The 71,358-nt window shown below is 38.4% G+C and overlaps 5 protein-coding genes and 2 long non-coding RNA genes across 7 annotated transcripts; 6 read left to right on the top strand and 1 right to left on the bottom strand.

Annotated features, from left to right (window-relative positions):
- Positions 1-7,160: 7,160 nt before the first annotated feature.
- On the top strand, positions 7,161-8,083 carry LOC133708081 (uncharacterized). The gene is made up of 3 exons (XR_009845559.1): positions 7,161-7,228; positions 7,313-7,465; positions 8,064-8,083. It is a non-coding gene; the product is annotated as an uncharacterized LOC133708081 (long non-coding RNA).
- Positions 8,084-8,337: 254 nt separating this feature from the next.
- On the top strand, positions 8,338-9,768 carry LOC133708080 (uncharacterized). Its single transcript, XR_009845558.1, has 3 exons — positions 8,338-8,441; positions 9,032-9,089; positions 9,575-9,768. It is a non-coding gene; the product is annotated as an uncharacterized LOC133708080 (long non-coding RNA).
- A 16,917-nt stretch (positions 9,769-26,685) lies between these two features.
- On the top strand, positions 26,686-30,570 carry LOC133711551 (uncharacterized). The gene is made up of 4 exons (XM_062137655.1): positions 26,686-27,750; positions 28,198-28,457; positions 29,028-29,078; positions 29,469-30,570. The coding sequence occupies exons 1-4, from the start codon at positions 26,686-26,688 to the stop codon at positions 30,568-30,570; spliced, it is 2,478 nt and encodes an 825-aa protein (XP_061993639.1).
- A 542-nt stretch (positions 30,571-31,112) lies between these two features.
- On the top strand, positions 31,113-33,224 carry LOC133712306 (uncharacterized). Its single transcript, XM_062138414.1, has 2 exons — positions 31,113-31,324; positions 31,874-33,224. The coding sequence occupies exon 2, from the start codon at positions 31,906-31,908 to the stop codon at positions 32,989-32,991; it is 1,086 nt and encodes a 361-aa protein (XP_061994398.1). The 5' UTR covers positions 31,113-31,324; positions 31,874-31,905; the 3' UTR covers positions 32,992-33,224.
- A 10,526-nt stretch (positions 33,225-43,750) lies between these two features.
- LOC133708570 (probable E3 ubiquitin-protein ligase ARI7) lies at positions 43,751-55,408 on the top strand. The gene is made up of 15 exons (XM_062134046.1): positions 43,751-44,059; positions 44,487-44,611; positions 44,939-45,044; positions 45,146-45,236; positions 45,628-45,800; positions 47,166-47,270; positions 47,347-47,435; positions 49,553-49,660; positions 49,849-49,939; positions 50,013-50,102; positions 50,540-50,587; positions 53,459-53,530; positions 54,027-54,126; positions 54,223-54,349; positions 54,898-55,408. The coding sequence occupies exons 1-15, from the start codon at positions 43,805-43,807 to the stop codon at positions 55,067-55,069; spliced, it is 1,752 nt and encodes a 583-aa protein (XP_061990030.1). The 5' UTR covers positions 43,751-43,804; the 3' UTR covers positions 55,070-55,408.
- A 1,466-nt stretch (positions 55,409-56,874) lies between these two features.
- On the bottom strand, positions 56,875-60,116 carry LOC133708571 (calcium-dependent protein kinase 24). Its single transcript, XM_062134048.1, has 8 exons — positions 59,449-60,116; positions 59,175-59,298; positions 58,937-59,080; positions 58,555-58,707; positions 58,325-58,440; positions 58,036-58,203; positions 57,411-57,644; positions 56,875-57,246 (listed from the first exon to the last, which is right to left on the bottom strand). The coding sequence occupies exons 1-8, from the start codon at positions 59,974-59,976 to the stop codon at positions 57,103-57,105; spliced, it is 1,611 nt and encodes a 536-aa protein (XP_061990032.1). The 5' UTR covers positions 59,977-60,116; the 3' UTR covers positions 56,875-57,102.
- A 1,884-nt stretch (positions 60,117-62,000) lies between these two features.
- On the top strand, positions 62,001-64,247 carry LOC133712842 (uncharacterized). Its single transcript, XM_062138963.1, has one exon. The coding sequence runs from the start codon at positions 62,002-62,004 to the stop codon at positions 63,271-63,273; it is 1,272 nt and encodes a 423-aa protein (XP_061994947.1). The 5' UTR covers position 62,001; the 3' UTR covers positions 63,274-64,247.
- Positions 64,248-71,358: the final 7,111 nt, after the last annotated feature.

The raw sequence follows: 71,358 nt of genomic DNA, 5'->3' as shown, positions 1-71,358 counted from the left end.
GACTAGATCAGTGAATATGAAGTAAGAATTTTGTTTGCAATTCTTTTTAGTAAAACTATACACCAGATTAAAAAAATTTATCACATACCATTTTTCCAAGGAAACCATAGGATGGTTAGAGTCTTCAACATGATTTATCATTGGTAGAAGTCTAAGAGAGTGGTATCATACTAGGATACTCTTTTCAAAGCTTTATTTTACTAGGATATTAGTATCTATCTTACTCCAAATTCTGCTCTTTCAAAGTATATTGATTGAGTCAAGGATATCTTGTATAATTGTTAATATTTCTAATTTTTGTACAGGAGCCACAATTTTGTACATGATTCTAATTGTAGTAGTTGTTGACTCTAGTTAGGGTGATTAGCTTTTCTGCTCAAAGAGAATTGCACATAGGACCTTGGCCTTTGACTCATGTTTGGTGATTATTGTGTGCCATTTCAATTAGCTTGTTTAGTGACTTAGGAGTTAACGCCTCATCCTATTCTATTAGACAATGTTGTAAGATCAATAAAGATAATTTTTAATGAAGTTTAGTGTGGTATAACTAAGGCATGTGTGCCAGGGTTCTCTTCCATCATATTCCTATTTTGTTGCTCACACACCCCTTGAATGTTTTCTCAGTTAGACCTTTTTTCTTCTTCTTTCTATAATGCTATGGTACATTAATTGCAAATATAATGAGAACATCCTATTGTCTCCCTTGTTTCCAGACTGTATATATGCATGATAAAAATGTTTATAGATTTTAATTTATGCATGTACCTCAGATACTATATGTAATTCCACAATGAATAGTTTGCTTAACTTTCATAAATTACTTGTTTGAATTTTATGCACTTCCATAACTCATAAGTGGTTGTTTGTTTGAATTTTAGAATTTGCTTGCCTAAGAATTATGATATGAGCATTTTAATGCGATGTTTTAATAGTTATTTCCTCATATTTTACTTAGTTATTTCCTTACATAAATCAATTTTAATTTAGTTTCTATTTTCTAGGTACATCGGAGAAAATGACAAGGAAATGAGCTTAAAGACACATGAGAAGGATGTGAGACGTTAGAAGTGACAAAGGCAAGGCACAAGGATCGATGCAGAAATGAGCTAAAATGAAGAAATGAAGTTTTCTTGGTCTGACTAGGAATCCCAGTCAAAGTAGGAGTCCTGATGGGGCTAGGAAACCTCAGGGCACTAGGAGACCATGTGGCTTCAAGATGACTCAAAACTCAAGATTCTTCTAGAATACTTGGGAATTTTCGGCAAAATGAAGAACCCTAGATATTATAGGGGTCTTGGAGGTAAAAGGAGTAATTTTGGGGGATAAATATATGATTTGTCATGAAAATAAAAGAAGATTCAAGAAGGTGACGTTTTGAACTTATTTTGGAGAAATTAGGGTTTAGGGATTACAACAAGCAAAAAGGTTGAAAACAGGTCTAAATACATTCCTTGAAGTCCACATTCCATCCTCGGCCGAAATTGAGGAGATAAATCAGAAAATAATCATGTAATTAATGAAAAAATAATCTCCCTAGAATCAAGGTGCTAATTTGAAGGCTTCTTATTGGTTGGATGACACAGGAAGGATGATGTGGAATTATCTGATTGGCTAATGCTGTGTGGATTAATCAGATAAATCCTAGAAAATAAAAAGAAGAATTTTGAAGACTTGGAGACTAAGTTGTCATCCTCCTATAAATAGGAGCATCACCACACCACTTCTCCCACAATTCTACACACCAAAAATTCTCTCTATTCCCTAGTCTTCAGAAGCTCTGCGTCTCAACCAAGGAGGAGGAGAAGTCATGGAATACATCAAGATCCTAGCCACCATCCACCCTTGTGTCGTCCCTAGAAGATTGCTTGCTTTCAAGGATCTTCAAGTTCTTCGTCTCAAGGCTTGTTATCCATCTTTCACGGTGTATTTCATACTTTCTTTTGTTTTCCTTTGTTTGATTCGTAGAGTTATGGATTCTAGTTAACATAACGTTAAGGGCAAAGTTTAAAGCCCGTTTATGTGTTTTGAAATAAAGTTGTGAATTCTATGTGTTGATTTCTATGTTGCTTATGTGAGATTGCTTGATTGATTTTGGATTACAGAAAACTTTTGCATGTTTATGTTCTTTGGTGGCCAACTTAGGATATATGCATGTAATGGGTGCTAGATTTAGGTTAACAATTCACCTAATAGTTTTGTGAACCTATTTCATAAGTAGTAAAGGGTTTGGACAAAAGTTGAAATCAATTGAGGATTGCAAATAGATGAACTTTTTCATACTAGGTTGTGCACTTTTGTTGACATCCTTTCTTTGTTCTTAATGCGTTGAATGTGTTCTTGAGTAGCTAGCTTTCTAGACTATGATTGCATGTTCAATAGGATTGATTTAGGTGCTTTCACTTAGATCAATTATTCAACGAAAGTAAAATATGGGAAATCGTTTGCTTATTAACGTTTCACATGGTCAACTTCTCATGACATAGAAAATCAACTATAGGAATTGTGATTGGATTTCTTGCATATGGATGTGGTCTTGATCTTTGTTCCTTGCGTTCCACCCTTGTATATATGTTTTTACATTTTATTTATTTTAATTTTTAATTTAAAAATCTAAAACCCCCCCTATTTGTATTTACTTGTATATATTTTTATTCTTTGTTTTATTTTTGTAAATAATATTTTAATACTTATATTAATTCTTTATTTGTTTTTGCAATTACAAGTGTACACTCAATCCCCGGCTTGAACGATCCCTACTTATTCTATACTGACAACTACATTTTGCAGGGTTAAATTGCGCGCTTGTTTTTAGCGTATCAAATTACATGAATATATGGTGCTGGATAAAGGTTGGGTGCGTCTTAACAAGTAAAAACTATTGTACTTGGATAATATAGAATCTGAAAACTTGGATTATAGAACAATCATTTTTCTTCTTTTCTTTTTCTGTTCTGTTTTATCATAGGGCTGATCCCGAGTATGAGAAAGGAGCATGTAATTTTGTAAAAACGGTCACAAGAAACCTGAGAAACCTTGAAATGATCTTATTTGAACCACATTCTCTCACCCCACTTCATTAATGACATCTTTAAATAGCTTGACAAGGTATTCGTGCTCTCTTATATCACTTGACACATTGACAGACTTCAAAAACATAGTCTTACCCTTACAGTAAACCATGAAGTTGATAACTTGCATTCTTGTTGGACCGGACCACCCATCAGCCATTATGGTGCAGCCATATGTTGTCCACATTTTTCTTTGGCTATTTATATATTCAGTGATTTCCTTATGTTCCATGGCCAAATATTTGTTCATTATCTGAAACGAACTTGGCAGAGGAACATTTGGACACTCTTGTGCTCCAGTTATCATGTTTTTGTACTCATGAGATTCTGCTTTGTACGCAGGGACATTGACTTATATGAAAAACTTCCCACATAATCGACCAAGCTTCTCCTTGAGGCTTCTCATTGACATGGAGTTGATTGCAGCATTGGATTTATAGAGTGATTGTGGGAATGAAGCTTGAGGTTGGTCTCCATGCTCTTGTAGTACACTTTTTGATCTATCAAATTTTGGTTGTCTTCGACTTGTCCCGCCAAGCCCTGAAACACCTCTGTACTTATACCTTGCTCCCTTTCCCATTCTGATTGTCTTGATGCTCTCATAGTAGCTTTATAATCACGGGGATCTACATCCTACTGACCTATAAAACCTTCATCTTCATCTTCAGAGTTCAATTGTTGTGATAACCCCGATGTAGAAAAGTAATTCTTCTTGAGTATCACGGATTATTGAGTCCTTTTGATATTTTGCAGTAGATTTTCTCCTCATCCATTATTTTGAACTTCTGGTGGCACCTTATCACAAACTCGTGTGTTCTTGGCGGGATCTAATCCAGTCAAGTAGTGGAACTTAAATCGAGTGATACCACCACTCTTTATGACCGTATTACAAAACTTAGATACTGTACCTTTAGTTTGACCTTGATACGGAAAAGCATAATTCCAAGTTGGGTCTTTTTTGCTCCCCAAATTAGGGTCAGAACTTGCCATTATGTAGAAAAAGTAGACAACTACAAAAAACAAACTAAAATTTATAAAAAAATTATTTATATTAAGTGTTCTCATTATGTTTAAAATTATTATCTTACACTTGTATTCGTATTGCAGTTACCTATTGAAACTAATTAAAGAACACATCTTGACAATTTATATATGGAATGTAGGTAGGCACTAAATAAGATTAAGATCTTTGATTGTTTCTAACTGTCATGCCCCTGATTTTTAACACAATTAAAAATCGATATATAACCCCATAATTATACATGCGTGAACGTTCAGCCATCAATACCAAATACCTGGAAAACTTTTTTCCTTTATACAATATACATGTTGATGCCCTGAACCCACTATGTCAATATTGACCCGCCCACAGAGTCATATATTACATAAGCTTACGAATTAAATTGTCAACAACAAGATAAAACGTAAAAGCTCCTCAGAGTTTACTACAAAGCGGAAGTCATAACAATGGCAAAGCAAATCAAATTGCTTCCTACCAGTTCTGCTACCAACAAGATACCTCAGCTTCAGCCACGATTTTCCTGACCTGCAAGATTAACCCCTACACCGTTTGAATACACTACACCAATTTCGGAATCAGACAACACATATCAGACGACAGCAAACATTTTAACTGTCGTCTGATTTAATCAGACGACAGCAAGAAATATTGTGTCGTCTGAGTTTTCGAATTAGACAACAGTTTTTTCTTGGCTCTTGTGCAATAGCATTTCAGACAATGGTTTATTTTTTTGATGTTGTCTGAATGAATTAATTCAGACAACAGTTATTATGTGATGTTGTCCAAGGTTCATTTATACAATGGTTGATTTTTGCTGTTGTCTGATTATTTTCAGTCACACAACTGTTATTAGGTGTCTGTTGTCTGATATCTTGTAAGTCAATGGCTACTGAAAGATGTTGTTTGATTTTAAGTGGTTCAGACAATGGTTTTTAATTTGTCTGTTGTTACATGAGTTTCAGACAATGCACTTTATTTGATGTCGTCTGAGTTTTAGATTTTTTTTTTTTGGATACAATGAATAGCTGACTTTAGTTAGGGTTTGACTTATACTTTTAACACTTATACTCTTTCAACTCGTTCCCTCTCCATTCCATCGAGCAAAACACCCAGTCCGCCTCCAGCTGAAAATCACTCTCTCTCACTCTCATCCCTCAGTCCCGCTCTCAGCCCAGCCCTCAACCCCGCCCTCAGCCCGCTCTCAGACCACGAACCCGTCTCTCTCAGCCCCGTCCTCAGCCCGTTCTCAGACCACGAACCCGTCTCTCTCGATCAGCCCCGCCCTCAGCCCTCCCTCAGTCCCGCTCTCAGTCCCACCCTCAGCCCGCCCTCAGACCACGAACCGTCTCTACTAAGCAGTTTGAAGGCAGATCCTCTCAAACTTAACCTCCATCAACAACAGCTTCATGGTCTGGAACCCGCCGGAGTTCGTCAGGGATTGTATGGATGATGGGGAAACCATGAGAAAAGAGAAGAAAAATTAGTGTGAATCCTGAAATCCTGTTCGATATCATGTCCCAGTAGGTTGTTAAGAGATTTCAGGCAAATAGGCTTGAAGTGCGAAGTGTTGGATGTGTTTTTTTTTTGGGTTGCCCAAGCTCGATCTGCTCCGACTCATTCACCCTGCTCCCTCTGAACTTTAGGTACTCAACTTTGTTTGATTTTACTCTCTGGGTATTGCTGAATAGCCATTTGTGTGATTAAAGTCTGAAGCTTTTGATAAACTTTAGAAGAAAGATTGAAACTTTGGTTGCTGTCATTCAAATTTTGCATATTTTTTAGTTATATGCTTAACTTTTGATAAACCCATTTGATATATTAAAGAAAGAATGAAATTTTGGCTGCTGTATCATTCACATTTACAGTTCTGTTTTATAACAGTAGGTGTAATTAGCCTTTTTAGCCTATTGATGAAGTTGATTCCATCTGAAGCAGAAGAGCTATCTTACCCCCACCCCACCCCACCCCACCCTTTTTTTTTTTTTTCCAGATTTTGCATATTTATTACGGACCATTTAGTTCTAGCATTTGGTTGGGCTTAATTGTTTACAGTTGAGATTGGTTGGGAGTTTATGGATCCCTAAGTAGTAGTAACAGTTTTTAAAAAGGGTTTATTTGGCTTTATCAAATTGAAGGAACTTTTGTGGTTTCTCTTTATGTGCATAGTGGGGTAAGAAAAAGAAGAGGAGAGATTGAAGATTTTGGTCGACTTTTGGAGGAAGGTTTGGGTTTGTCTTCGAAGAGGTTGCTGGGTTTTCGAAGAGTTGTGTGTTTAATTTGGGTATATCTTTGGTAACATGAAAGAAGATGTCAAAATTGTTTGAACTTTAAACATTTAGTATTGAAAAAGATAAAATTTGAAAGGAAGCTATTTCTGCAATTTTGGTTTTAGTTTTGAGTTTAGGATCATTTTCTGGACTTTGCCCTCAAACTAAATCTGTGAATTTCAACTGGTGAGTTTTCTCTCCAAACTATTTTGCCCCTTTGATTAGTAAAAATATATTCTCTATTACTTCTCCACTTTCTTCACATTAAAAATATGTGATCATGTATCTAACTTTGTTAGTTTTCATTGAAAGTAAATTGTATTCCTCCAGTTAGGTGGATATTGATAAAAATATGACATATAAGCATTTCAATGATTTCATGTTGTGTTAAATTTTGGGATAAAGAATTCTGGATCACTGGAACTTCATGTGCCACTATAGCTTGCAGACATGCTTAGCAACTGAGTCTATTTTATCACTGGTCAAAATGGGGTTTCAGATGCCAAAATCAAAGTATAAAACTTTAGAGCAGAATTACATAGCAGAGTTGCCAGAGCTGCGCATCGACAAGCGAAACTCATAAAGAGCTTCAGGGTCATTTCCTCATATCTTTAAGATCGTAGTTATATTAGGATTGAAGAACAGCAGACTTGATGAAAACCTATCTATGCTGACATTCCAATTTAATAGAGTTTGTCTGTCTTTAATTAAGAGTTTATTGGTCTACATTTGTCACTGTATTATAGATGATGAATAAAAATTCGAATAATGATACTATATTTGTTTTTGTGTCACCAGTTCTTGTCTGAAGATCAGCTCTTGTCTGTCACCAGTTTGGATGCCGTGGTGTTTATGCGCATTTTCATCTTCAGGTTAGTGATGGATGGACTAGTAGTGTTAAAGGGTATATTGGATTTGAGTTTGATTTTTGAAGTTGGGTTTTTTTGTTTGTGCAGTTTGAAGGTGTTTGGGTTTGGTGGGATTATTGGGGTTTTTGTTCTTCTGCCAATAAATTTTCTGGGGACCCAGCTGGAGGTGGATTTTTCGGATTTGCCCAACAAGTCTTTGGACTCGTTTAGTATTTCGAATGTGGATGATGGCTCAAACTGGTATGTATGTGGTTCTTATGGGAGGGTGGTTGAAAATTGTGGGAAATACTGAGATGAAATTGTAATGTTAAACACTAGGTGTTGTAGTTTTTGATAGTTGCATTAGCTACACTGGGTTGAGGGTCATTTATAACATCTATCATATTTCCACACGTTGTTTCCCAGTTTCCATTCTATTGCTTTCAATTCTATCATATTTATGGCATTTATAAGCCGTATAAGTCGGTGTGTCCTTCGGTTAAGTTAGAGTTGGTTGATTAATGAGAGGTGATGAGGGCAGCTTGATCTTAGGTTGAGATTTGGGTTTAGGTCTGTGGTGAATATTCTAATTCCCCTTGGCAGATTATGATAGCTAATATAAATAGGATCTGTTCCTCCGTGTTTGGCACCTGACTTACCTATTGTGTCTGAACATTCATAGACTCGGAGGATATTGAATTACCTGCTTGCAGATTAGTTTAATCTTTACTTCAGCGTGTTCCTCTTAATGGAGTTGTGGCCAGATATTTCCAAGTTCATTTATGTTTATCATATTTATGGTAGGCATATGGTAAAACCTATTATGAGGAGACCCTGACTGTTAATTTTGGTTTCAAAGGTTATGGGTTCATTTTTGTGCAGAGGTTATGGGTTCATTTTGTGCAGCATATATTTTCAGTGCAGTCGTCTGCTATCTTCTTTACAATGTAAGTTAGATTTTGTTTCTTTTCTATGCCTTTGTTTCGTCAGATTTTGGTGGTTCATTTAGAACAATAGAATCAACAGTATTCAACTTAATTACTATGCAGGAGTACAGTTATATCTCATCAAGAAGAATTGCTCACTTCTATTCATCCAAACCTCAGCCTAATCAGTTCACAGTATTGGTTCGTGCAGCTGCAGTGAAACCGTTGAAAAATTCTATACAGAATATTACTCTTATACTTATCTTTCACACTCGTTGGTTCGTCGAACTAGCAAACTCCAACGTCTCACTGTAAGCCTCAGCGTGATAATTTCATAGTTATTTTTGAAGGCTTGGTTATTTTTGTAATTTCTGTGTTTGTTGTTAGTTTCTCTCTTATATTATCACCTCAATTTGGTGCTTGCCTACCTAAATTTACTTTTAATGTGCCGACAGAGGAGAAAAAGCTAGTTCTTGTTTCAGATGCTTTGGTCTCCTATTCTTCTCAATACCTATTATTGATTCTTGAATTCTCGACCTGTTGCTGTTCTGGGTTCTTGATCGGATTCGGTTCCAAACAGAAATCGCTTTCTGGGTATTAAAGATTTATGCTTTATAGTTTGTTAACCTCTAAATTTGGGCTAATCTTATGATTGCTTGTGTGCTCTTTGTTGGGTGTCATTTCTATATGATTGTTCTTGTTCTGGGTTTATGTCTGTCGTTATCTTGTGTTGTTTTTGGGTTCAGATTTCATTTTTTGATTTGTTTTCTATTGCTTAGTATAGTTGGATTACCAAGTTTTGATTGTTTCTGATATGGGTTGATCGCTAAGGATTTTATCATGATTTGCTTAGATTTCTTGCGTTTACACTAACATATACGATTGATTTTGACGTCTACAGAGGCCATGAGTTCAAAAACGAGGGTTTTGGTCCTGGCACAGTTATTTTATGTGATCAGGTACTATGATTGCCTACTGATCTTGACCTTCCTAAATATTGACTTTGAAATTTTTGCTTCTTAAAATGCTCTCTTTTTGGCTGGTCAGTTTATCTATTTGTAAATGTACGTGTTTAATAGCTGTAGGTTTACATTTGTTGGTATGTTCTGTTCTACCATTGTTGGTCTGTGGCATTTCACATTTGTATGATTAGTCCGGTTAAATACTGTGCTCTATATAGAAACAATGAACTATAAAGTAGTAAGAAGATTTAAAAGTGTACATAAGAAGATTTAAATTCCATAAACTTATGCTTTGCTAGTTGATGTTGTAAATAGGACTATCTTAGCAGGTAGAACGGAGTAAATTCTTGTAAGAACTCTAATTTGCATTTGATTAATTGAACGCCTTTATCTCTAATATTTCTACAATCTCTTTACAGCTTTTTAAGATATATAATACTAATATATAATGTATTCACTCATCTCTACATTATTATATGCAGGTTCTTACTGAGGGTAAACAAAAAGATGTACTTAAAGCTGCCGGTGCATTGTTTTCACATATTTGTGAGGTTTAGGCAAGGTTAATGTGCATCACATTTATGGACAAGCTAGTATCGTGGGGGTTAATGTTGGGATAGAATGACTTTGTTGGATATATGGATGAATGTATCGAATCTTTACATAAATAAATGTGTTTTGGGTTGTCATTTGGATCCCATATATGCAGAATGTAGGTCTTTTGAATGTCTCTCGGACCATTCTATTCCAGCTAAAAACTATTGTCCAATAATTGATCATCATAAAATGCCTAACAAAAACTGTTGTATGAGTCATCTAACTATAATACTTTAAGGACTAAAAGAACGAGAAAGCCATTGTCCAGCAAAACAACAGACAATGGTTTTTTTTAGAAATCTATAGTATCAATAATAGATAGACAATGGGATTTGCAAGTACATATTGTCTGATCAAGCCTTCAGACAACAGCAAGCATATAAGCCCCTGTTGTCTGCCACAGCCTTCAGACAACAGTAAGTATATAAGCTGCTGTTGTTCTTCGTGGTATTCAGACAACAGACATGATAGTAGCTACTGTTGTACTAAACTTTATTAGACAACAGTAAGTATATACGCTGCTGTTGTTCTTCGTGGTATTCAGACAACAGACATGATAGTAGTTGCTGTTGTACTAAACTTTATCAGACGACAGTTTTCTGGTATTGTCTGATTATGTATCAGACGGCATTGAGATAGACAACAGCAATGCCTATAATCAGACGACAGTGAAAAACTGTCGTCTGATTGAAAAATTGGTGTAGTGATAGTGCACCGGGTTGTCACACAACAAACCCGGTAAGCTTTTGCAAGCCTGTATGAGTAACTCAAAACAACTCACACCAAATTACGGGATAAAAGCCCGCACAACTCACGCCAACACGAGGAAAACCTTTCGACTCGAGAATAAGGACATCATACCATGCTTCCCTAAATAAGGACATCATACCATGCTTCCCAAAACAATACTCTTTTCCAAAAATGAATTCACAAAAGTCACACCGTGACAAAATCATATAAATCGTTAACCTAACAATTCAAATATGATTAATCGATCCAACCTGGATAAAACACATAAGCACATCAATCATACCTATCGTTAACCTAACAATAGCATATGATTCACAAGTCCTCCCAGGACATTTAAAAGAAAGAATCCCCGAAACTCTCTTTTAAAAACACGTACTCATGAGCATCAGATAGCTCCCCGCTACCCCCCATGATATACCAACAACAATTCAGTTCAAGCTAGACACACAATACATATACACACCCTCAATCATACCTATCGTTAACCTAACAAATAGAATATGATTCACAAGTCCTCCCAGGACATTTAAAAGAAAGAATCTCCGAAACTCTCTTTTAAAAACACGTACTCATGAGCATCAGATAGCTCATTGGTCACCATCTGCAACCTATCACCATCTGTGACTCTTGGTTTTCAAACCCCGTCTGGTCATAGAACCAACCGTTGGTCACCATCTGCGACCCATGCTTTTCAGACCCCATCTGGTCTCAAGTCAACGTTAAGTAAGTCACACCTGACCTAAAACGTTACAACCATCTAGTTCCGGCTTTCTCCATCCCTGCTCACCATCTGTGACCCTTGGTACAAGGACCAATACATTTAAAATGAGTCACGCTTGACTCCAAAATGTAACATCTAACTCAATACTTCTCAAACAATAGAAAACATCTTTTTCCACAATATTGTTTCTATGAAAAGTCTCATTCAACAATAATATGAACCCATCATGCATATTATTCATCACACATCATCCACAAGAATATATATATTTCACATAAATATATACGTAGTCATTCGCTCAGGAATGCCTACTAATACCAACTATAGTTTGCAGTTAAATAATTAACGCCAAAACAATAATGGTAATTCCGTTCATAATGAACCTTGTGAGATTACTCACCTCGAAACTCCCGCTGCGTCTTCAATACAGAACAAAGCAGCCAATCACAATAGCCATCCAAAGAATACTTCGTCAAGTACCTAAGGAAACACAACTCTGATTCAGTTAACGAATCACAAGGAATAACATTCGAAACCCTAAATCGAACCAAAATTCCCAAGGTGACGCCAATCAAGGCGAAACCACATCCGAGACCTCCCAAAGTCTACGGAACACTTCCACGATCGATGTGTCCAAGCCACAAGTCGATCCGATGCTTAAATCCTCACGGATCGAAACATCGAACGGTCCGAAACCGTAAAAATCACAACATGCTCATACGATCTCCAAAAATTACAAACAATATATTGAAATGCTCGTATCGACGAGTAGATCGAACTCAGGAACAGAAACTATCCCTGAGGTGGCCGGAAACCGCCGGAAAACACCACCACAGTGGCGGCACCGCCGCCAAACCAAACTCGGAATTTGACAAAACTTCCAACACCAAAGTTCTTCATCTCAACCCCAATTTCAACTTTCATAACTACAACAAAGTCCAATTATAAACCAATCGATTTAATTTTACCTTAGAACAAACCGGACCGATTGAAACCCTAGAATTACAATTCCAAAATTCGGCCTCCACGAGTTGAATCGATGCAAGCCACCTTGTGGGAAGCATCAACGTCCTCCAAGCTCCAAAAGCCCTCAAGAACCACCAGCAAAGGTGGCCGGAATCTCCGACTCCGATCAAGGCGATTTCATCCCCGAAGCGGCCACTTCCAGTCGATGTAGCTCCCTCCACAGCTCGAATCTCTCTTCAATCCTTCCACAGACCTCTAGAGGGGATTAAGGCGAGCAAAACCCACTTTTGAATCGAAGCAAACGGTGGCCGGACGAGCGAGAACGACGCCGGCGAAGTGGCTGCCTGCGCGCGGGCTCTGGAGAGAAAACTGGGCTCGGGTTTCCATTTTGGGAAATCTGGGCTCTTTTGCAATTTCTGGAAATTTTTGTCCTTTTATACTAAAATGGAAAGTTTTTCCGAAGCCCACACCTTCTTCATACGAACTCCGATTCTCGCGTTCCGCATGTCCACGAACTCGTATCGACATGCTCTACAACTTTCGTGAAGGAAGTTTTCGGAGAATCTCAACGTATCAAAAGTCAACCTTAGCAACCCCCCTAAAGTCATACTTTTCGAATAAAAATTCATCCGAAATACTTCCGCTCCGTCCACGAGCCACGAAACCATCCAATACCACAATTTAAATTCCGGAAAATCCTCGGAAATAAATACGAATTTCCGGGGCATCACACTAACTTTCTACATCCGTTAAATTATCTATTGAGTGATATTAAATAGTTTCATAAATAACAAAAACATGATTACTAGACATTTTTCATAAATAATAAATCTCATAACAAAGGAACAATTTAAAATATAATTACCTTTTCGTATATATAAATTATGCAACCAACAATATATAAACATACCTTGTAGAGCTAAAAATCAACCAAGCTTGTTATTGTATTGAGTCTTCAACTCTTTTTCTTTGTTCCAGCTCGCATCTCTTTCAATTCTTCACAGTCTTTACTTTATCTATATTTTTTTGGCTTGATTTGTGAATTTAGTGATCAGAAGTTATAGGAGAGAGTGAGAGATATAGGTAGATTTTGAATTATTGTGAAGTGTGAACAAACATGATTTGATGGGTTTTTGGATGTATCCAGCCATGATTGCAAATAGAATCATGATGTGGTTGGAGACTTGGAGCATGAATACTTTGGTAGCAGATAAAAGTAAAGAGGGTTTTGTTGTATTCAATTTCAACTTGATTGAAAAAAACAAATAATAATTTCATATTTTGTCCGTGACATTTGAATTTCACATAAATTTCAGAGAAATTTAGGACAAAATTTCGGTGTGAATTTTTAAATATATTTTGTGTGTGTAGATATTTCAAAAATTAAGAATTTCATGGAAATGTACAAAAAATTTAGGTAAATTTCGGGAAACTCCTGACGGAAATGATATAACATATGAATTTTGTTTCAGTACTTCAAATTTACTGAAATTTAGGCAGTTTCGGAGAAATTTAAAACCTTGTTTTAACCCTATATTTACTGGCAAGGTTCATCACCAAATGCTTGTAACAAAATAGGTGAGGATAACCAACAAATACCTTATCAAAAGCACTCAACAGTCCACTACCCCGATCACTAATAAATGTAATGACTCTTCCTTGAGGTTCAACCAAACTCTTCAAATGCTTAAAAAAGAATGTCCAATTTGCATCTGTCTCAGAATCATAGACACACATGGCTAGAGGGTAGAAACCTCCACAAACCAGAACACAAAAAGGTTAGTCTACTGTGGGGCAATAAAGTTTTTATTGGGGGGTACTAAACTATTGCAGCGTGCCACTCCAAAATGATAACAATAACAATGAAAGAAACTAAAACAAGAAAGATAAAACACAAAGGAAAAGAAACCAAAACAATTTTTTTTTGGGGGGGGGGGGGGGGGGGGGGGCAAAAAAGTACGCAATTACCTTGATTTTCATTTAGTTGCAAAAAGAATCTGATCCTTGTAAATGCTTTTACCAAATGTGTCACCAACATACAACACCGGCAAACATAATTGGAAGCCTTCAACACAACCTCCATAAGCTACGAAAAGCTTCTCAAAATGATTAGTAGATGGGTCAACTTCCAACACAAAAGAAGAGCTCGGATTACTCTCCAAAACAGCTTCCTTATACCAAGATAACATGTTGAATGAATCTGCATCGAAACCATAAATCCTTTCCTTAGCCCTTTACTTTGCTTTCAAGGAAACCTTGTAGGAAATATCAAACTCATATGTTGACTTGAACTTACTCATAATTTCCCTTAGGTTCAATGAATGATTATCCATAACATCGACAGCAATGCCTGTCTTAACAACCTTGGATCCCAAAAGTTTGTGTTTTTGAGTCCTAACTGCACCTTTACAATTGCGTATATTATACAACTCTCTTAGATAAAGGAAACCATTGGCAGATGATGCAAGAGTGCAAAGATGCCAATCACAACCTTTGGTTCCAACATTTGAACAAACTGCATAAATACGGTCCAAATCATTTCTCAAAAACACAAACTCGAAACCAAATGCAATTGCATACTTCCTGAGCTTCTCACGAAACTCAGCTGCACCATGAAACTTCTGCCCAACATGATAAATAAATGAACTCCACTTATCAGACAAATACGACTTGTGAACTTCGGCCCAAAATGCCTCACCCAAATAATCGTCTTCATCAAGAACCCCCGAACAACTATCCACTGAACACATTTTGCTGCAACTTCCACCAATCTTTGAAACAGAATTCTCAACACAATCTAACTTATATACCCTAGCACCGCAGAATAACATCTGGAAATCACAATCGGAATGAAGAAAACAAACTTCACAACTAGGAACTGAATACTGAAGCTCAATAACATCATGACTGAAACGTACGAAAAATGTCTTCCTACAAGTTAGAATAGCTCATACATTGATTCAGAGGAATCATATAACCTTTGCTAGAATAAATGCACCTAGCACCCAGAGAATTAATCACCCATATTCCTGCAAAAAATAACAAAACAAAGCTATTATTGCCCCCAATAAATATATTATTGCCCCCCAATAATATAATCAGAACTACCAAAACACATTAGAAGCAGTACAAAATTACTCTGAACACAAAGGAAAAGATCACTGAATACACTACTACAATTTCCCCCATTAGCACCCCATTTTTAGCCACTAAAAATCATCAGTGCCAAAAATGAATAGCTTCACACTGATAAAAAACATTAGCGAGTACTTTTTCCCTCTCACTGATCATCAGTGTGTAATATATACAATACATACAAGCAAATACTAGTTTAAGCACTATGTCACTATTATTGGTGTGAAAACGGAATAGTATTCTTATTACAAGCATTGTTTATCCTTCTTCAAAATTGACAGCAAGAAAAACTAGCACTTTATCTGCTTTTTACACTATTGCACAACCACCAATTCTAATTATTCATATTATATAATCTAGTATTGTATATGAACGTTTCTAGAAGGGCCTCCCAGAAATCTTTGGCATGAGTTATGATGAATTTGGCAATATACATGTACCTGGGAAGCTCACTTACAATTTTTCTTAAAAAAAATACAATTACATTTCTGCTTATAATATACTTTCACGAAATTAACTAGAATAGCAGAGATTCAGCATGGCATTACTGTCGATTATGAAACAAAGGATTTCCTATACTTGGAGATCATGGGCCGGAAGTTGCAATTTGCATCCACTGAGAAAAAGTATAAGAAAAAATCAACTTCAATGACAATCATGATAAATGGCAAGATGATGAAAGTGAAAATGTTTCAGATAGCATCGCCAGGAACCCAAATTAATTTAACTAAAGTAATGGAAGTGTAAATGAATGGTAAGAGAGGCTTGTATCTCATTCTTCTTGAGAACCATGGTTCTTCCAAGTTTCAACTTCATTTAAAAAAAAAAAAAACCAAGTACAATGGGGTTCAATTAGCATAATAAGGTGACATGTAAAACTTGAAACAATATTCTTAGGCTAACTGTTTCTCAACTAAAGGCACAGGGAACATCATGACTTTCATGAACAATAGTTCATCAAGAAGAGTACTGATGAACTATGTACTTATAATGAGATATACAAGAAGACAAAACACTGCAAATATAAATAACAAGTCTGGAAGAAGAAAAGTAAAACTAGACATCAGTAAATACCCTTATCCACCTCATTCATTGGCATCAACTAAAGCCCAACCATATCCCTAATCAAAATTTACTCCTTATCCACCATGATATGATGTTTAACCAGCAAACAAATAGCTTAATAACTGCCCTGCATTTCAAACAATTATATTAGTGTACTATTGACAGATTTAGTTGGTGCAAAAATGAAGTTTACTTGTTCTTTACATGACCAGGCCGTCCAATATATAGATGAAGGCATTGCCCTTGCCCTTACATCCATCAACCTATCCTCCCTCTTTTCCCCACCCTTGACATGACTATTTCATCTTTCAGCTCCACTCCCCTTGTACCTAAGCTTATGGATCCCAAACCAATGCTTGCTTTATTGCTACCTAAAGCAAGTCAGCTAAGTCCTAAATCCCCCATCACCCCTCTATATGACCATATAAGTTATGAAGTCTCTCCATTTCCACAACTCCATCGTCGAAGTACTGCCACATTCAATGGAGGTCAAGAAAGTGTTGTTAAGCAGAGACTCTATAGCAGCCCTAACAAGAATGGTGCCTTAGTTGGTAATGAGTGTTTTTCCAGCTTGCCAAAAAGAGATGGTGTGAGCAAAAAACCCATGACCCCAACATCTCTATTTGGCGATTCAGTAATTTCCACTGACAGAAAAGCACCCAAATTACTTATCCTAAATCCAACTACAGGTGAGGGTTATCCTGATGTGCCTGACACACAAAGTCCAGATTCTGTAGGTAACTGGAGGTATTGAAGGTTTGGTGATTTAGAATCTCCTTTCAAGTTTAATGTCGTACTTTGTATTCCTGTTATATATGGTTGTATTCCTGTCATCTATGTTTGTTTGCAAGTTGGCATATGTTATTAGTTAGAGACTTCTAACTTATGTACCGCTACAAGAAATTATGAAGTTTAACCTGGAAATATCGTCCTAAGTGTACCTTTTGTAATCCTATTAACTCGGAATGACCCATAAATATTTAGATTTTGATGAAATAATCCATCCTAAGATGTTTTTTTACTGTGTCTAGCATATATTGTCAATACCTGAGGGTATAGGTTGAATGCCATTGAAGAAAACAGAATGCCTAGCAATGGGTCATCTCCACTGCATATATAACCTCGTGTTCACTTGTAAATAGCTTGCTCAATTCCACTTTGATTATCAGCATAATCAGGATGCTGGTCCCGTTCACTACAAACACCGAAATTTGTCCAGCTGTGGAAGACCAGCACCTACATTACTCGAACACTGCAAAATCCAAATCGCATTATCAGTAACTTCTATTACATTTTAGCCTAGGAAGAATTGAAAACTCCCAAATCATATAATCTGGATAATTGGATAAACATCAGGAAGACACCTCAATGCGATAGGCAACCACCTCAATGTTGTACGCGTTTGCTCCAAAAAACTTCAATGGCGGCGAATGACAAGTCAGGATTCCGGGAATGTGAGTCTCGTCTTCTCGGAATGTTCTAGTATGGCTAGTTGTCTTTCATCTGAAATAGGTACCACAGAATAAGAATTCTTGGGAAAAAATATTAGCCAAAACCTTATAGAGTAGCACGATTTCTGAATTGGATCTTGCTTGCATACCTGACTGAGAAGTGTATACTTCAATGGATTGTTCATATGTTGCAAACCAAAATTCGATCAGCGCGATGGGTTTCGATTTGCGATGCTTCTAGTGGTTATTTTATCTACGGTTCAATGATGCCGCTCGCCTTTGCATCTCCCGATCATAGTTTATCCTATGCTCACTTCCTTTTTCGAAAGAAGTAGATAGACTTCCTTGATCTTCTATCTCAGTGCATTCTCTCCATTAAAAACACCACTACAGTATGAAATTATATCATAGCCGTTGATTTTATTTTATTTTATGTTGGCTTTCATATCATAACTTGTTATTGCATATTTTTAATATAATATATCAATTATGTCTGTAAATTAAAAATTAAAAACAAACAAGAGAGAGTAATCAAATGCCTTTACTCTTTCCATCCATCATCTAAAACCTTTCTGCAATAGAAGAAACACGCTTAGCCGCACCGGCGCTTTAGAAAACAAAAAAACAAAAAAACCCAAAACAAACAAACAAAATTTACGATCACAAATGTTTAGTTACATATCGAAAGAAGAAGAAACCCTTTTCCCTTAATTCCATGGATAAGCCTCAGTTGTTTGCTATCGAGATGGAGACTGATTCTATCAGTTTACTACAAGTTCTATCCCATAATCAACGAAAGGTACGCTTATATGACTTATCCATTTAGCACTCATCTGGTAGGGCAATCAATCTTAATAGAAAATATATAACATGAATTGGAGTTGATTTTGTGAAGTTCTTTCATGCTTATATATATATATATATATATATATATATATATATATATATATATATAGATTAGTTTAATTTATTGGAGAAGATAATTTACAATATTGATAACTTTTATCATAATGTCAAACATTTTTGCAACTAACTCTGCACATTTATAGGGATTAGAGAGTCGTTTGGATTCTTAATAATTTGTGCCACTACATGACAAGATGATTTGTTTGGCAATGTGATTGCAGTCTACGCAAAATGGATAAAAGCTGGGTGAGGTTGCACCCTCTCAGTCCCGATTTTAAAACTGGGCATCATATCCGTGGATGGGATGTTAGAGTCATACATGACAGATACAAGTGGCATCATTTGATGGTATGATAAAATGTCCGTGTATCGAGTATATTAACCAACTCTGGCAAAAGATGGAGGTGGTCGAATAACACATATCCGTGGATGGGATGTTAGAGTCATACATGACAGAGCCTTGGGTATGACATGGTGAAACATTTGAGGCCTGGGTTATAGGAGGCCAGGGTCTGCATGAAGCTCCAGATGTCCCCTTAAACACAGATTGTGAAATTGAATCATTTTTAGATGATCTTTATCCCGGAGTACGTGACATCAATGAGGACCCTCCTAATGTCAATGCCCCACCTCCACTCCTCCAGATGATGTATCCCGCTTTTATGAGCTATTGGAAGAGGAAAATAAAGATATATATCCTGGATGCCAGAAGATGAAGAAAATTGAGTTTCTTGTTAAGATATTTCAGCACAAGTGCTTATATGGATTCAGTGACGTGGGTCTCAATTCGTTGCTGAAGTTAATTAAATCTATTTTACCAGAGGGTGAGACATTGCCGAAAGATATTTATCATGCCAAGAAGTTGGTTAATAAATTTGGATTGACATATGAAAAAATTGACGCATGTCCTAACGACTACATTCTATACAGGAAGCAGTACCGTGGATTTCACACTTGCCCTGTTTGCGGTGACTCTCGATATCAAAGTGATGATGGAATAAAAAAAAGACAAATAGCTCAGAAGGTGTTAAGATATTTCCCATTGGCTTCTAGATTGAAATGATTGTATTTGTCTCGTCATATGGCAGAAGATATGCGTTGACATGCTACATCCCACTCAAATGATGGCCACTTGCGCCATCCTGCAGATTCAAGAGCGTGGAAACACTTGGATAATAAATTTCCAGCTTTTGGGGGAGAAATCCATAATGTAAGATGATTTGAGTGTTTTTCATTTGCCTATCGCGTAACAATCAACACGGTCATCAAAGATGGGAAGTATTTACGTCCCGGTTTATCGTACCTCGGAGATTACGATCGAGCTAGCTAAGAATCCTATGGTTCTAGGTCACCGAAAATCACTTGCACAAACAAATAAAACTAGAAAAAATGCTAAACAAGGCACCGAGCCTCATTCAAGCATGACTTTGCATAACACAAAGTCACATAGACGGCCTTACACCAAGCAAGGCCTAGATAGGGCCGTGAAACACACAAAAGTGCTTGTAATGCTCACGCATACATGGATTTACAAATGAATGGTAGTGGGAAAGGCACAATGTTTTTGGATTTTCATAAATGACAAATAAACTAACTAACTACGACATAAAAATAAGGTAGATAGAAGGATGGGATGCATCGCATCAAGGGTCACCAGGGAACTCAAGGTTCTTCACACAAATCTAAAATCACATGGAATAATGATGATTAATTCAAATTATGCTTCAAATGTTTTGTCGGATTTCCATTTAGCATTAAGAGGTCGAAAAGAAAGCTAAATTGATTGTCATAAAATAGTAGTCAAATCCTAAGCGAAAACAAGAAGAAGAAAGAATACATAGTTTTTGGCTACCCTATACTAGTCTCAAACCGTATGCCTTGTTAGGGCCATAAGTGATAAAAACTAAATGCTTTATGTCTCGACAATCGATTGTAACACACTCTAGCAACCATCACCACAAATAATTACGTCGAAAAGAGTACTTGTGGAAAAGAGTACTTGTGATAACAATTACCCTACCCAACAATTCTGAATACTATTCCGACAATCAAGGGTAATAATACTCAAAATTGGGTGATTGGAGAACCACAATCTAAGAAATCCAAATGGAAATAGAGATATGCAATGGGCAAATTCCACCATACTCATGCCATAATCTAAATTGAAATATAAATTCCCCAATTTAATATTCCAATTCCAACACACCAAACATAGATTAAGGAGGGGAAAACCTAAACCATACATCTAGAGTGAAGAAATTAAAGCAAGAGTACACAAATCATATAAATAAACATCAATTTTATTAGGATTAAATACTGTTTACTCCATATACTTGTAGGGTTTTATCGTCTCAGTCCCTGACCTTCGAATTTCACCTAAAAAGTCCCTGAACTCTCAATTTCCTCCTAATTGGTCCCTGCCGTCAAAATTTTCTGTTAAAGTTGCAAAAATGTCTATTATGCCCTCACTTACTTTTTTTTTTTTTTTTAATTTATTTTTTCTCTCTATTTTATTTCTTTTTTTCATTTCACCTCTTGAAGGTCTGTGGATTGGAACCATCTTGATGAGGAGATGAACAGAAGGAGGCGAGAGAGCTGGAAGAAGAAGAGGTAAAAAGAAAAAAAAAAATAAGAAAAAAAAGAGGAAGAGAAATATATATACTTTTTTTTAAGTAAATGAGGGTATAATAGACTTTTTAGGGGAAGATAACAGGGTTTTTTTACGGATGCTTGACGGCAGAGACCAATTGGGAATTCAGGGACTTTTTAGATGAAATTCGAAGGTCAGAGACTAAAACGATGAAACCCTATAAGTATAGGGAGTAAGCAGTATTTAACCCATTTTATTAATTCCTCAACAAAACCATACAAAACTAAACTTGGGTTTCAAAACCCTAAAACCATGAGAGGTCACACACAAGTATATATCACTACACATCAAACAACACCATACGCAAGAAATAAGAGAGAAAGAAAGAAGAGGGAAAGAGAGGAGAAATTCATGAAAGTTAAGGCAAAGCTTGTCACTAGCTATTGCCATAACTTCATGGCTTCTCTTGCTACCCTTATGAAGCCACGGTGTAGAGATGGTGGCCTAGATACCGGAAATGTGTGTGCATCCCCCTTGTGCAAGCTTACATGTGAAGAATGGGGGATGAAGAAGAGAAGAAGAGGTGAGAAGGGAGAGAAGTCCCCAAATTCGGCCAAAAGGCCTAGGGTGTAGAAAAATGGGTCTTTAGCTTGTGAAATGTGTGTGCAAAGGTGCTTAAATACCCCATTGGGTTCAAGGGTCAAGATTGGACTTGTACAGTAGATCCAAGGGCTAAAAAACAAGTAGAAAATGGGTAAAATAAAAAGACTAAAACAACCTAATAAAAATGTAGAGAATTAGAATATTAGAAAACATTTTGGAAAATATAAAGAAAACCGGAGGGTAAAAGTATAAGTGAGTGTGTGTCTAGTTTGAAGTTTGAACACAAATAAATATCTCTATCCACATGTGTGATGTGTGTGAGGTGTAATACAAATGGGCCTGGGTCTTCACTTGTGTGCTTCTTTGGTCTTGGGCCTCGGACTTCTTGCTATTGGGCCAAGTTGACTTGGTTGACCTGATGGACAACCAATTGACTTTTTGTCCTTTAGTCGAAAGTTGACTTTTTGCTCAAATTCGCTACTTTCTTCTTTTTCCTCTCTTGACCATAATTTCCTACAAATGAAGAAAACAAAGTAATACTACGAAATAATGATCGAGTATTCGCTAATTTCAAGGTAATTAGAGCTAGAAACACATGTAAATTGCGTGTGAATCATAAGACTTGGGTTAGATACTGATGGATTTAATCCATTTGGCCATATGAGTACATCACATTCCACATGGCCAGTATTGCTTACGGTATATAATTTGCCTCTGTGGTTATGCATGGAACAACAATTCTTTTTTATGTCATTACTAATCCCATGACCTCAGGGTCTCGGTAATTGTTGAGTCATAAATTACTTATGCAATTGTGCCCCATAACTTAGAAATTGATTTGTCTTGCAGGCTATTTTACTCTTTTTAATCCATTTCCTTTTATTTGTAGGAATCCATGCTTAATTAATAAAATGACTATTTGAGGCTTGAAATGCGGAGATTTGAAGCAAGGAAAAGAAGACACGGAGATTGGAAGAAAATTACAAATCGGCATTTCCGGCGACTTTTCCGGTGAACTTTTCCTCGAGCCGCCACTCATGGAGGATCATTTCTCCAGCAATGGAGGAGCATAGTTGTGTGAATTTCTCACTTGAAATTCAGATATTTTCCCTACACATTGTGCTTTTGTCTCTTGCACACTTTGGAGCTTTGTGGGGAGACAAGGTGGTAGACAACTTTTGCACACTTTGACACCAAGGGGAACATGGATGGCTGAATTGGGGGGAGTCCACTCACTCAACTCCATCCAGCTGCAATCTCTCTCTGACACTCACGGAAGAAGGCTAGAAGGAATCTCTCATGCTCTCTCTCATCTCTCAAGCAATGCCACCATTTTTTTCCAGCAGAAAACCTCCATTTTTCCACCACTACACTCATCTTCTCACCACTTTCATAACCCTCCATCACCACAAATCATCACTAGCTGCTCTTACTTTCACCATTCCCACATCATCAAGAGCTTGGAGCAAGGAGAAGGAGACATCCACCACCTCATGAGCTTGGAGACTCATCTCCACCACCACTTTTGGCATCATCAATAATCACTCTTTACTCCTTAACTCTTTATTCTTGATGTATCTTAGAATGTTGAAGTTTGTTTATCTAGTTATGAGTGAGTAGTGAATTTGTTGGGGCTAGGGTTGAAAGCCCTAGCCAATCTTGTATGATATTGATGTGAATCTTATGTTTTATGCAATTTTCCATTACCACCTTCATATGCTAATTCAAGAAGTGAATGCTTATATTGGAATTTGACTAGTTCAAGTATAATGCATTTGTCATCTCATGATTAGTGTTTTGAGATTAGTCACCTCTAGACATTAAGAGCATGAAAGCACACCATGTGTGCATATGAAGGTTGTGAGTTAAAATCACCTAGATCTAGGATTGGTTTGCTTGCATGATTATCTAAACTCAAAGCTTTATGCATCTAGGAACAATGAATTGAGACTTATCCGGTAATAGGAATTGTTCTTAGATAGTTAATTCTAGACTTATCCGGTTAGAATTGATAACATTAAAGGAGTTTAAGCCTTTGTAATCTTATCCGGATGCAAAGAGGGTAATTGGGTATTTGGGATTGCATCACTTGTAGTTTAAGCATCAATGCATACAAGGGAGGCTTTGGTGGACAATCTAAGCTCTAACTCTCATCCATTTGACAACAACTTGTTTAATTAGCTTAGTTTACTTTTCTTGCTCTTGTTGTTTGAATTTGAATCGAAACCATTCCCAACATCAAATCAAATCTCTACACACCATCTTGCACATACTCACCATGAACTTGTACTCACTTGTGAGCCTTTGTTTGTGATTGTACATTTGTTTATTCTTCTAGTTTTCCTTTAGGTTTTTCCCTAGCTAGGAAAGGATTTACCAATCCTCGTGGGTTCGACATCCTTACTTAATCCTCTATTCTATAACTTGTACCTCTTGCACTTGAGGGTAGCTATTTGGCTTAACAAGTTTTTGGCGCCGTTGCCGGGGATTGGAGTGAAATCCGATTCCTAGCTCGGTTTGCCTTCGGGGAAGCTAGAAACTTTACTTTTTCTTTGAATTTTTGTTGTTGTTGAAATTTCCCAGAAAACGATCGATCTCAGCTTTGAAACGATCGATCTTTTCAAGTGTCAGAGAGGAAAAATACCAAAAACGATCGATCGTTTGGAAAAAAACGATCGATCTCGACTGGACGTTCCAATTTTTTTAAGAAAACGATCGATCTCAGGGTATAAACGATCGATCGTTTCCCCTGTTTCAGCAATTTTTTTTTGTTTTCTTTTGTGTTGCAACTTGTGTACTTACCTTTGCTTTGAATTCTTATAGGTGTGCATGAATCTTATTGCTCAATCAAGTGAAGAGCATCCATCTCCTCCAAGCACACCAAGTGACGATCAAGACTATATCATTCAAGAGAATAGTGGTGAAGAAGAACCTTGTCCCATCGGTCCACCCACTCTATTTCAATACATTGATCAAAGAGCACAAGAGTTGTTAAGGCAACTAAGGGAGGAGTGTCTTGAACCAAATATGGTGGATGCACCAAGGCCATTGAAGGACTACATCGTCCCTACTTTCACAAATCATCCAAGTTGCATTGTCTTGCCACCATGTGCTCATGCCTTTTCTATTATGCCAAGTACCTTGCAACTTCTACCGGCTTTTGATGGTGGCTTCACCGGTGATCCATTTAGGCACATCAAGCTATTCAATGAAGTTTGCTCAACGGTCCAACTCAATGGTATTGATGAAGACAACCTTAGGCTAAGGCTTTTTCCTTTCTCATTGAAGGATAAGGCCAAAGATTGGTTGTACAAGATTCCGGCGACAAGTATCAATTCATGGGATAACATGAAAGCCGCATTCCTCAAGAAGTACTTTCCACCATCAAAGAGAAATGCATTAAGGAACTTACTCATGACTTTCCAAGAGTTTCCATCTGAATTGTTTCACGAGTCTTGGGAGAGATTCAAAGACATGGAGCAAAATTGCCCTAATCATGGTGTCAAGAAATGGTTGTTATTGAGCACTTTCTACAATGGGTCAAGCCAAGATACCAAGAGAAGAATTGACAATGCTTGTCAAGGGAGCTTCATGGAGAAGAATGAGATCGAAGCGGAAAGTGTTCTTGACTCATTAGCCGAGTCATCCCAACTCTATGATAATCAAAGTGATAGAAGACCGGTGAAAGAAGCCAATGTCATTTTGAAGGATCAACACAGAAGAGGAGGTATGTATGAGATGGATTCACCAAATACTCAAATGCAAATTGAGTTGAAGAGGATTGAGGCCAACATGAATAAGAAGCTAGACTTGATTCTTAATACTCAAGGAAACCGGGAGCAACTCCAACCTATGTCGAGCAAGATGGTTGAGCAAGTGTGCTTAATTTGTGAGAGTGATCAACATGAGACAATGCTTTGTCCAAGAGGAGGTGCACTTCAAGTTGATATGGAGCAATGCAACCAAGTTGGTTTCCAACCAAGGCCAAGAAATGATCCATATAGTAACACCTACAATCCCGGATGGAGAAACCACCCCAACTTTGGGTGGGGAGGCAACCAAAACCGAGATCAAGGGTTTGGCAATCGTGAGCAAGGCCAAGGTTTTCAAAGGTCTAGTGGTGGCTATCAAGGTGCAAGCTCCTCCAACTACAACAATCAAGGAGCCAACAATCAATTCCAAAGGGCACCTTATCAACCTCCACCTCAACCACAACCTATAGTACCACCTCAAGAGTCATTGAAGAAGCCTAGTGTTGAAGACATGTTGATGAATTTCTTTGTGGAGAACAAGGGTACTCAAGCAAAACAAGATGAGAAGATTAATGTCCTTCACCAAAGCATGAGCAAGCTTGAGATACAAATGGGACAACTAGCCCAAGAGTTAAGCCAAAGGAAGCAAGGTGTGTTTCCAAGCCAAGTGGAGAACAACCCAAGGCATGAAGCCAAAGCCATTACTACTTTGAGAAGTGGGAGGCAAGTTGAGAACAATGTGTACATGCCTAAAAATGAGGAAGTTGTAACTCCAAGGGAGCCACCTGGTTTTGAAAAGAGAGAAAAGGGCAAGGCAAGAGAATTGTCACATGGAGAAGTCATCTTGGGGTTTAATGATGGTGAAGAAGAAGCTTTGAATGACAAGATGAATGCCTTTAACAAGCCTTTGGGTTTGAGAGTAGCCTTAGAAGAAGAAGTGCAAGAGGAAGCCTTGAAGAACGAATTTAATGTCAAGGTCGGAACTCATGACAAATAAGGCTCTACATCTACTCCAACAGAAAGGCCATTCAAAAGAGGTATCACCTTCAATCCTCCTATGAAGATAGTTCAAGAGAAAGAAATTTCCCTTCCTTATCCTCAATTTCAAAGGAAAGAGGTATTGAAGCAAAAGAATGAGAAGGTGAAGAAAGAGTTCCTTGATTTATTTAGGAAGGTGGAGATTAACATCCCTCTTTTGGATGCAATCAAAACCATTCCTACATATGCCAAGTTTCTCAAGGAGCTATGTACCCACAAGAGGAAGTTTGAGAAGGATGAGAAAGTGTGTCTAAGTGAAGAAGTTAGTGCGGTTTTGCAAAGGAAGCTTCCACCAAAGTTGAAAGATCCGGGTTCATTCACCGTTCCATGCAAGATAGGTAAAACTTTCTTTGATAAAGCTTTGATGGATTTGGGTGCTAGTATCAACTTAATGCCTTATAGTATCTATGAGTCTCTTGGAATTGGTGAAATCCGGCCCATTGCTATCTCTTTGCAAATGGCGGATAGGGGTGTTGTTTACCCAAGAGGGGTTGTGGAAAATGTTCTTGTGAAGGTACAAGACTTGATCCTACCGGCCGATTTCATCATTCTAGACATGGAAGAGGCTCCTCTCCATGAGAAGGAGTTGCCTATCATCCTTGGGAGAGCATTTATGGCAACCGCCGGTACTAAGATTGATGTCAAGGAGGGGTTGATGACCATGACCGTTCATGATACTACCATTGCTTTTAGAATCTTTGATGCAATGAGTAAGCCATCAAATGCCTATGATTGTTTCCGGATTGACGTTTTGGATGGTATTGACAAGATGGTGGAGAAAACTTTCATTGAAAATGCATCTCAAGATCCATTGGAGACATGTTTGCATCATAATGGCATAGAGTTCATTGAGGAGGCAACCAGAGAAGCCGAGCTTACACTTGAAGCCTTAAGGCCTTGCACTCCACATTTGCAACCAAAGGTTGAGGTACCTCTTGCTAACTCTACTCCTTTACTTCCATCAATTAAATATCCTCCTACTCTTGACATGAAACCACTTCCTTCTCATTTAAAGTATGCTTTTATTGGTGAAAACCACAAGTTGCCCGTAATTATCTCTTCATGTTTGAGTGCTTTGCGAGAACAAAAGCTACTTAGAATGTTGGATGAACACAAGGAGGCCATTGGTTGGACTATTGCTGATATCAAAGGCATAAGTCCAAGTATGTGCATGCATAAGATCCTCCTTGAAGATGATATGAAGCCTAGGAGGGATCCACAAAGGAGGCTCAATCCTCCAATGCAAGAAGTAGTGAGGAAGGAAGTAATGAAGCTACTTGATGTTGGTGTCATCTACCCCATTTCCGATTCAAAGTGGGTGTCACCGGTTCAAGTGGTTCCTAAGAAGAGTGGCATAACGGTTGTGGCCAATGATAAAGGAGAGCTTGTCCCTCAAAGAGTGGCAAATGGGTGGAGAGTGTGCATAGACTACCGAAAGCTCAATAATGCCACAAGAAAGGATCACTTTCCATTGTCATTCATTGATCAAATGCTAGAAAGACTTGCCGGCCATGAGTATTATTGCTTTCTTGATGGGTATAGTGGCTACAATCAAATCCCCATTGCTCTAGAAGACCAAGACAAGACTACCTTCACTTGTCCATATGGTACCTTTGCCTATAGAAGAATGCCATTCGGTTTGTGCAATGCACCGGCAACTTTTCAAAGGTGCATGATTTCCATTTTTAGTGATATGGTGGAGAGATTCATTGAAGTGTTCATGGATGACTTTAGTGTCTTTGGAGATTCATTTGATCAATGCCTACACCATTTGGCACTTGTGCTTCAAAGATGTGAAGATTGCAACTTAGTCTTGAATTGGGAGAAGTGCCACTTCATGGTGAATGAGGGGATTGTTCTTGGGCATGTGGTGAGTGCAAGAGGAATGGAAGTTGACAAGGCCAAGGTGGAGCTCATTTCTAAGTTACCACCTCCACATAATGTCAAAGCAATTAGAAGTTTTCTTGGACATGCCGGTTTCTATAGAAGGTACATGAAGGATTTCTCCAAGATCTCTAAGCCTCTTTGTGATTTGCTAGCCAAAGAAGCTCCTTTTGTGTTTGATGAACATTGTTTGAAAGCATTTGAGACAATCAAGGTGATGCTCACTCAAGCTCCTATCATGATTGCACCGGATTGGTCTCTTCCTTTTGAGTTAATGTGTGATGCTTCGGATTATGCTATGGGAGCGGTTTTGGCTCAAAAGAAGGAAAAAGTACTTCGTGCTATTTACTATGCTAGTCGTACCTTGAATGATGCACAAATTAACTACACCACAACGGAGAAAGAACTTCTTGCAATTATCTTTGTTCTTGAGAAGTTTAGAAGCTATTTGCTTGGTACCAAAGTTGTTGTGCACACGGATCATAGTGCCTTGAAGTATCTTTTGTCAAAAAAAGAGGCTAAGCCAAGATTGATAAGATGGATTTTGTTGTTGCAAGAGTTTGATATTGAGATCAAAGACAAACCGGGAAAAGAAAACCAAGTGGCGGATCATTTGTCAAGATTGGTTGAAGGAGGTGATGACTCCTCCATTCCTTTGAAGGACACTTTTCCGGATGAGCAATTGTTCAATATCAATGTCAAAGAGCTCCCATGGTTTGCTAATTTGGTGAACTACCATGCAAGTGAAGGGAAGTACATTCCAAGTGAGCTTGATTATCAAGGAAGGAAGCGATTCCTCAAGGAAGCACGCCATTATTTGTGGGATGACCCATATTTGTTCAAGTTTGGCAAGGATCAAATGTTGAGAAGATGCATAGCTCAAGAGGAGGTTCCTAGTATCCTTTCTCATTGCCATACACTTGCTTGTGGAGGTCATTTTGGAGGGAAGAAGACGGCATTCAAGGTACTAAGTTGCGGTTTTTATTGGCCTACTCTTTTCAAAGATGCACATGCCTATGTTAGTGCTTGTGATAGATGCCAAAGAAGTGGTAACATTGCTTCAAGGAATCAAATGCCCCTCACCAACATCATGGAAGTAGAAATTTTTGATTGTTGGGGTATTGACTTCATGGGACCATTCCCAAGCTCTTATGGCAACCAATTCATCCTTGTTGGAGTTGACTATGTTTCTAAGTGGGTAGAAGCAATTGCAAGTGCCAAGAATGATCACAATGTTGTGCTCAAGTTCCTCAAAGAGAACATTTTTCAAAGGTATGGCACTCCAAGAGCCATCATAAGTGACGGAGGATCCCACTTTCTCAACAAGCAGTTTGAAGCTCTATGCAAGAAGTATGACATCAAGCACAAGGTTGGCACTCCCTACCATCCCCAAACAAGTGGTCAAGTTGAAATCTCAAACCGAGAAATCAAGAGCATTCTAGAGAAGATTGTGGGGATCACAAGGAAAGATTGGAGCACCAAACTTGGAGATGCTCTTTGGGCATATCAGACCGCCTACAAGACTCCACTTGGCATGTCACCTTATCGGTTAGTTTATGGAAAAGCATGTCATTTGCCTGTGGAATTGGAGCATAAAGCATATTGGGCTATCAAGAAGTTCAATTTTGATATTGCTAAGGCGGGAGAGAAGAGGAAACTTGATCTATGTGAGCTTGACGAAATTAGAATGGAGGCATATGAGAATGCCAAGCTATACAAGGAGAGAACCAAGGCCTATCATGACAAGAAGTTGATCAAGAAGACATTTGAGGAAGGGCAACTTGTTCTTCTCTATAACTCAAGGCTCAAACTCTTTCCCGGAAAACTTAGATCAAGGTGGTATGGCCCTTTTGAAGTTGTGAAAGTCTTTCCCCATGGTGCCATTGAGATCAAGAACCCAAGTAATGAGAGCACATTCAAGGTTAATGGCCACCGATTGAAGCCTTACTTGCTTGGTAGCTTGGGAGTTGAAGAGGAGGTCATGTACTTCATGGATGCTCCTCTTGTTCCTCTTCATTGATTTGGAGAGTCAACGGACCGGCAAGATGTCCTTAAAGCAAAGCCCTACTTGGAGGTAGCCATGCTCTTGATGCAAGACGAAGGAGAAAGAAAACTCTTGGAATAACACCAAAGATGACAAGCTTGGTGGCAAGACTTCGGTATTGTTTGCTTGGTGATTGGGGGTGTTTATAATGGAAACCGTGGTCTTCAAGGGGGAGTTTCTCATAATCCTTTACTTACATCTTTCATTTTCATGTTTACTTAGTTGTTTGTAGTGTTAAAAGTTTAAGTTTGGTGAGTGGTTTTGAAAAAACAGAGCAAACGATCGATCTTCACTTCCAAACGATCGATCTCAAGCCATTCCCAAAAAAAAAAAAAAAAAAAAAAAAAAAAAATTGAATAAACGATCGATCTCACCATTTGGTGCGATCGATCGCTGAAAGAGGCAGAGAGTTCACAATAGCAAAACGATCGATCGATCTCAAGCCACTTCAAAAAAAAAAAAAAAAAAAAAAAAATTCGGGCCAGATTTTAAAGTTCTTTTTCTTCTCTTCTCTTCTTTTCTCTTTCTCCCTGTTTTCTTTCTTATTTCTTTCTAACCAGTTCGACCCTCTCTTTACGATTTACTGTTCATCATCTTCCTCCTCCACTCTCCTTCATCTTTCACTCAACTTCAAGCCAAAAACTTGGGTTTTTGTGGGATTTTCGGGTTTCTCTCTAGATTTCTAGGTGTTCTTGAGTCTTTGGTGAAGCTTTTGAGCTTTCTCCAAGAGGTAAAGCTCTATCTCTTAACTTTGAACTTCTTGTGTGTTGAAGGTGTACATTCCGATTTTGTTCATATTGTAGGTTAATTCTAGGTTGTTAGAGTTATGGATTGATGGAATTTGGTGTTCTTTTGTTGAAACTTGATGATTTAGATGTTGAGCACCATAGCTAAATTTCCAGATTTTCTAGAATCCTAGATTTCCAGATTTTCTTTTGCTTTGATTGTTGTTGTTTTTGCTTTTAGTTTCTTGTTTCTTGATTGTTTAGTTATGGGTTAATGGAATCTAGTCAATGAGCTTCAAGAATTTTGATATTGTGATGATTGCCATGATTCTTTAAATCCTAACTTTACCATTGTTTCCTTGCCATTTGTTTATGTGATTGTTGGATTCTTACCTCAATTTGCTTTAATTTCATGATGAATTTGATGGTGGTGGTTAGGAATTTGGTAACCCATAGTGAATTTTGTGTTAGCAATAGTCATAGTTACTTGAGTTGTTCTCTTGTTCAAAGGTTGCTTTCTAAAAATGTTTGTGTGTAATTGTTCTTGTTTTTAGGTATCATACTCATCATCACTCATCTAGCCAAGATGTCAAGACGTCAAACCGAAGCGAGCAAGAGGCCTAGGGAAGAATCCTCCTCCGGCCCCGTGAGGAAGATTCATTCTGAACGGAATGTTGACTTGGTTAGAGCCACCTCCTATCCTCCTCTTGTCACTCTTAGGGCTTATATTTCATCTAGAGGGTTGACCAACTTAGCTTCCAAAAATGATGCATTTGATGAAAGTTGTGTTAGAGACTTCTATAGGGGTTTTCCTCCGGCTAAGCCTACTATTAAGGAAGTTGTGGTTAAGATTCGAAAGAAGCAAATCACACTCAGTCCGGCATTCATTCAAGATTTTCTTGATTTGCCACATATTTCGGAGGATGAAATAGAAAAATTTGAGGACAAATACAATGAGTTAACACTACCTTATCTTGCGGAGCATGTGCTAGAGAGTAAAGATGCATATAAGAGTAGAGTTGGCCAAAAAGTTCATCAAGGTGATTTTCCTCAACCTTATCGAACCTTTTGGCAATTTGTTAGGAGAAATATTAGTCCTCACACCCAAAAGTCCGAGATCCCTACGGTTGGTGGCAACATTCTTGTTCTTATGGTAGCGAATGAGATTCCTATCCCATTTGCCCTTATTATCTATGAGGCCATCATTTCGTGTGCTTATGGTTCGTCTAGGAGCCAATTAGTCTTTCCTTGTCTCATCTCACGCATTTGTAAGACCAAAAAGGTTCCACAAATGTCACGTGACGATAAGTGGCTCAAGGCTTATTCTCCATTAGATGATGAAGCCATTCTTAGGAGTGAGGCCCAAATTACCAATGCTAGACATGGTACCCCATCTTCTTCCTCCATTCCCACTCCATCTAGCATTCCCACTAGCTTTTCTTTGAGTTCCTTTGACATTTCAACTTTGAAAGGTCGGGATGCTAGATTATTGGCACGCCTTCAAATCCGTCAAAATGAGGAAATAATGAGAGGAATTGGTACTATCATGGCTCGGCTTGATTTGATGGGAGCTCCACCGGCTCCTATGGGTCCCTCCTTTGTACCACCTTCTGGCGACATGGATGTTGATGATGATGAGAATGGCAATGACGATGATGGGGAGGATGCTTGAAGACTTTGTTTGTTGTTTGTTTAGTTCTTTTAGTCATTTATTGTTAGTTGTGTTTAGTACACTTTTTATTTCTCGGTTTTATTTTGTAACCCCTAATGTTTTAGGGGGGGACTTCATTTTAGTTATAGCTTCATATTGCTTTTAGCCATTTTTGCAACATTTTATGGCTAAGCATTTGTTCATTCACGATCATATTCTTGAAGCATGTTGGTACTTTTGTTTTCTTTTTCACTTTGTTATTTGAATAATGTTGGGTTTGATGTTGATTTTTGATGGAGAATTTCTTGCTCAATGACGATGTTTGGCACTATTGGAGTTGGATTGCAAGGCCCTTGCCTTGTTGGTTATATGTTGGTGTCTTGCTTGGAATTCATGGACTTCAAGGGGGAGAAATCTCTAACTTACTCTTGTCATTATTTACTCTTGTCTCTAATTTCAATTTGTGATTATTTACTTGTTTCTTTTTGTTTTATAAATAACTTGTGTTTTTCTTTCATACTTGGACTTTTCATTGAAATTGCTTTCAAGAAAATACTTTGTAACATTGAGGACAATGTTAAGTTCAAGTGTGGGGGGATTGTGTGTTATTGTTTTATGATTAAATAAATAAATTTTTTAAAAAAAAAAAAAAAAAAATTAAAAAAAAAAAAATTAATTTACATATATTTACAAAATAAAATTGTAACTAAGCCATGTCAGCAGATCCGGAGGAGTTGAGGCTGAGCTCAAGAACAATGCGAGAGCCACCGTTGTAGCCGCCACCTGAGTAGTCATCATTGCTGCTACCTCCCTCGGAAGGAGTCTTCTTGTTGCCAATGTCCTCATCGTGCATGGGGAACAGTGGAAGGGTTTCAATCTCCTGGTGATCTTCTCCTCGTTGTTCCATGGAAGTTTGTTCTTCATTCCTGCCAAAGAAAGTAGTACTAGTCCTAGTAGTGAAGGGTGAGGAGAAATACGGGTCAACACTGCCTGGCCCAAAAGAGAGATCGATGGATCCACCAGCACCAGTAGAACTAGTGGACCCAAAATTGAGATCAATGGATCCACCAGTACCAGGAGAACTAGTTCCCATGGGCACTTGAGCAGCCTGATTACACCTCTTCATCTGCCTCTCTCGAGCCCTGACGTTCTGGAACCAAAAATAAATGTTCTTGCCCTCAACCTGTCCATACTGGTTCAGCTGGAGGCAGATCTCGTGAATGTGCTCTGTAGTTGGGCACTTAACTCCCTTGTTGTAGTAAAGATCCTTGAGGATTCTTATTTGATCTGGAGTAGGAATCCACCTGGTACGGCTTCGCCAGAAATCCGTGTTGGCACTACTCCCGGCTGCTTGGTTGTTTCCTACATCCTCGATTTGTTGCTGGGTTGGTAGCTCCATTAGTTGCAGAGTTCGTGGTTCCATGGTGATGAGTTGAGAGGAAGTGTAAATTGAAGAACAAAGTTGTTGAGTGTTTGTGGGAGATTGACCTTAGAAGGATTAAGGTCGATGAAGGGGTGTTGGAGATCTGAAAGTTCAGAGAAAAGAAGAGATTGAATCTACCAGATGGAAGAGAAGATCGGGAGAAGAAGGATTGAAATTGATGAAAAAAGGATTTGAGTTTGAGAGAGAATGGCTGGGGAAAATTTCTTTTCTTTGGTGTGAACAGTTTTTCTCCAGGATGCACCTATTTATAGAACAAGGTGAGCAGATCTCCACCGTTGGATGGACGATCTCTGAGATTCATTCTACGCGTTGGATTAAAGTCGCCTGAAAACACGGAAAAGCTGTTGGCGCGTGGAGAGCGTGTGAGGGGACTGAGAGGATCTCGAGGAGCTACAACAGACAAGCTACAGCCGAAAACAGATCTAATTGCCGTGAATCAAGGAAAAGAAAGGACGCGTGGGGGAATCAAACTGATCTCGAGGAGCTACAACAGACGAGCTACAGCCGAAAGCAGATCTAATTGCCGTGAATCACGGAAAAGAAAGGAATATTTACGCGTGGGGGAGTTGTTCATGTGCATACGTGTTTCTTGGGCTGTGAACTGTCATAACCCTTCTCTTTCCCGGAGAAGCTTTGTTCAAACTGTGTGCCTTTTCAAATTCCTTCTCCTTCATCATGGTTCGAACCAGGGTTACTGCTCGCATGGGCGTCAATCAACGCCGTGTTCTCTCTTTGGAGGAAGAAGGTCGTCAAGCGGCCGCTAGAGCTGGCCTCACTCGTCCTGGGGACCATCGTCCTATACGTGAGCGTAGCCGCAGTCCCCCTCCTCTGCCTCGTCACTCTCCCAGATTGCATCCCGGAGAGTCCTCTTCCTCACCAGCTGCTCATGCTCCTCGGCCTGTGGCCACCCTGGAAAGCTTGTCGGATTCGATTGATGATTTGTGTTCCTCTCTCCGCGATGGTATTATGGTGACAGATTGGAGAGTCACATGCATGATCGATTACATCTCTGAGATGAACCTCTCTTTGATCCGCTGTCACACTGCAATAAACAAGCTTGCTCAAGAAGTCAATAACTTGCAGAGTTATCCTCCTGGATTTCCTCGCAAGGACTCTACTGCATCACACCATGAGGACCCTCCTCCGGAGGCTGAAACCAGCAAGAGGGCTGCTACTCGCCCGCATACCGCTCATCCAAAGGAGTAAATGGAGGTATAAGTCTAGGCTGAAAGACTTTAAACATTAAGCGCTGCATGGGAGGCAACCCATTTCAACTGTAGCTGTGGAGGAGCCATCAAACACAGATTTGCTCTCTTGAACTCTTCCTTCTATTTTATTTTCATGAATTTTAAGTTGTTTTAGGTTTCGTTGCGTTAACTTTCTCTTCTATGCTTGATTTATGCTTTGCATGCTTTATATTTGTTTATACATTGAGGAAAATGCATGAATTAAGTATGGGGGAAAGATTATTGCTTTATGGTGTTTTTAGTAGTTAGTATTAAAAAAAAAAAAAAAAAAAAAAAACATTTGCAAAATAGTTGATATTGGATTGTGTGTGTTTTAGTTGATATTGTGATACACTAAGGTATATTGGATTAAATATAGTCTTGAAAAATGGTAGCTGTTTCAGTCCCATTGCACATCGAGACTCCCTGTTCCCGTACCTAAGTGTTGAATTTGAATTATTTAAAAAAAAAAAAAAAGTCTTTTCTTTTCTAGTTTTGTGTGTGTGTTCTTTTAGGTTCCTTCCAACACCAATGATGAACTTGAGCTTAATATAAATGTGGGCTAGAAAGCATGTTTGGGTCTTATGAGCTTTATTTTTCAAAATAAATCATTATGGATCAAGTGTTTGCTTTCATTTATATCCATATTTGTCATGTCAATATATTGAGCTAGAGAAGCATAGTGAGACTTGTGGGAGCCATTACATGCCATATAGTGAGATTTGAGCTTAATTGGAGTGCATACATGCCTTATAAGCACTGATTTCTTCATGAGTGAACATCTCATTTGCTTTGCATCTCTAGAACTTGCTTCATATCTTTCGAAACTCTTTGTCTCAATGTTACATCTTGGAAATGATTTAGGCAACTAGGAATCCACCATGGCCAAATGAGTATGTCCCAAAAGATTGAATATCCTTAGATTGCCATTTTGAGCCTTTGTGTAATTAGCCTTTCAATTCTTCACACCATAAATGTTTACCCTTAACTTAAACACTTGCCTTACCCTTTCAAGTTTTCTTAATGAGCAATACGAGATTGTTTGTGTTATGATGCTAAAAGAAACAAGTTTGGGGGTACTCGGAAAAGAATAAGTTTGGGGGTGTTCTTTGTTTTGTAATTTTACTTTTTATTAGTGAAAAAAAAAAAAAAAAAAAAAAAGAAGTGAAACAAAAGAAAATCTCAAAAGAATGTTATTTCAATTCAATAATTAGTTTTTGTTCAAGTTTGGGGGAGTGGTGAGAAAGTGAAAATTGAGCATCTTTAATTTTTAAGTTCTTAATCTCAAAAGGATTGTTGCTTATTAAGTTGCTTGAAAATTGTTATTCCATTCCATTTCATTTCTTTAACCCCTCACCCCTAAGCCTCATTACATCCAATAAAAGTCCTTTTTCATCCAAGGTGTGATTTTGTTGATAAGTGGAGATAAGATTGAAGAGCAAGCATATGGCGGTATTGCATGAGATTGTTTTGAGTGTAGAATAGATAACCCATAAACACTTGTGTGAAAAACAGAGTGAATATCTTGTGAGTTTATGGTTAACATGGTTTGACATGCATTCTCAATTTCGGTATGTTGAAATGACAAATTGAAGACATGCTACACATTTCAAAACGCAAGCATTTGATCCATGATCCATGAAGCTTTAGGACTTAACTTGATTTCCATGCCCTATCGATGTTGTGTTCTTTGAGGAAATTGTTGGAAGGATTAGGTAGTTGTTGTAGTGTCGGATTTGGGTTAGTTTGCTTGAGGACAAGCAATGTTTAAGTTTGGGGGTATTTGTTGAGTCATAAATTACTTATGCAATTGTGCCCCATAACTTAGAAATTGATTTGTCTTGCAGGCTATTTTACTCTTTTTAATCCATTTCCTTTTATTTGTAGGAATCCATGCTTAATTAATAAAATGACTATTTGAGGCTTGAAATGCGGAGATTTGAAGCAAGGAAAAGAAGACACGGAGATTGGAAGAAAATTACAAATCGGCATTTCCGGCGACTTTTCCGGTGAACTTTTCCTCGAGCCGCCACTCATGGAGGATCATTTCTCCAGCAATGGAGGAGCATAGTTGTGTGAATCTCTCACTTGAAATTCAGATATTTTCCCTACACATTGTGCTTTTGTCTCTTGCACACTTTGGAGCTTTGTGGGGAGACAAGGTGGTAGACAACTTTTGCACACTTTGACACCAAGGGGAACATGGATGGCTGAATTGGGGGGAGTCCACTCACTCAACTCCATCCAGCTGCAATCTCTCTCTGACACTCACGGAAGAAGGCTAGAAGGAATCTCTCATGCTCTCTCTCATCTCTCAAGCAAGGCCACCATTTTTTTCCAGCAGAAAACCTCCATTTTTCCACCACTACACTCATCTTCTCACCACTTTCATAACCCTCCATCACCACAAATCATCACTAGCTGCTCTTACTTTCACCATTCCCACATCATCAAGAGCTTGGAGCAAGGAGAAGGAGACATCCACCACCTCATGAGCTTGGAGACCCATCTCCACCACCACTTTTGGCATCATCAATAATCACTCTTTACTCCTTAACTCTTTATTCTTGATGTATCTTAGAATGTTGAAGTTTGTTTATCTAGTTATGAGTGAGTAGTGAATTTGTTGGGGCTAGGGTTGAAAGCCCTAGCCAATCTTGTATGATATTGATGTGAATCTTATGTTTTATGCAATTTTCCATTACCACCTTCATATGCTAATTCAAGAAGTGAATGCTTATATTGGAATTTGACTAGTTCAAGTATAATGCATTTGTCATCTCATGATTAGTGTTTTGAGATTAGTCACCTCTAGACATTAAGAGCATGAAAGCACACCATGTGTGCATATGAAGGTTGTGAGTTAAAATCACCTAGATCTAGGATTAGTTTGCTTGCATGATTATCTAAACTCAAAGCTTTATGCATCTAGGAACAATGAATTGAGACTTATCCGGTAATAGGAATTGTTCTTAGATAGTTAATTCTAGACTTATCCGGTTAGAATTGATAACATTAAAGGAGTTTAAGCCTTTGTAATCTTATCCGGATGCAAAGAGGGTAATTGGGTATTTGGGATTGCATCACTTGTAGTTTAAGCATCAATGCATACAAGGGAGGCTTTGGTGGACAATCTAAGCTCTAACTCTCATCCATTTGACAACAACTTGTTTAATTAGCTTAGTTTACTTTTCTTGCTCTTGTTGTTTGAATTTGAATCGAAACCATTCCCAACATCAAATCAAATCTCTACACACCATCTTGCACATACTCACCATGAACTTGTACTCACTTGTGAGCCTTTGTTTGTGATTGTACATTTGTTTATTCTTCTAGTTTTCCTTTAGGTTTTTCCCTAGCTAGGAAAGGATTTACCAATCCTCGTGGGTTCGACATCCTTACTTAATCCTCTATTCTATAACTTGTACCTCTTGCACTTGAGGGTAGCTATTTGGCTTAACAGTAATGACATTGATATCTTCTTGGAGCCATTAATAGACGAGCTTAAGGAATTGTGGGATAATGGTACAGACACATATGATGATTTTAGTCAAGAGACCTTCACCATGCGTGCGGCTGTAATTTGGACCATTAACGACTTTCCGTCCTATGCAAACTTGTCAGGTTGGAGTACTAAGGGGAAGCGTGCATGTCCTGTTTGTAACTATAATACAGAATCAGAGTGGCTTAGTCATGGTAAGAAGCACTGGTATCTTGGTCATCGTCGTTTCCTACCCATGAATCATTTCTTCAGACAGCAGAAAACGTCATTCAATCTGTCCACTGAATTCCGCACACCTCCAGTCCCCATGACAGGTCAAGAGTGTCTTACATGTTTGAGCACAATACATTTCCAGTATGGTAAACCACGCGCACCCAGAGTTGGTGAGAAAAGACGTCGTGCCCCACTTCCAGCCATTGACAGTCATGGAAGAAGTCTAGCATCTTTTTCAAATTGCCATATTGGGAGCATCTTCTAATCAGACATAATATTGATGTCATGCATGTTCAAAAAAATGTGTTTGACAGTGTGGTGGGAACATTATTGGGGATTCCGGGGAAAACTAAAGATTCGTTGAATGCTCGCTTAGATATGGAAGCTATGGGGATTAAGGAGAACTTGTGGCGTAGACAGGACGGTGGTAAATTGCCTATGGGTGCATATTCAATGTTGATTCGGGAGAAAGAGCTATTTTGTAAAGTATTGGCAGTAACGGTGTTACCTGATGGTTTAGCCTCTAATATTGCACGTAATGTGCATGTCAAAGAAAGAACTATTCATGGACTAAAAAGCCACGACTGTCATATTATCTTGCAACAACTGCTCCCATTGACTGTTAGAAATACCTTGCCCCCTGCTGCAACAAAATTAATGTTGGAGTTAAGTCGCTTTTTTAGACACTTGTGCAGCAAAAAAGGTACAGAGGAATCATTTCATAAACTTACAACCAAGATTACTCTCATACTATGCCAAATGGAGATGATGTTTCCACCAGCAATGTTTGATGTCATGGTTCATGTAATGATTCACTTAGCAGAGGAAGCCGCCCTTGCAGTCCAGTCCATATGAGATGGATGTTTCCAATTGAGAGGTTAGTTATGTGTACCTTAAAAAATGTTGAAATATTGGCGTCTTTTTTTATGTTTGATAATATATGTCTTTATTAACGAGGTCTGATTAAGTAAACTATGTACTTATAATTGTTATTTGTGGTAATAGGTACTTGCATACACTAAAAGACTACGTTCGGAATCGTAATCGATCGGAGGGTAGCATCGCTGAAGGGTACATCATAGATGAGTGTCTATCATTTTGTTGCATGTACCTAGGAGAGATGGACACTCGTCTGAGTCGGCCAAAGCGCAACGCCGATGGAGTATATCGGGAGGTGGAAGGTGGCCTTGATTGTTTTAGAGGAGGTGGACAGTCACTTGGTGCTGCAGAAGAGTATCTACTTGATAATAAAGAGTGTGAATTTGCTAGATCATCTGTGTTGAGCAACATTCCAGCTTCCAAGTTGGAGCAAAGGTATGTATTAAAATGTGGCTTCCATTTCACTTCAAGTATCATTCACTGAAAACAGATGTATTTTTAATGTCAGTCATGATCAGCCAGCAGTAGTGAACCTTTCCACTCTGCTGTTTTGTTTAGTAACTTGTAATATATCAGATTATTCAAGTATGATTCACTAAATTCAAATGTATTACTGTGTTGTGAAAATCCCAGCATTAGAACCTTTCCTTGTTGTTGTTTGTTAGGTGTGTTATTTGATGAACTGGATTTAACTTGTTCTTTTACAAGATCAAAGATATAAAAGAACATAGTCCTACGTAGTTATGGTTTTATAAGGTCAAAGTAATTAAATTTTAACATGTTGCTGCAAGCATTGAATACATTTCTATATGCAATTGTATTGCCAATACCTTACTTTTTAAATCGCTTGTTCTTATGTTCAATTTAGAGATTTAAATGTGTGTAGCTTAGTGTGTGGTTCCTATACGAGCGAAGTCTTGGGAAAATACACTGATTCAAGGTTTATGTACAAGATTGTTATATCGCCTTTTTACCAACTTGGAAATCATTAGTCCCCTACATTTCTGATATGAACCATGTTTTGGTCCTTGGAATCTTATGGTCACTGGCCTTGTGTTTGTTTATTTAAGCCTCTATTTTTGTTTGTTTAACATAGGGATGTTTCCGAACATACCATGCAATTCATTATCTCCATAGTTCATGACATAAAAACCTTTGCATGCACTATGGCAGGAAATATGTAGCTAATGTACAAAAGAACAAAGGGAGAGAGGTCAGTATGATGCAAGCTGAAAATAAAGCTCTTGATGACTTCCCAGAGTGGTATGCTGCACATGTAAGTCCTTGTTTGGAAGAAAATTGCATTATATTAAAGGTTGATAATAGAGTATGTAATGATTCCCGTGGGATTCAGATTGACTTTTGCCTTGGCTAGTGTTCTTCTAACAATTGTTCTATACTTCCATAAAGTACATTCATGGATTTCATTGGAAATTATGGATAATTGTCATTTGCATAGGTAAATGGATTGCAGCTTCAAGGTGATCCCAGTGCAACTGAAGACCTTGTTGCATTGGCAAACGGACCAAGCAAAACTTGCTACAGGTTCAAAAGGTATGTAAGTAATGGTTTTCGGTTCAAAGTTAGAGGTACTGCTTCTCCTGGTAAAACTCAAAATTGGGGTGTGTTCATACAAGCGGAACATACTAGTTACACTACAACAAACGACCAAAATCCTAAGGATGGTATGGTTGATTTTTACGGGCCACTGCTGGATGTATATGAGCTCCACTACAATCCAGACCGTAAGGTTGTACTTTTTAAATGTGATTGGATTGATTCATTGAGGAAGGGTCGAGGATCGCGGAAGGATTCCTATGGGTTTACATTGGTCAGATTTGACAAGTGCATACCTATTGATCATGACCCATTCATATTTGCATCCCGGCCAAGCTTTGCAAGTGTTCTATGTTGAAGACCCTGAGGATCCACCATGGCATGTTGCAGTTAAGACTAAACCTAGAGATCTCTTCGATTTGTTGACTACTAATGAATATGACCCCTATGATGAACAAGACATTGAGTATGCAACGGACGACATTGATGAGGTTCCTTGCAGGTCTGATATATGATATGTAGTAGGGTTCCGGAATGAGATATTGTTTACCCCATCATCGAAAAATTGTAACTGATTGCTAAACTATTGAAGAGTCTAGATTATAACCACTGGCCTTTTTGAAATGACATTCATACTCTTCTATATATTTGGGAATTATGTAATATGTATGCTGAAGTGGTCTATATATACATTCATGGATTTGAAGTTTATTAGACTTGTGGAATGAACCTGTGTCATAGTACACATTTTTTTTAATAAACTTGTGGAAGTTTATTAAACAACCCATTTGTTTCCCAATCAGCTCGGAAATTCGCCTCTAAACCACTCCCCTCTTGTTTTCACAACCTACTTCTCTCTCTCCCACTCAAATCCCGCTTTCTCTCTCCACATCAAGCCTCAATTTGGAAACTTTTCACTGAAAATTACAATTTTTTCAAACTTTGAGGTTTTTGGGTCTTACTCAAAATGGTGATTTGGATTTTGGGTTTGGTTGAAATGGTGGTTTTTGATGGCCAAGTTGACAAAAACCAGAAGTGAAGAAGAAGAATAGTGATGGAAAAGAAAAATAGTCGCCGGCGTGGAGAACAAGAATTGGAGTTTCGGGTCAATCTGAATTGGTTCGCCAACGTGACACTACTGATGTAGCAGAATACGATGGTCATTAAAAAAGAAAAATAAAAAAGGAAAAAATAAAAAAGAAAAAAAAGAAATTAAAATGGAAAAAGGAAAAAAAGAAAAATAAAAGGAAAAAGATAAAAAGAAATTAAAAAGGAAAAAGAAAAAAGAAACAAGAAAAAAAAGAAATTAAAAAGGAAAAAGAAAAAAAGAAAAGAAATTAAAATGGAAAAAGGAAAAAAAGAAAAAGAAAAAAAGAAATTAAAAAGAAAAAAAAAACAGAGGGGTATATTGGACATTTCACTCAAGGTCAACTCCTAATTTGATGCGGCAGAGACCTATTGGAGGGAAATTGAGAGATTATGGAGTTTTTAGATTAAATTAGAATGTCATGTACTGAAACGATGAGAGAGGCAAAGTACAAGGACTAAACAGAATTTAGCCCTTAAAAATATTAATTTATATTCATTTTTGTTTAATAATATGTGTAAAATACGGAAAAAAACGTAAAAAATCGTGTATAGTATGTGTATAATATTTTTGGCTTCAAAAATACGGGAAATTTAACGAGTCTCTTTCAAAAATACGAAGTACGGAAATATTTTTGAAAAAAAAACGTAAGTACGTGTTTTATTCGTGTATAATACGAAAAATTACTAACTAGGAATTTTATCCATTTTAAAAAGAAGTGTTTTTAATTTAATAAATAAAGATCTTTAGAGTAATCACAGTGTGTTTTGCTAAATTCTCACACAAAAAAGAAAAAAGAAAAAGAAGTGTTGTGCTCTGTTGGTGCCACGTCTTTCACTGTATTATTACTTGTACAGTGATGATTTCTCCTGAGTTCTCAACACACACAAACAGGGTTGCGACTTTCCTAAATTCCTTTTTCTGCAATGTCTCTCTCTCTCTCTCTCTCTCAAGGTCGGTTGGGTTTGGGTTTGGGTTTGGGGCAGATGGATTCCGACGCCATATTATCGTCCTCGGAAGATATGCACGACGCCAACGACGTTGAATCCGACGAGGAGGGCTTCTACAGCGACGAGAACGAAGTCGCCTCAGACTACAATACCGACAACGACGACGTCGATGATTACGTCATCGAGGAAGATGAAGACGGAATCAACATGATCCAGGCTCGTCGCCCTGAGGTACAACAACCCAACTCTTCCATTTTTCTCTTATTCAATTCATCATCATCATGGCTTCTACTCTACTGGGCTGGGCTTGATCGCTTTCCTAGAAATGCGTTTGCTCAAAATCCCAATCAAACTCATGTTTCTGTGGTCAAGGGTCTCCTTTTCGCTTTGATTGTTGTTGGGTGAGGATTGTGACCCAAGTTGTAATAGCAGCATTCACCATGGGGATGAAAAGAAATATATGATGATTTCACATTCTTCCTATTCTTGATTGGAAGGATGCGGGGTTTGACCTGTCTGTTGTGTACTTCTGTTACATCAAAAAATTGAGCTTTGATTTGCATAGGATGCCCTGTAATTTTGGAATAAAACTACCTTAATTTTTCTCATCCATTTTGTTTATCAGAAAATAAATTTGTCCGTTTTGTTTCTTTTCCAGAATAACTACATCGTCTTGAAGGAGTTAGATATAAAGGAACGCCAGGAAGATGATATTACGAGTGTATCTTCTGTGCTGTCCATATCAAGAGCTGCTTCAACCATTTTGCTTCGCTACTATAATTGGTATTATTATTTTTACTTGTTTCTGTATTTCAGTTGATTACATTCTCTCTTTTCATACTGATTCATTTTTTCAGTTTCTCATTATTTGTGGAACTGTGGGTTTCTGTCATATAGAACTTTATGTTTTCTAAAATCTGAGTATGGTAACATGTGAATCATTGCCACTGGCCGTTGTAGCCAATTGGTACCATTCTTTTCAATTAGGGGAGAGGGAGATTTATCACACTTTATGGTTGAAAAGAAACAAAAAGGTTTCTGAATCTTGTAGGGCTGTTAGTTTCCATTGCTCTTTTTATGTGAGTGATCTGAAAAAGGTTGGTATGGCAGGAATGTTAGTGAAGTGCATGAAGCATGGTTTGCAGATGAAGAGAAAGTCCGGAAAACTGTAGGCTTGTTACCTGGGCCAGTTGTTCAGTTTGCAAAGTCAAGAGAAGTAAGCTTAGACACTAGAAGAGCTTAAGTTTGTTGTTTGGATAGTTACTGGTTTCTTCCCCCGTTCTATGCTTTTTTAATACTGTATGTTTTGTTGTGCAGCTGATGTGTGGGATCTGTTTTGAAGCCTTTCCACGTAGTGGGCTAAAATCAGCAGATTGTGGTCATCCTTTCTGTTTTGAATGTTGGGAAGGTTTGTTTTATACGCTACTTTTCAGATCTAGTTTCTAATAACTAATATTTCATCTTCTGCCCTTGTTTTGATTATGAAGACTGTAACCTAGAAATTACAAGGCCTTCTGACATTTCAGCTCTCTTTAGTTGTTCAGTTGCAGAACTTGCACTTACAAACAAATAACTCTAATTAAATGAACACATATATAATTAGATTTTCACTGTTCTTTTAGTTGTTATTTTTCGAATCCATAGTGGTCTGAACAGAACGAATCTGTGCTTTGACATAGTTTTGTATTTCCTGCTATTTTCAGTTGCTTTACTTCTGTTATTTTTCTTATTTGCAATCGCCACACATGTTTATGTTTGGAATACACTGATTGCGCTCTGCTTATGCTGTATTCTGGTAGGCTACATTAGAACATCCATCAACGATGGTCCTGGATGTTTGATGCTGAGATGTCCTGATCCATCTTGTGGTGCCGCTGTTGGTCAAGATATGATTAATATATTTGTCTGTGATGATGATAAACGCAAGTACTCTAAGTACCTGCTTAGGTCTTTTGTTGAAGACAACAAGAAGGTATATGTGAAAATTTATAATAACCAATGGATCTTTATTCGGCCATTAATTCTTTTGAACTTCACATTACTAGTATTGCCAGTATTTTTACATTTTCTTTGAAATCTCATCAGTTTTGCATCTGTTTTTTTGTTTTTGTTTTTTGTTTTTCCCTCATATTTCTTGTTAAATGTTCCAAACCTTACATCTTGGCTGTTGATCAGTTTACTTTCACTTTTGTCCACTTTAATGGTACAGTTAAGTGAGTGTGCTCAAGCGGTCAAATAAGGAAAAGAGAATGGTCCTAATTGTCTAGTCTGAGAAATTTGTTATTCAGGGGTCCAATTAGGTTTCTGCTGTCAATATCAGCATAAACTCTTACTTTCGTTTTGAAGGATGATACAGAGCTGGTATGCTTTGTAGTTTGACTTTCAGTGCATTTAAATTTTAAAAATAATTTATTTTCTAATTATGGACAAGAACAGAGATTAAAACCTGTTGCATGGTAAAGTTGGATCCTTTTCTTATGCAATTGTTGAAATAAGTTTAATTATTAGCATATACATCATTTTGACCTCTAGCTCAGGTGGAAACATGTTAAAGATTTGCAAGTTTAACTTTCTTAATCACCATGGCTTAGCGATGTTGCTTCCTTCACTCAGAACTGAGGGTCCGCCAATTTACACACTGGACTTTTTTTGTTTTGTTTTTATTTTCTGGTTAATATGGATTCTGAAATATTGCAAGATTGCAAATGTGGTACCGGCAGATTTTTCAAAACCCATCAAGTTCTCTTTAATAGAAAACCCCCCAACATATGAGTCGTTTATCAGGGTCATTTTAATCTCTTAATCATAATGGTTCATTGGCATTACCCTCGAACTAATGAATGCGTCAGTATACCTCCTGCTTTTTTTTTTTTTTTTTTTTTGGGATTATGAAATATTGCAAGATGCAAAACGTGTGGCATATTGTCAGATTTTTCAAAACCCATCAAATTTTCCTTAAAAAAAATTGTCTCAACATGTGAGTCGTTCATTATGTCATTCACCTCTCCTTCAGCAAAAATGTGATGTTTACGTCATTAACCTTTCAAAATTTCTCAATACATGTGAAGGTTGAAGTTTTCAATAATTGTACTACATAACACATTATTATTATTATTTTGTATCCTTTCACTTTCTCCATGCCTTTGAATGATTGTGTATGCTTGCGCATGTGCTCAGTCGCTGCTGTTATTCCTTTCTTGTTTCTCCAACTCAAAGCATATTACTTGAATTATGATTATTCTAACACTGCGATGGTATGATGGTATATTCAGTTTCTTTTCCTTGGTCTTTACTATCTTTCTCACCTATTATTTGAATTTGGCTTCTTTTTTTGTAGACCAAGTGGTGTCCAGCTCTGGGTTGTGAGCATGCTGTTAATTATGTTGGAGATAATGAAAATTATGATGTTTCTTGCCTCTGTTCATACGACTTCTGCTGGAATGTAAGTTTATTTTGATATTTATACCTTTGCAAAAATTTAAGTAGACTGGATGTGTCAGCTGGTTTTGGGTCTGCAGTGTACGGAGGAAACCCATCGTCCTGTGGACTGTAACACTGTAAGGTTATGGATCTTGAAGAACAGTGCTGAGTCTGAAAACATGAACTGGTATTTTCTATTACCATCTCAAATTCTATCTTGTGGTTATACTTGCATGGATTTCTCTTTTGATATATTTCTGATTCTTCTTATGGATATCAGCAGCTCTGTGCTGCAATAAAGCAATCTATTAAGCAACTTTTGGTTGGCATTGGCTTGTCTGTACTAAGCTCTAAATGTTCAAATATTCATTGGTCTAAATGTTCAAATATTCATTGGTTCACTGCTTGTGCATATCTTAGATAGGGGAGATAGTTCTACTTCTCCTTTGGAGTCTCTCTGATCTTCACTTTCATTCCTTGTGGTATGCTTTGTTGATGACTGCCACTGGTTTTGATCAGCAATGGGATTTGATTATAATTTCTTATATTTTTAATTGCACACTTTCATCATTCATAGGGTAAACAAAGGTTGTTGACCTTGTGCCGAAAACTTTTGAAAGGCTATAAAATACTAATGATGGACGTCTCTCACACTGTCCCCCTTTTTTAATATCTATAATATCCTTTCAGGGTAGAGGAATTTGGGTTTGTTTGATTTAACTGGATGTAAGCGAAACAAGAATTGTTTTGTCTGGTTTAATTGTTAACCAGTTTAGTGGTTGTACTTTGTGAATTTTTGAATAGTTTTTCCACGGTAATAGGGGTACATGTGTTTGGTTCTTGTTTGTCCAGCATCTAAAGTTTGTGAAGACTATTAGATATTTAAAACGTAGACACCAATCAGGTTGGTTACTTTCGATGTTAAGCACCGAGTGAAGTTTACCTCAGTGAGTGCTTACTGGATTTCTCATGTCTATTATTATGACCTCAGGCCAAAAGAAAATAGTCCTCGATGGTCTTTGTCCCTTTTCTTTTGTTTTTTTTTTGAGAAGAAAGAAACTTTTAAGAGCAATCTTAGGCAGACCAGTCTTGGGACAATGATAGAGAACTTTACAAAAACATTAGAACACACTTCAAAATAAAAATGCTAGAGAACAACTATCTGATTGCTGCCTAGAGAACAACTATCTCAAATGGCAGACAAACGCACATCCCGAAAAATACTGAAACTGAAGCCCAGAAAGAGGACCAACAAACAATCTTTTCCTATTTAACTAAAAAAATAACACAATCTTTTCGTACAATTCCTCGATTCCTCCCTCTCTGTGCTCCTCCTCCTCCTCCAAAACCCCTTAACCTTGTGCTGAGAAGAGAATGGCATCCTTCTGGTGAGTCCCAGACCATTTTAGCTTCACCAAGTTATGAGCAACTTCACAATGATAGAGCATCCTTTTGGAGCCCAAACCATTTTAGCTTCACCAAGTACATTAGATTGACGTGTTTTGAGCAACTTCATAATGGATCAAAACATTATCAGCACTTTCTTCTGCGTTTTGACACATAACAGACCCCTAATAAGCATCTGGTGTGTGTTTATATATTATTTTTATTCTGAAACACGTCACAGTTTATGTGCTTTGCATGGCCAGAAGTTTGACTTTGGAAGGGACAAAGGATGGTCTTTGTCTTGTGGTTTACCAAACAAATACTTCCTGAAGACCAATCCATTAGTATCTTTGTGTTGAGAGTTGGAGATCACACAGGATGTAATTTATTTTGGTTGAATTTAGGATCATGCTGTTCCAGTCAGCCCATTTTTTTCTCCGTGTATGCCTCAGCTGCATGCTTTGTCATCATATGTACTCAACTTAGTGGAGGTCCTTTTCTATGTTGTAGATCGCCAGAAAGTAATATTTTAGGTCTGCATTGAATTTTCATTTCAAGATTTTAATGCATTTGTGAAATGTGGGAGATGCGTTTGAGGTGTCTCTTGGAAGTATTGGTGATGGGGAACAAGTTAAAGTGAATTGGTGTGTGATTAGGATGCTTATTTTAGTCAGGTTTTTCAGTATTATAATTATTGTTGCTATTAATATTCATGTTGAAGTATTTTTGAAACATATGAAACTATTCATCAATTATTTTGATAAATTGAATATGGGATACTGTGATAATGATATTGATAATGTAGGAAAAAAAAAAAAGAGAAAATGAAAAACATCAAATTATAGTCTTGATAATAAACTGTTATGACAGTTTAGTGGAATTGTAATTTAATGTATTTAATCTATTGATGATACTCAGGATATTAGCCAATTCCAAGCCATGTCCAAAGTGCAAGCGACCGATTGAAAAAAACCAAGGGTGTATGCACATGACATGCTCACCAGCTTGTAAATTTGAATTTTGCTGGTATGTTATTTCTGTTTTTGCCTCTTCCATATTCTGTCATGAAAATTGATGGTGGCTTTGAAATATATCATTATAATGAAGAGTGCAATATTGAACTAAAGAATAGCAATGTATTATTGATTGCTCTATATAACGGACATATTGTTTGATGCATATCTATCTGGTGCAAAAATCATATGTAAATGCAGGCTATGCCTCGGTGCATGGTCAGACCATGGTGAGAGGACAGGCGGTTTCTATGCTTGTAATCGCTTTGAGGCAGCTAAGCAAGAGGGAGTTGTAAGGATCTGACAGTTTCTCTTTAGTCATTCATACATTTTCCCCCCTCTAAATATAGAATATTGCTTTGTAGTATGATGAGGCTGAGAGAAGAAGAGAAATGGCAAAGAATTCTTTGGAGAGATACACTCATTATTATGAACGTTGGGCAAGCAATCAATCGGTATACGCAATTTTCTTTCTCCTATTTTCTCTCTGCTAGGTGTTCATGCCATATTTTTAGTATGTCTTTATATGTGTAATGAACATGGAAAAATTCTAGTTTTCAGAAAGATTATTATTAGTATTTTTGGGTGGAATACTTCGTTCTTCACTTTCACTTTCACTTTCACTTTTTTTTTTCCCCTCAATACACTCTGGGTTTTAAGTGAGTGAAGCTTGAGTCCTTAGAGAATTATGTAAGATGTTAGTAACTGGTAGGGGGTGGGTTTACACTGTTTTTGTGACTTCAATTTGGATATCTTGCATAGGAGGAAAGGATGGAAGCTTCCTCAAATTGTTTTGAAGATTTGTTTGTGTCTCTTTCTTTTGTCTTACTGATTAAATTATCAAAACTATGACATTTAAATCTTCACTGGTTCTTTTGTTGTTATTTGGCAGTCAAGGCAGAAAGCTCTTGTTGACTTACATCAAATGCAAACTGTCAATGTAAGTACATAAGCAGACAGGAATTCATACACATACTTGTACCAGTTCACACACTTGCACAACATACATGGATGTGCTTGTACATGTGCAATCTTCAATTCATGAGTAACTAAATAGTCATATATCTAGCATAGTGATGATGTTGGAACTATATTTAGATTATTGCATATCAGAAGTATTGTAATAAAATTTAGGGAAAATGATCATTTACCCGATTTTAGGCTAAAAATTGCCCACTTGCTCCACCAACTGTTTTTTAACCCCATTTACTCAAAACACTCTAAGGGATTATTTCCCCTTTACCCAATTAATTCTTTTTTATTTTTTTTTGAGACTTTTTTGCCCTCTCCTTCTTTTTCACTTAGAGGGAGAAGTCATCCTCCACCTTGCCGGCCTCTGGTGACCAGTGGCAGGGCGCCGGCGACCGGTGACCGGAATCCGGCGAACGCTGACCGGAATCCGACGACCGGTGACCGGAATCCGCCGACCGGTGACCGGAATCCAACGACCGGTGACCGGAATCCGTCGACCGGTCCCTAATAATATCCAGTAACCATATTATTGCCCCCCAGTAATCATATTATTGCCTCCCAAAAATCATATTATTGTCGTCCAGTGAATTGTATGAACTCCCAAAACCAAAATGAATACACTACAGGCACAATTGATCAATTTATAATCATATTATTGGCTCCCAATAATCATATTATTGCCCCCCAATACAAAGTCCAATGTCTCTACTGCCTCCCAATAGACCACCAAAAATGTATCTTTTTGTAGGATTCACAGATAATTTGACTTTAATACACAGAAAACAACATGTAACTTATCAAAACACCACACTATAGTGATCCCTGTCCATCGTATTAAAGTCTACTGGGGGCCAATAATGTGTCTACTGCCCCCCAGTAGACCATCAAACAAACCCCACAGTTACATTGCAATGTCAGATTACTCACATTGTTGAACAGATAGTAGATCATTGGCCTCCAATCCAATAGACATTCAAAAAAAAAAAAAATGTTATTCCTTGCCAAAAAGAACTGAACAATAATTCTTAAAAAAAAAAAAAAAATGCAGCAATCGGAGTAATCCATGTCACTCCTCCGGCGACTCCAGCAGCGCCGCCGCTCAGCCCAGACGAACGAGGACCTGCAGCGCCGTCGCGAGCTCACCGGAACCTCCGTCGTGGAGTGAGCCGGGGTCGGAGACCAAACCAGTAAGCTGCCTCATACAAAGCTCGTGGTGATCGTCCTTCAAAATCTCCACCGGAGTCTGAAGGTCAGGCCTGTTGTTGAAGTAGTCCATAACCTTATCTTGGATTTCCCTGTGCTTTCCTCTCATGTAGCTCGACAGACTCTTCGTGTCCACGTTGAGCTTCGCCGCCGCCTTAGCGCACTCTAGCCTCGAGATTTGGCGGTGGTTGTCCGGTGAAATCGCGGCCGGCGTCAGGTGGAGGGACAGCCGTTGGATGTGCCGCGCGGCGGACTGAGAGTCGTCCTCCGCCGTTGGATCTGGGTTCTGGGTCTGCATCTTAGAGAGAGAGAGAGAGAGAGAGAGTTTTTGGAAGGGCCTGAGACGTGTTGAGAGAGAGAGAGAGAGAAATCGGTGAGGGGGGGAGGAGAGAGAAAATAGATCGAAGGGAGAGTGTGAGAAGAGATGTAATTTATTAATTAAAATAGGGGCAAAACTGTCAATGAATGTTAGATTGGGTAAATGGGGTTAAAAAACTCTTGGTGGTGTAAGTGGGCAATTTTTAAGCTGAAAATGGGTAAGTGGTCACGGCCCCTAAAATTTAAGGGGTGAGGTGTGGATCAATTTAATGATGATGGATGCAAATGATGTACTGATTCTAGTTGTGGGTGTAAGGGCTTAAAGTTCATGTAGGGTTAACTACAGAAACATGATGTTTAATTTGTTTTCACTTTAGACCTTGCACTTTTAGAAATTACACACGAGTACTGAGGTTTGGCAATTCCTGCTCATAGCCCCTTCATCATGATACTTGATTGAGTGAATCAAAAACCCAAGGGTTGAATTGTTGGTAAAAATGGATAAAGGGTTGTTTGAAAACAGGCCACTTCTCGATTCTGATCAAGAAGGTCATGTGGAAATTTGCATTGAAAATTTGTTTCTTCATCTTCTTCTTCTTTTTTTTCTTTTCAATAGCTACTTAGTTTTTTTCTTTTAAAACAGAGCAAATACGTTAATGGACAATGAGTCCACTTTCAAAGAATAATTGAAAAGCTGTATACAGCCTGGAGATAACAATTCTAACCAAGGAATTAGGAGATAATATCACTATGAACTTACTGCAGCTTTCCGATCTAACCATAGAGCTGAAAGGAAATAATGTCTGAACTCAGTGATTGACGTCCAAAAAGCAGACCAAAAACTAATTCGATCCCACAGGTAACCCAAAAGCCCTCTAACATTCTGCAACCCCTAAGTGTTAAAGCCTTTTTGCTGCTTCCTGAGCCATTAAACTGACTACTTGGGAACTGCTAACAGCCTCTAGGGATGAACTGGCTTTAGAATGTCATGTAAAGTAACTAAAATCTTAGAAAATTAATGGTTGACTATCTTTGGAGGGAGAAGTAGTGGGCCAAGGGTTCTCTTGCAAAATGCAAACAAGAGAGGGTTAGCGCCTAAAAATCTATTGAAAAGATATTGCTGGTTGCAATGTCCTTGGAAATGGGTATCTCGGGGTTCACAATTTGATTAAAGCTTGTGTTTAATGTTAAAAAAGTGTGAACCTTTGAAGATGTTGGGTAGGATCGTTGTTTTCATTGAGCTTGTGATTACATCCCCTGCTATCTTGGAATTCTAAAAATTTGTAATTACCTGATGGATTTCTTGGTTCTTTACTAGATGGAGAAGCTGAGTGAGATACAATGTCAACCTGAGTCTCAGCTCAAGTTCTTATCTGATGCCTGGCAACAGGTAAATTCCTATAATTTTTGTTAGACTCATGAAGAATATTACTTTTCTGTTTGGTATAAATTGTATTAATTTTCATGTAGGAGTAGTTACAGCATTAAGTTAGATTTGTTTTGTTAAAAATGCTGGCATAAATTCAATTTTAGGATTTTTGACTTGAGGGTCAATTTGGCAACTATTTTATAGTTGTATTAAAAAAAAAAAAAAGAAGAAGAAAAGGATAAGAGCGAACGAATGTACAAATGAAATTTATGTTAAAATGCTTGGGTCAGCTTAAAGGGAAAAATTAGACCATTTGCAAACATGTCGATAACATTCTGAGTGTCAGTAACATTTGCTAATATAATTGCTGGTCAATAACAACAAAAACCCTTACGTAACATTGGATGTGGTCCGAGGGGAAGAAATTTTGCCATGGTCCACCAGAAAATGAAAAGTTTGCGTCTGATCTCAAGTTGTTGAAAGCTAATTTTATTTTGCTCGTCCTCTATGTTTGCAGATTGTTGAATGTAGGAGAGTGCTGAAATGGACTTATGCATATGGATACTACCTAACTGAGCATGAGAATGCTAAGAAGCAGTTTTTTGAGTACTTGCAAGGTATTACTTGGTATTAACTCTGTTTATATTAGCAGGGAGTTGTTAGGAAATGTATTATGTATTTTCTGAAATTTAATCTTCCTGCTTTCTCTTTAGGTGAGGCAGAGTCTGGGCTGGAAAGGCTTCATCAATGTGCAGAGAAGGAGCTACTACCATTCCTCAATGCCGATGGCCCATCACGAGAATTCATTGAATTCCATACGAAACTAGCAGGACTGACTGCGTAAGTTTTTATGTTTGTGTGTGTGTGTGTGTGTATATATATAGCCCCTTCATTTTAACTGTGGTCTGCAGGTCCGTTCTGAACGGGCCTATATATTGTATATATATTTAAAGAAACAAAGTCTATTGATCATTTCCTCAGAAGGAGGTCTTCTATAATAAAAGAAAGGAAATGGATTAATGGGTTTTGTGGTTGTAAGGAACAACGTCCACTGTTTTGAGTGGAAAGATAAGCAGCGAAAGGAAGATACATTTCAAAACCTAACTAATTTTACCAGTTGCTCTTCAAGTTGAAATGAGGATGAATATCCTTGGCTGTAAGAGCCTACAAGGACAAAGAATCTGAGAAAATAAGTGATCTGTAAAATTTTAGATGGATATTTTGGACTAGAATGGGTTTTCAATTGTGTGGGATAATTGACGTTCTAGAAATGGGTGATTTAAAATGAGTCGTTAATTAATTCAAGTTGTAATTAGAATGTTTCACAGGTGTAGATATCTAGCTGCTAGTTGATATATAACTTGGTTGATTCAATATAACTGTGACAGGGTGACTAAATCCTACTTTGAGAATCTGGTGAGGGCATTGGAGAATCACCTATCAGATGTGGACTGTCACCAAGCTGGCAGTCTGGCAACAAGCTCAAAAAATGGAACCAGCAAAGGAAAAGGTGGCAGAGGAAAGGAAACTAGTCGAGCGGGTGGCTCCAGCAGAAATTAACCACTGTATTTATGCCAATGTCAAGTTGCCACCACATGCCAAGTGTGCTACCATTACCAGTGAGTATGCTAGCCTCTTGTATTGTGGCAAACTGGGTTTGACTGAGAACAATAAGAGGAACTCTTGGTGTGAGAACATAGAGGATAGAAATCGAGAAACTTTATGGAGAAACAAATGCTAGCCTGTTGTGTATTCTTGTACGTTGATTGAAACATGTTATTCTTCCTTGTACATATGGATGTTGTGGCACCTATGATTCCTATTGACTACTGATTTTATATACATATATGAATATAGATAAAGTACTCAATTGTGAATGCAAATCTTGGTCTTGGTGTACTATCATTTGCAGTGATGTTTGGTCACCTGATGTTTTTCTTCAGTATATATAGTAGGTTTTGATGTAGTGTATGGTCAACTAAAACCTGATAAAACCATCCCCCAGGACAGTAGGTAAGAAATAGGTTGCTTTTTGCCTAGCATTCAGTCCTTTCTGCCTAAGCTGTTTCTGTATATGTTGTGTAAATGGCGTTAAATTCTTGGTAGTGGAAATTTGACTTACACCGGATCAAAAATAAGGTGCGAGTGTTTTGCGTGATTCGAATGTGTGTTTTGTTCAAAGGTTTGCTTGCAAGTCTGGGAGCCGGTATTGCCACCATCATTTTTCATGTAGGTTATATATGAACTGGAGGATTTCCTTGGTTTCCTTTTGGCTATTGAGTAATCCTTTGAGCTTTAAGCTTTACATTTTAGTTTCTCGATGTTTCGAGCATAAAATATAGTTTATCTTGATTAGATTGCTCGCCTCCTCTTCTCCTAGCTTTCTTCTCTACGTCTCTCACCCTCAACCCTCACTCAGCCACATGGCCTCCATTGATGCTATCACCACTAGCTGTGCTGCCTCCCTTGCGCTTGCAGAGGGAGGTAGTGCTCCTGATCTGGGGAGAATTGGTGGCTGCCCTGTTCGTCAGTCTTCCAAATCTTTTCTGATTGGAAAGTCTCTGACCTGCCGACCGGTCAACCCTACAGCCTTCAAGGCTCACCTCCTTTGTACCTGGATGGATGTCACTCCGGTGATGTTGAAGAAGAATTCGGGCAAGCTACTTGGGAGTAGGAACAAGAATCATCGCCCTAGCAAGAAGCCAAATGTCGCTGCTTTACGACTCTCTTACCTTGCAGTTATTGGTATTGATCCCAGCCCTAGCGACAAGGGCAAGAGAAAGCTTTAGGCTTTTCCAGGTTTCCTTGCCTAATACTAGAAGTTTAGTCTTCTACTACTTTCATCTTAGTTTCTCTAGTTGTACACCAGTTAAGGTCTCTAGGCGGCTAGGTTACTACTTCATGGGAAGTTGGTAGGGAGGATTTTCTTTCTTGTGGTTAGGCTCAATAAGTGAGCGAATGTGTTAACAGTGAGGGTCACCTGTCCTTTGTCTGGTAGCTTATACCATTTATGATTTTGGTGTATGACAGCATTTGATGTACGTGCCTTCTGGCCATAGATAAATGAATGAAGTTATCTATTTTCTCAAAAAAAAAAAAATATAGTTTGTTGTCAATCTGAGTAAGTCTCATGGGCCCGTTGCTGGCAGAGGATACCAAATTTGTTGGGGGCTTGGTGATCATCGTTTGTAGTAGATTTTAGTTGTAGGTTTTATGTTTCTGTTCTCCCCCGAGAATCGTCTTAGCGAGAATAGTTTGCTGGATTTGATCCTGGCAGCTGCCCCATGGCCTAAGGAGTGATATGCTGTCTAGAGTTAAAACTGGGTGTGTCATTTCCAAATACCAGGCAATCAATACAAATATCATTTTCTCTAAAAAGAATAAAACTAATCAAATTTATCTCATCACAACAACTAATACTTGCAGTCCCCAACATCATCTTCCATTTCAATTGCACAAGAACATAAATTTCACTGTACACAACTGGAGAGATGGCCTTTTGAGACAAATGATCCTCAAATTTTACAATGTCTTCGTTTTGGGGACAAAAAAAAAAAAAAAAAAAAAAATTTCAAAGCAGCTCCTATTCTGGTTTAGTTCACTTGGATCGACTTGTCTTTTAACAACTTTCGGCTAAGTACATTTAGCATTGCTCTTGAATATTGACGAGAAGCCATTTTCCAGTCCATACCGGTTTTCATCATTGCTTTAAACTCCTCATAACCGATTCGCCCATCCTATCACACCGAAAGTAAGTGAAATGAAGAACTCCTAATAAGACTAGGACACCAACTTAATTTATCCAAAAATAACTTAGTTGTATCTGAAAAATAAACTGCCGATAATAGTACTCAGAACAGCATATAGGAGGGGAAATTGGTGAATTGTATTTGAGAATTACCTTGTCCAAGTCCACATCGAATATGATGTCTTGGATAACCTGCTCATTAGTAGGACCAAGTTTATCATCCAGCAATGCTTCTCTTAACTCATCAAACTCAATATAGTTGCTGTTGTTCTTGTCAAAATAGCTAAAAGCTTGAGCGAGAAGTTCGTCGCTGCTTATTTTTTTCAAGTGAACAGACACAATAACGAACTCCTCACAGTTCAGTGTGCCACTTCCATCGACATCCGCCTTTTAGGTATATCAAGGGAAATTGTTAGATATGATTTCAATGTACTAGATTGAAATAGGGTACTACAGTGATTATAAAAAATTGGCTGTTGGCTACTGAAAACAAAAGACGTGCAGAGTAGCGAAGGACGTGAAAACAAATATATTTTGATGACATTGTAGGTCATGAAGCATATTAACAAATGCATTTAAATGAGGTAATTATCCTAGTGGCTAATTTTACATTGAAGATGGTAATATTGATTATACCGTAGATGGCTAAACTTCAGATAAGATTTCTTGCAATAAATTTCAGATTCGATCACTTTCTTAATTATAGTCTTAGAATTTAATAAGTTGATTGGAATGTGGGAAAGAAAAAGCACAAAGGTGTCAAGAAATAGAAACTCACGGCATCAATTAACATTTGCACATCAGGATCAGTGACTTGGTGTCCAATCTTGAGAAGACCATCCTTAAGCTCTTCAAAAGTCAAGTCTCCATTGTTATCGGTGTCCATCATATCAAATATCTGTCTGATTCCTTCTATTTGTTCATCTGGCAGGTTGTCTGCCACCACCTGTATTGATCGATGAATAATGACCGAGCATTAACAATGACAATTCTTGCCTGAACCATTTATGTGGAAAAGGAAAATCAGAGGGAGGGAGGGAGAGAGAGATATATATACGCAAACTTACTCTGAGAACTTTCTTCTTAAATTTATTCATCAATGTGAACTGCTTGATCCTTAATCTGACATTTTCTGCCAGAGGAACATTCGGAACTTGATTTGCATTTCGTATCCAGGGATGATCTTCATATTGGATATGTGCGAGAGGATAATTAGTACTCTACAATTAATTTTTAGATTGCATATGTATGATATCTGTCTCTGCACATGCATCGATCTGTAAAGATATATACATACCAAGGACTTCTTCAACTGTGAGTCTGTTGTAAGGATTTGGGTCAAGCATACTCCTCACTAGTAATTTTGCTTCCTCAGAAACCTTTTTCCATGTATCCTTCTGAAAATCAATGTTACCCCGAATAATAGCCTGTGCAATCCCTTCTTCAGTTTCTGGACTAGGTATAAACCCAACATTAATATTAGAATAAAGCAGTCTAGAATGCATATTATGAGAAGCTAGCAGTAGTCATTATTCATAAAAATGATCGAGAAGCAACGGTTTAATAAATCCAAGATTGATGTTTGCCTTTTGAATTCGTGTCCAAAACCATTTCTGTAAATCCTGCATAATACCACCTAGACCCAAATATACCTCAAAAAACCTGAAAGAAGAATTTACCTGCCCAAAATGGAGGAACTCCACAAAGTAGGATATAGAGGATAACTCCTGCGCTCCAAACATCAACTTCAGGCCCATAATTACGTCTTAATACCTCTGGAGCCATGTAATATGGACTTCCAACAATTTCGTAGAATCTCTGACCTACCAGAAATTTGGCAAGACAGTAGATTAGCTACATGAGATTAAGGAATCTGAAAAGCAATCAAAGGGTGCCAAAGAAGTATGTACAAGTTACCTGGTTCATAATTTACTGAAAGACCAAAATCAATTGCCTTTAACTGTGCATTTTCACTACTATCTGCAAAAAGGAAATTCTCGGGTTTCAGGTCTCGATGAATCACTCCATGCTCGTGGCATACCTGCAAAAAGTAGGAACCGCTTAACATGCACCAATCTTAAGGAACCAGCCTTGTAGTGGTAAATATTGACAAATAGCTAATTAAGGTATTTTCTGTAGTGCATGCAATAACCAACATTAATACAAACAGATGGAAACCCGATCATCTCACCTTGCAAACCTCGAGAATTGTCTTGGTAACGTGGGCGGCGGCGCGCTCTGTGTAGTGGCCTTTTGTGACGATCCTATCGAAAAGCTCGCCGCCCTCACAGAGCTCCATGACAAGATAAACTGCATCCTTGTCCTCATAAGCCTCCTTGAAGGTGACGATGTTGGGGTGCTTGGGCAAAAGCCTCATGATCTCGGCCTCCCTCCTCACGTCTTCAATGTCAATCTCTGTCTTCAACTTGCTCTTTGATATCACCTTGCACGCGAAGGTCTCTCCGGTCTGCCGGTCCACGCATCGGTGGGTGATTCCAAACTCCCCTCGCCCCAACTCCTTGCCTAACTTGTACTTGTCAAGGATGTTTTCTCCATCGGTCTTGTCCAGCACCGAGATGGGGGCCGAGAAGCCCCCGCGGTGGTGCGACGACTTTTGAGGCGAGTCATGAACACATTGGGGTATAGGCTTGATCACCTGATCTCTGTGTTTTTTGTGTAGTAAACCTGCTTTGGCAGGTGTACAAACGCAACTTCCCATGGGAATGAAGAGAGGTTGTTTGATTGGTTCGATCAATTAAAATCTTCAACTTCAACACCCCATGGGAAGAGAGAGAGACACAATTCCAGAGAGCCCCAAAGATTGAAACACCAAACGCACTAATTGTGTATTTGGGGAACAGTCTGGCCTTTCGCATTTGGGGACTTTCAAAAACAGTTGGTTTTAGGTTTAAGGTGTCCCGCCATTTTCTTAAGAGTCGTTTCTTTACCGTTACATGTGACGGCAAACTTTTACTATTTTTTTTTTGACAGGTAGACGTACGTGGGTTCCTTCATTATGAAATTAACACCGTCATCCAAAAATAGACCAAAACGAAAGATTGGCATTGTTATCAAGTTGAATAGCCATCTATTTATTGTCAAGAAAAAAGAAAAACCAAACTTCACGACACTCAACACCGTCACTTCATTTTTTGTAACAACTTAACACAATTTAGTTGACGGTCATAATCTACTTCGCCTATTCATACCCGACATTTGATATGTGGAACTTATTGGTAGAAAATAGTCTTTTTACACTTGCATTTACAATGATAAAAGTAATGGTAAAGAAAAAAAAAATTGAGTACCGTAGTAGCAGGTTTGTAATTTTGTATCATTATTTTTTTTTTCTAAACCGTAAACTATTTGTCTATTTCCTGTGCAAAATCACTAATTCCCTCAATTTAGACCATTGACTTGAACTTCTCTTAGGATGCTCTTGGCAAACATTTTAGTATTAAGATTTTTTATTTTATTTATTTATTTATTTTTTTATGGAAAAGCAGGCAAACAGCCCACTAATTTATTAAAAAAGATTGTACAAATAAGGAGGGGGACAAAAATAGTATTAAGAATTCAATATATAGTAGATTATTCCTAAAATGAATTAACATTTCATATGCCAATTGGCACACTTTTAGGGCATAATCCAACATGTGGTGATTAATGTTTATGTGATCTTTTTCGAGAGGTCAAAATCTCAACAGAATCATGTATGCTGTTGAGATTTTGAAATGTATATCACACGGACACTTATGTTTCCTAAACACCATTCCCAGTGATAGGATCTGCAAAAGCTAGTGCGTGTCAGACCTGGTAGTTAGTTTCAGACTAATAAGAATACGTGAGAAATGAGACAAGCACACGGATGTCATTTTGGAGAATGAGTTGACGGAACAAAGACAAACCATTGGAATGAACAAATGGAAGCATTGTATACACTCCCTAAGTTGTAGATGCAACTAATTCTCTGATATGAGGCAACTCACTAGTTGTCTTGATTGCATTTAGGGAGCTATTGTCTGGATTCTTAAGGTGGTTGCTCAAAATTCAATCAAGTCATTTTAAGAAAAGAAAAACTGGCAAGCCTATTCTTAACGGAAGGCTTGCAAATGAAGGCTCCAATAACAGCTTTAACGCGGCAACTCCAATTTGAGTAAATAACTTCCTATAAATTTTGTAAACAATTATTTTTCTCATCTTTTCGATTCCAAAATTTCTCGGCTTGATCATCCTAAAGGTAAAGCTTTATTTACCTATGAATTCTTACTTTTTCTGTTTTCATTTTCTTGGTTCGTCCGTGGTTTCTAATTTGATGTCATTCACCAGCTGTATGTACGTTCTGGCTATTTTTTTCCATAATTTCTTTTCATTTTACTGACTTTCTGGCTATTCATTTTACTTTTGGTGCTTGTAATCCTTTTGTCTTGTATAGATCATTCTGATTTTTTGATGTACCTAATTGTGCCTAGGACTTTTCAATTAAAAATTATGCTCCAAATGTAAAATTAATTACTCTTTTTATATGATTAGTCTTACTTAGTTGGTACATATTATCCCTTTATTCTCTTTCGATGATCTATTCCTGTTGGTCGGTTCTGAATTCTTCTGTAATTTCTGGTCTTAGTAGAGCTTCTTAGCTCGAAGCTTCCCTCATCTTATTTCATCCTTGTTTGTGGTTTTCCTTACCTTATTATATCATCTTAACATGACATTGATAATTCACATACAGAAACAATAACAGATGAAATTCAATGCAAGTGATATTATGAAGACAAGTAATATTGATCAGAGAGAAGATGAGTATTGTGTCAGACTAAGATCAATTGGTGCTTATCAAAATGAACCTAGTACCAAAAAAGATGATCCTATATGCAAAAGCAGCAACAAGGAAAAGTCTGTTGCTGCCGTACTTTCCCATTCATCGGAGAAGGAACACCATATTGATAATCAGTTGGGTAAAGAGAGAAGTTTTAGTGATAAAGAGTCTATGTGGTTGTCTTCAGATTGTTCATCACCTTCTGCATTTTTCAGGGAGTATAGATGGTCTGGTTCCTTTCATCTCTCACTTGATGAACACAAGAATGTACACACAGATTTGATGGATGAAAAAGTAGCGACTCGACTACTTAGTTCAGCTACGAATGATGCAAAACCAAGAGAGTCGTTGTGTGATGACTCAACAAGTTGTGGAAACTCTTCAGCTCCTCTTAGAAGCACACCTAGTTCCTCTCAGATTTTAGATTTGGAGAGAATAGGTTACCAAGTATCTTTGTTGAATCTTGATGGGGATGATTACAAATGGATTCCAGATACAGAAGTTGAGTCATATTGTCTTCAATATGCGTTTCACTCTCCATCATACAAGACTAGGTCGGATCACGAAGCTGAGTTCTCTAATTCTTGTATTTCTACAGCCACTGAAGCACAAAATGAAAAACCAGGATATTGTTTTCCATCAGAACAAGCTTCAAAAGCTGTAGAGGTTGAAGAGTCGAATACAAATGAACCTCTTTTTTGGCCATTTGCTCAAAAAATTGATTGGAGTGCCGAAGCAACTTGGAACTGTTTTTCCATGTCACCGCGGAAGAGCATAGCAACTATTGGAACTCCACTTGATTCAATTATATTAAGGCGTTATAGGGGCAGCATGGATCTCAAACAAGAGCGTAGGAGAAAACTAGTGTTTAGCTTAGGATCAACAACATCAAAGATACCAGATATGAAGCAAAGCTACACCAAGGGTATCAAGGATATCCGAGAGATCTGTAATGCCCCTTCGAGGTTGAGCAGGGTAACCAAAAGGACTGAAAAAGAGAATATTTTAGAACACAAAAATCAAAAAGTAACTATCAAAAACCCAGTTGTTATGGCTGAAGATATCATGGAAGAAGATTTTGAATCAAAACAACTTGGGATTGAGATGTTCTTGGGCCTTGATGAGTTTGATGGTCACGAGGGAATTGATTCAACATTTAACAAAGATGATTTCTCACTGAACATATCTTTCTGTTAGTTCAACCATACTCCCTGAGTAGGAGAATGAGGTCATGACGTAAAATTTGGAGTCTCTGTTTGAACCTATATTTGACAAGGCCCATGTGGTAGACATGTGGGTCGGGCTCACAAGGCGTAATGACGCGGTTAAATGACTGTGGCATATTGAACATCTAGAAAATCTAGCTGTCAACTTTACGGTAGAAGATAACGCGTTCAGAGGGCCATTACCAAATTAGGATAAATCAAAGGTGAGGTGGACCCACAAGGCATAATGAATGACTGCGGCATATTGAAGATCTACGACACTAGCTAGCTATCATCTTTATGGCAGAAGATAATGTGTTCAGAGGGCCGTTACCAAATTTGGAGAAATCAACTTGAATGGGCATTAAGGGGTTTTATTGCTGGAATCATCAATTATTGAATCAAAATACCCTTAAAAGCAGTTACTGAATCGAATTACCCTTAAAGCAGTTTGAATATTTCTTTATTTATAATCAATCTCAACATTCAAGAATGAGATTGTGAGGCATTCGTGTTGAATAGCAGAGCCCTAGGGTTTCTGAGCAGAGGGTGGCGGCGGCGTGGTAGTCTTCACCGGCAAGCCCGCGTCGTTGGTCGTGCGTGGCAGATCTCAGGGTCTGTTTGGTGGTGGTCGAGGTTTCGAAAGGATCCGCTTGTTCTAGGATCTTGGTGGCCGGGTCTTGGTGCTGTGAATCGAGGCAGATCAGTTGTAGGTTCGTCGGACTGGTATCGCCGTGCCTAGGGTTTGGGTGAAGGGCTAACACGGCGGCGTTGGAAGATTACTGGCGGGTTAGCAGATCGGATTCTCATCTAGTCTAGGTGCAGTCGAGGTCGAGGCGATCGACAATCGGAGTTGGAGGTATACCGATCGGTAGGCACTGGTGTGGTAGTGCAGTACGTGCTGCTTCTGAGGATGGCTGCCTGGGGTGGACGACCCCCAGACAGGGCGGAGACGGCAGCGGCGACATGATGCTCAGGCCAGCATCCTTGCTTGGGTTTGGGCCTCTGGGCATGGGCCTGGATCAAATGGGCCTAATCTCTCTTGGGCCTGTTTTAGTAGGTTTGAGAAGTGGGCTTGGGTCATTGGGCCGCTCCAGCTTGGGCTGGTTGAGTCTGCTACAGTTGCTTTGGACAAGAAGAGCAAGACCAACCTGTTGCCGAGGTTGTTGGCTCCTGAAGAGGCTAAGGATGGTGCTGGCTCCAACCCTAAAGGGGAGGAGCTAGTATTTTCCTAAATCTCTGCTATTAGACATCTGGTTACAAGCCTGTAGAGTTAGAGTAATTTCTATGTGTTGTTCTAAGATGTTTCTAGTTGTTATTTGTACCACAATGGCGTGCTGGCAAATTAGACTAGATGAATGATTTTGCCTTAGAATAGCGAGGTTGTTCTTGCTCATTGTAGGCTTGCTTTCCGGCGAGCGTCCCTTTAGACTCTAATGAGTTTAGTATTGGCTTAGATAGGTTCTCCCGATTTCACCGGATTCTTATGTAAGTGCATGTTAGACTCTGGCCTGTATTCATGGCTTTGATATCTAATAAAATCAAATCCTTTTCAAAAAAAAAAAAGAATGAGATTGTGTCTTTTTCTTTAATTAATAGTGTTATCATTTACTATAAAAAGGACCATAGACATCATTGTTAGATGTCCCTAACCAAACGCGCAATACGATTACACACTTTATCTCAATACTTTTCAACACAACTATCAATCTTACTTGATGTATTATTATGTTGTTTTTCTTTACCGGTATTTTTCTATCTTTTCTGCAATTTACATTACCATTCTTTACATACCTGCAATTTCTCTTTTTGTTCGATACTTTCCTGCACTTTATTGCCTACAATTTACATTCTCACTCTTTTGCTTTACCTGCATGTAACGTCCCGTATCTCAATTTACCGGTTTACTAGTCATTTGGACGGTAAATGACAATTACTTTCACTTTTTACTTTGTTTCGATACTTTTAGTGGCCCAAAAAGTTGACTTTTTATTCGGGTCAGTTTTTGGGAAAATTTTCTTCACGAAAGTCGTAGAGGACATTAAACCGAGTCCGTGGACATGTGGTACTCTTAAATCAAAGTTTGTATGCAAAAGTTATGATCGAAATACTAAAGTTACTGTTCATGGTAATTTAGTGTATATTTGAAAAGTTACTATGGTAGGTCAGAACTACCCGAGTAACTCTCTCTCTCTCTTCGACAGTTCACTGTTCCACAGCGTTTTTTCGCCGTCCGGCTACCTGACGGCATGCCACCAGGCTTGTTCGACTCGCCTTCTCCTCCTCGACACACCTGCTGTGGTAGCTCACCGGTCACTGCGATTTGGTCGGAAAACTGCAAACCAAGGCCAAACTATTTACTGTAGCAGAAAGAGGTCAACGCCGATTTCTCTCAAATCCAGCCACCTCCGGCGATGAAACTGGTACTAGTAGAAGCGCCTTGGCATGCACTTGAAGCCCTTTAAGCCTTTTGCAGCAAATCAAAGCGTGGAGGAAGAGTTGAAGGTTTGAATTTTTTTCTTCACTGTAGCAAATCGGGACTTTACGGTTGGGCTTGATTTCCAGCCATTCTAGATGTTTTCTGACTTTGTTGTAGTTGAGAAAAGTGTTGGGCTTGTTGAGAAGATGGTGTTGCTAAAATTTGGTGACTGGAGGCGTGTGGGGCCCACGCGCCTCCACTGTGGGTGGCGCGTAGGGCAGAGCTTTACTTCCTATTTTTAGCCAATTAAATCACATTTTTGTTGTAGAACTTGTAAATGTGTTTTTGGTGGAAATTGGAGAAGTATGTTATCGATTGTGAATTTCCGAAGTTTAGAGTTTCAGATGTCGATCTATGGGAATCCGACCTTCTGGTTTCCCTTATGGAACACTACGGAATACTGTAATCGACGGATTGTTATTAGTGGTGAAGTTTGGGTTGAATCCGAGAAGTAATGTAGATGTTGGTTTACGTGGGGTTTTTGAGTTTCGTTTTAGAATCGTATTTATTTATCGAATTGTCGTTTACGGAATATAATTTTGTACATGATGAGGTACCGACCCATCGCTCGACGAGGATCCTTACGCTTGGCCACGTTAGCTGTATACTGTGAGTGGACGTTTGATTTTAAATAATGCATGCAATTATTTTCTGAATTAAGAATTTATTAAATTATTGTTTTAAATTATTGAGCATATTAATCGATTTTAAATATTGAATTATTTTATCGATTGGACATTTGAATTGAAAATTGTTATGCTCGGATTCGGATTTATGATTTATAATGATTTTTATTGAATTTTGATGAGTTATTTTCCGAGGCGATTTCGGAATTATATTTATTATTTTTCTCACATATTGATTTATGAATTCGAGAATATTTTGGCGTGTGGGGTCATGTCATTAGTATATATTTTTTCTCTTAGGATTTTGTGGAAGTCTTACTGATTTTCGATTTTTCGTGGATTTTAACCCATCATACCTGAGTCATTTTATTTTATTGCTAGCTAGCCTATTAGTACTCCTCCCCGCTTACTATGTGTTTGCGGCTGAGTTGAGTGATTACACGCATTTCTATGCACATAATTGCACTCTAAACACGTTAATTAAGCTAATCCTTAAGTCAATTATTATGTAATTAATCCATTTTTATTTATTTTGTAGAAAATAAGCGGAGGCACGGATATCGGAAGAAAATAGGACGAAATCGGAGCAAATAATGAAGAAATGGAGAAAAGAAGAATTTCTGTTAATTAATTATTCTTCTCATTAACTAATCATTGGATAATGATTAATTAATACAATGATTAATTAATAGAAATTTTATCATCAGAGTATCATCTCATCACGTGCAGCATGCAACAATTAAACAATTATTTGTTTAATCAAGTTGAGCCACTCAGAAGATGACAAGTGGTAGCAATACAATTATACATTGTGGGTTAATTATGTGAGAATGGGGCTGCAGCGTTTCTTTCTTTTCTTTTCCCCCACGCACGCCAGCTCGGTAGCACGTGCCCATTTCTTGGTGAATAGCAGACCTCATCCTATCTTCTCTTTCTTGGATTCGTGGAGACCAGAGATATATATACTCTCATCTATCCCTTCTATCCCATCAACCCTACCACAGCAGCCGCACTACACCAAAACAGGGGGCAGCCCTTTGGGCTGCTCTCTCATTCTCTTCTCCTCCATTTTCCATATTTTCTTTAGTTTTATTTTAGGGATTTGAAGGATTTACTCACCCAAAGCTTTAAAGATTCATCAAAGACTTCTCCTCTACAAGATTCAAGACTTGAGTAATTGTGGGAGTTGTAAATCAAGACTAGTCATGCTAGCTTTTTAGCTATTTGTGACTATTCTTGTTTTCTCCTACACTTCTCTTCTCTTTTGTATTTGAATTTTGTAATTTTGATGTCTATGATTATGGGTTGTGAGTAATTTCTTTGTTGGGGGTTAGGGTTGTGTGCCCTAACCCAAATTTTGTGTAAAAGATGTTTAATTTAATGTAATGATGCAATTTTCATATGGTGGATGCTTATATATATTTTTATTGGGTTGAAATGCATGTCTAGGAGCCTAGTCAACTCTAGGGTGTGTATTTTGAGCATGTCTAGGACGGAGTTAGAGGCTTGACCCCCTCTAATTCCTAAGCTAGAAACCTTCAATTTCATATTCGAGGGGTTATAAGCATGGTGATTTACACCCGTTGCGTGATTGCACGGGCGAGTCGCTTAGTAGTCTAATTCCTCGATCTCTACGCCTCTTGATGTGAATTAGGGACCCTTGAACCGGCTCTAATTTATGTCAAGTGAGTTCTTACAACCCTTGAACCGGAGTAGGAATACCATGAAAGAGAATTTCGGTCCTTGAGCCTTGAACCGCATTGGATACGACTACCGCCAAAGTAGGAAATTTGCATCTATATTAGATTAGCTTCCGACACATGAAATTTGGTAAAGGAACCTCCCTAACACCCAACATTCCCATTTATTTGGTTACACTTTTATTAATTTATTTGCATTTTTATTAATTGCTTTACATTTCATTATATTTTTGTTAATCTAAAATCATCTCTCAAAATATTGAATTTCGACTCATTGTAAATATTCATCACTAGGCTCTTAGTTTTGATTAGGCTTTGGTGAAAATCAAAGCCGAGCATTGCTAAGGCTTGGTGCCTTAGATTAACATTTTTATTTGTTTTACTTTCCTTTATTTTATTTGCTTAGTGACTTTAGTACCGACTACCCAAGGATTGTGGGCTAGCCACTAATCCCCGTGGTACGATAAACTTTGGGCATAATACTTCCCTATCTTGACAATGATACGTATGCTTGCGTAAATGTGTATCAAGTCAAGGGTTCTCCTCTCTGCTCTGTAGAAGAGAAGAGGATGATTATATATCGCTGGCTGGACTACGTGGTTGAGAGGAAAAGGAATCAGAAGAGGATAGCTGGCTGCATGTGATTGGTTAGAAGGAGAGAGGAACAAAAAAAATGGTCTGGCACGTCGTGATAAGAAAAGAAAGAAGGGTTGGTCAACATGATAATTAAGCAAAGGCTGAATTAATTTGCTTAATTAATATATCTAACACGTGCAGCATAATGGCCAAACCAATGCTAACAAAATTAATTAACTAATCATCATTGATTAATCGGCTTCTCTTCACTTCCCTTTACTCTCGTTAATAACAATTGACGGCGTCGACACTTTTGCCTTTTTGTCGAAAATTCTAATTTGCTCCATTTTCGCGCCAATTTCTTCCGGTTTCCGCAACTCCACTTATTTACTACAAAATAAATATAAATGGATTAATTACATAATAATTGACTTGAGGATTAACGTATTTTCAGTGTTTAAGTAGCGATTACGTACATAAAAATGCACGTAATCAGTACTCGAATGGAAAAATGAATTATTCAGACCATTTCTTGCATTTTTTTTACCTTAGTTACTGGGTCATCCCGGGCAATTAGCTTTACTGTCAGTTACACTATTCCAGCAATAAGTAATGAAGACATAAACGCTTGATCAGAGGCATAAAATGCAAGAAATTTTAATTCCTTTTAAATTCCCATTCAAGTTGCAAAAAAAATCACCATCCATAAAAGCCTGGACTACCAGGCAAAGGAATTAAGGGGTAACCTTGTTACCGGCTCATTAGGCCATTGTTCGAAACAAGGACAATTACTACCAAGTAAAACAAAAAATAATATAATAAAAAAAAGCTACTGGTCAGCAGCGGTACTATGGGACCCTCCGGCACCTCCCTTTGATGCCGCTTCCTGTTGTTTCTTCTTCCTCTCAAGAGCACCTCGTTTGAACTTGGCCTCATCCATGTACCCGGCTGCTACCCATTCCCGGTACTTGAGGATTATGGCCTTGTCCTGAGCGTTCAGCAGTATCTCCACCAACTCATTAGAAGCCTTGAACTCCTCCACCGCTTCGCGCCGCTCTTTGGGAACTCGACCCTCCAGGAACTCGGCCTTGGCTCTCCAACTATTGGCCTTCTCATCAGCATCTTGGAGAGGTTCTATCTCCTTCTTCAGCTCCCCGACCAGACCTTCGAGCCCCGGGATCTTCTTTTTCAGCTCTTCCAGCTTCTCAACCTTGGCGGTTAAGGAGGACACTTCCCTTTTCAACGAGTCCGCTCCTTCTCCAATTTCCCCTTCTCCCCGTGGAGGTATTTGACCTGCCCGGAGAGGCTGCTCACCTCCTCCTTCAGCTTGGCATCCTCCTCACTTGCATCGATGGCATAGACATTATACAGCGCCTGTACAAGGTAAAGGTATCATTAACACTTGAAAAAAAAAAAGGAAGTGAATAAGTACAACTGACGACCACGTACCCGCATCATCAATTCCCTCGCCAGCTTCCTATTCTCCGGAGGAGTATTGTCCTTGGCCCGGATGCGGTCGAGATTGATGTCCTTCAGATCCCCGAGCATTGACCTCACAAACCTTTCGTCAGCCACTCCGTACTCCGATAGCAGCTGCTTGATCGGTTTCTTGGGGATGATAGGCACTGCCGGGGATAGCCAACTCAGGGACTGTGTGGACTCTAAAGGGGCCTGGTGACCCTTTTTGGCTTTCTTCACGTCGGCCCTCACGTCCTGCCTGGTGTAGGTAACCTCGATGTTGTCACCGCTGCGATGACGGTGCCGATGAATCCTTTTCCTTTTCTCCCCTGGGAGTAGCATTCCCTCACTGCCAAGAGACCCGCTCGACAGTGAAACCTGAGACCCTCCAGCTCCTTTGGACTTCTCCAGGTGTTAATGTTTAAAGTTCAGCAGTAGCTAAACCTTTGTTAACGCTGGTCCGGTGGGCGGACCGTTACTTGTGATGTTTTCAGAGCTTCCGCCATCTGTCAAGTAAAATAGAAAGGGCGTCAAAGGGAGACCGCGTTGGGCGGTCTTCTCTTCTCTGATGCCTAAGTTAGTCAATGTATTTATGTTGACAAAGTAACAGTAGGTAAGTATTAAATGCGTTATTAATGAGTAGAGAGGAGAGAGAACCTTTTATAGGTTGGGAAGAGGCTGACTTCTTCCTTGTTTTCGATGTGGGACTGATATGCTTCAGTCCCCAGCTTCTGGAGCTTCTGATGCTGTCTTGGTGCGGCGTGTGGTGGCGCGTCAGCGGTGATGTGGGGGTAAGCAGGGGCTCAGGCGGTAGCCTGCTTGGCTGTGTTCCCGTAGGTCACTCCTTTGGCGGGAGTTGGTACCGCTGGCGGTAGCATGAGCGTGGCTCATTATAGCTAATTATGCTTGCAAATGCCTATGTAAGTACAAGTCCCCCAAGTCCCCAGTCAAGGAGGTCAATCTTGGTTGGGGAGTTGCCTAGCGATTCGAAGCGTTGCTTCCGCTAGTTTGGCCAAGGCATAATTAGCGTCAGTGCGTTGTCAACCATGGACTTATTGAACAAACGCTTTATACCCTTTCGGGTGGGCCCCTGCTAGGCCCCCCAGGGAGTCCCCCACTCCCCGGCTAAGATAGACCTCTGTTTGGTCGGTGTATTGTTTGTTGAGGGGAGCTGCGCGGAGCAGAAGGTGTTGGGTAGCGAGCCCAATCTTTGATACCCAAGTGGCGGGGGTCAACAT

Source organism: Rosa rugosa, chromosome 5 (assembly GCF_958449725.1).
Source record: "Rosa rugosa chromosome 5, drRosRugo1.1, whole genome shotgun sequence".
NCBI classification, from domain to species: domain Eukaryota; kingdom Viridiplantae; phylum Streptophyta; class Magnoliopsida; order Rosales; family Rosaceae; genus Rosa; species Rosa rugosa.
This window is presented reverse-complemented; position numbering and strand designations above follow the sequence as displayed.

Bases quoted from the DNA above. Each gene is read 5' to 3' on its own strand.
- LOC133708571 (XM_062134048.1), bottom strand. From the start codon at position 59,976: ATGGGAAGTTGCGTTTGTACACCTGCCAAAGCAGGTTTACTACACAAA. The intron at 58,204-58,324 runs GTAAGTTTGCGT...CGATCAATACAG, and splicing joins TTAAGAAGAAAGTTCTCAGA to GTGGTGGCAGACAACCTGCC. The intron at 57,247-57,410 runs GTAATTCTCAAA...TCGGTGTGATAG, and splicing joins TCGATGTGGACTTGGACAAG to GATGGGCGAATCGGTTATGA.
- LOC133712842 (XM_062138963.1), top strand. From the start codon at position 62,002: ATGAAATTCAATGCAAGTGATATTATGAAGACAAGTAATATTGATCAG.
- LOC133708570 (XM_062134046.1), top strand. From the start codon at position 43,805: ATGTCTCTCTCTCTCTCTCTCTCTCAAGGTCGGTTGGGTTTGGGTTTG. The intron at 50,588-53,458 runs GTAAGTACATAA...GTTCTTTACTAG, and splicing joins ATCAAATGCAAACTGTCAAT to ATGGAGAAGCTGAGTGAGAT. The intron at 53,531-54,026 runs GTAAATTCCTAT...CTATGTTTGCAG, and splicing joins TATCTGATGCCTGGCAACAG to ATTGTTGAATGTAGGAGAGT.
- LOC133711551 (XM_062137655.1), top strand. From the start codon at position 26,686: ATGAAGATAGTTCAAGAGAAAGAAATTTCCCTTCCTTATCCTCAATTT. The intron at 27,751-28,197 runs CAAAAGCTACTT...TATTGCTTTCTT, and splicing joins GTTTGAGTGCTTTGCGAGAA to GATGGGTATAGTGGCTACAA. The intron at 29,079-29,468 runs ATTGATAAGATG...TCATTGCCATAC, and splicing joins AAAAAAGAGGCTAAGCCAAG to ACTTGCTTGTGGAGGTCATT.
- LOC133712306 (XM_062138414.1), top strand. From the start codon at position 31,906: ATGTCAAGACGTCAAACCGAAGCGAGCAAGAGGCCTAGGGAAGAATCC.